This window comes from Impatiens glandulifera, chromosome 1 (genome assembly GCF_907164915.1).
Source record: "Impatiens glandulifera chromosome 1, dImpGla2.1, whole genome shotgun sequence".
NCBI classification, from domain to species: domain Eukaryota; kingdom Viridiplantae; phylum Streptophyta; class Magnoliopsida; order Ericales; family Balsaminaceae; genus Impatiens; species Impatiens glandulifera.
In genome coordinates, this window is record NC_061862.1 from 77,482,926 (window position 1) to 77,543,873 (window position 60,948).

General features: G+C 29.1%; 2 protein-coding genes across 2 annotated transcripts; both read left to right on the top strand.

Moving 5' to 3' along the window:
- Positions 1–39,384: 39,384 nt before the first annotated feature.
- On the top strand, positions 39,385–44,344 carry LOC124918980. Its single transcript, XM_047459067.1, has 20 exons — positions 39,385–39,752; positions 40,008–40,162; positions 40,259–40,349; positions 40,415–40,492; positions 40,565–40,624; positions 40,710–40,814; positions 40,950–41,060; positions 41,152–41,193; positions 41,266–41,379; positions 41,454–41,608; positions 41,688–41,815; positions 41,901–42,007; positions 42,094–42,136; positions 42,237–42,328; positions 42,690–42,738; positions 42,946–43,016; positions 43,100–43,219; positions 43,311–43,399; positions 43,670–43,715; positions 44,072–44,344. Exons 2-20 carry the CDS (start codon positions 40,089–40,091, stop codon positions 44,102–44,104), a joined length of 1,608 nt encoding a protein of 535 aa, XP_047315023.1. The 5' UTR covers positions 39,385–39,752; positions 40,008–40,088; the 3' UTR covers positions 44,105–44,344.
- A 2,705-nt stretch (positions 44,345–47,049) lies between these two features.
- Positions 47,050–48,117, top strand: LOC124921700 (RING-H2 finger protein ATL52-like). The gene has a single exon (XM_047462389.1). It carries the CDS (start codon positions 47,111–47,113, stop codon positions 47,990–47,992), a length of 882 nt encoding a protein of 293 aa, XP_047318345.1. The 5' UTR covers positions 47,050–47,110; the 3' UTR covers positions 47,993–48,117.
- Positions 48,118–60,948: the final 12,831 nt, after the last annotated feature.

Sequence of the window (60,948 nt, forward strand, 5' to 3'; positions counted from 1 at the left end):
GTTTATCCTCATTTTCTTGAGCTAAAAGACTTTACATGGCTGTTTTTGTTACAGTAAGGTATAAAATGAGAGTGTGTCAGGACCGAGAGGTCAAAATGAAAAATCTTAGCCTAGGACCGTGGAGTCCAAATGAAATTTCATAAGGACCGTAGAGTCCGACCGATGTTCTTGAGTATGACCGACAGGTCCGTTCAATGATTTTTATCTAGGACCGATGATCTCTTAACTTGGGACTGGTGAACTTAACCTAAGACTGAGGATCTCTTAACCAAGGACCGATGAACTTAGCATAGAGCTAACCCAAGACCAATGGGTTTATACACCTAGGCCGATGAACTTAACATAGGACCAAAGATCCCTTAACCTAAGACCGAAGGGTTTATACACCTAGAACAAGGATTTAAGTCAAGAATCGATGGTCCTTAGCACCTCGACCGAGGGACATTAGCACCTAGACCGAAGATCCTAAGCCTCGACTAGGACCGAGGATCTTTTGACGACCGATAAAAACGGTCCTAAGGTTTGTTTGGTTCCACTTTTCAAAACCTAAAATTATTTTTGTAATTTTGTAGTCCCAAATTATTTTCTAAAAATCCCGAAAAAATAGAAAATGCTTTCAAAATATTTTTAGAATATTTTCTATAAAAATATATTTTGATAAAGGCATGTTTGGTGTTTATTTTTAAACCCTAATGCCTTTAAAAATGACTAATATTCTTCAGGTATTTCCTCCGTAAGCAATCATCAGCAACAGGTATCAACATTTAAATATTGTTATTTCAATATTTTAAATAACGCACAAACCTTATGCATGCTTAGGACCAGAAGAATAATCGATAAAATAAAATGTTATACAACCGATTTTCAAAAAGTCAACTTTAAAAGTAAAAACTGTTTTTAAAACGTGTACAGAGGATGAAGCGTGAAAACTCTTTCTTAAATATCACCAAACTACGAACTAAAAGAAAACTCTAGTTAATACGTTTGTATACGTATGCCAACTTTTATTGATTTTTAAAAAAATCAATTGGCGACTCAGTTTTAAAATAAATAATCTTTTAATTTAATTATGTTTAATTAATTAAAACTAACAAATTTCTAAAAATTAAATTGTGATTTGATTATCGTAAATCTCCGAATTATTTAAAATTGAACCCCGAAATTACTTATTTTTTAATTAATTACAAAAGTTGTCAGAAATCATTAAAAAAATTAAATAATGTTTTATTTTAAAAGAAAATTCCTAACACGTAAATCGAGGTTGAAATTCTCGAACCTCAAGCATTTCACAAAAACCGATACAATAGATTTTCGGGGTTACAATGCTATACATTTTATAAGACTAAATGAGTTTGGTTTTGGTTAGCGGGTTGACCTATTAGCAAAATTTAGAGCGAGAAAAGATTGGGGGAGGGAAATTCGTGAGAGGAAATTTTAAAAGGAATGACGTGGAGCAATCTGATTGGCCGAAAAAATAAAAAATATTCTCTCTCTCCCTCCTCACCCTTTATCCTTTTTCCAACCAGTGATATAGTGACACGTCATTCTCTCCCTTATTTCCTCTCCCAAATTCCCTCCCCTATCACTACTCATTTAGAGCAGTTAATTTTTATTATTTTTATAACGATTTGATTTTCATTCAATTAAGGAGTTACAAATAAATTGTAAGTAATAAAAAATAACGGATGGTAAATCATACAAATTTTAAAATTCTAATAAAAATTATCCAACAATCATGCAATTTATTCCAGATGACTCTAAAGACTAACTGGTGTGAGTTTCATAATAATAAATGATTAAAGAGAGTAAACTGAAGAAACCAATTAAGTGGTGCCTGAAGAATCTCTACCCAAAATTGTGAGCGACATTAAAATTTGTCTTTGTCCAAGGGTTGGTAAACAACGCCATAAAAAGTTCTTCCAAAGGATAACTAACCATCTACAAATATGATCAGAATAGCAAGAAACCTATAAAAATTATTAGAAGATATAATAAAAGGGCTTATAGATGTGACGTATGTGTCACGAGCAGGTGAATCGACAACTCGCTTACTTTTTATTGTCGATGGATGGCTAGTATTGGAGCATTTTGTGGAGTATTATTGTGATTCATTAGGTGATGCTCAAATTTTTGGGTAGGTGTTGGAAAGTTTGTATTGATGCGGCTGTTATGACAAATCTACATATTTGGGTTATCGTCCCAAATTGTTTTGTGTACTATCTAGCTATAGAGAAATCGTCGAACTTTCAATAATCGTAGTCATCCGATGTGTATCATTCATAATGCTATTATTATCATGTTTTCATAGATTTGTTTCAGAAAGCTGGTAGAGTCCGTCGGGGAGTTAATAGTTCTTCTCACAGACTTATAAGCTCGATAATTTATTGAATAACATTCAAATATCATCATACATGTATCACATAATATCACCTATAATATTTATTTAGTGTACACTCATAATATTTTAAATATATATTTAATTAATAATAATTTAAAATTATTATATTATTTCTCCTAAAAATATATATAATAATTTAATGCATAATTTTTTCTTTTAAATTTTAAATCATGTACTAATATTAATGTGATATATATTTAATTAATAATATATATTTTTTAAATTATTATGTTGTTCTTTGTAAAAAAAATATATATATATATATATCGATATAATTTAATGCATGATTTCCTCAATTGTTAATATTATCGATATATAACATTTTATGTTAACAAATAATATTAATATTAATGTGATATATATTTAATTAATAATTAAATTTTTTTATATTATTATATTATTCCTTATAACAAAATATATATATTTAATTAATAATGATTTAAAATTATTATGATATTTTTACGTAAAAAATATATAAAACAATTTAATATATTATTTTTTTATTTTAAATTTATAAGTTAGTTTTAAGAGAGAGAAAAATTAAAGACTAACATGTGTCAAGTTGTGAGTGAATTCAGGTAGTATATGAATTCAGGTAGTATATGTATAGGTAGCATTGAACTAACCACGAAAAAATAGAAGGAAAAGAGAACATAGAAAAATTATTTGATTTTTTCGATCAATTAGATTCCGTTAAATTATTCTCTCATATTTTTTCAATCAAATTCTCTCTGCAAATCACGAGATATTTAGGACATTGGTCTTTGCTCAGAAATATTTAATTCCAAAATATAAATTGTTTGCTCAACATTTAACATTGGTCTTTGTCAGAAATATTTAGTTCCAAAATTTGTTCACGGTTCGAAGTTTGACCATGAGTTACGATTTAGAGGGCTTGTTTGATGTTGGTTATTTGTGATTCTTTTATTGTGTTTTATTATTTAATTATGTTAAATAAAAAAATTAAATTATTTAGATTTCAATTATTATATGTTTAATTATAATTTTATGTAGTGGTTTATTAATTAAAAATCAATCTAACTCAAAGTTAGTAATCTTTGTATACTTTCAAATAAGTGGTGTACAGGTGTATACTAGAAACTCTTTAAATTAATGTTTGATAAATTAATAAATTCTCTAAAATAATAAATTTGTCCGGTCCCGATTTAGGTAAATGTAAAAAATTGAAAAACTCCAATAGAGTTCTGGCTTTAATGACCGCATCAGAAACGAATATAACGTAACCAGAAACGAATCTGATCGTAGCCCAGAATCTGAAATTACTCGGGATATGATTGACTTTAATGACTGCATCAGAGATATGGGTTGTATCGAGTCTACCAATTCTGGGAATTTCTTCACTTGGTCTTCTACGAGAGGGAATGAGCAAATTAGAAAAAGTAGAATTGACAGATATCTGGTAAATGAGAACTGGATTAACCAATTTCCGAATAGTCAACTTCATGTTTTGAATCCGGGTATATCTGATCACTACCCGATTAAATTGTTCTGGGAAAAGGAATAAAAGTTCAAAAGGCCCTTTAAATTTTTCAATTTCTGGAAAAAAAAAGTAGAATTGACAGATATCTGGTAAATGAGAACTGGATTAACCAATTTCCGAGAAGTCAACTTCATGTTTTGAATCCAGGTATATTTGATCACTGCCCGATTAAATTGTTCTGGGAAAAGGAAGAAAAGTTCAAAAGGCCCTTTAAAATTTTCAATTTCTGGATGGATAATAATAAATTCAAGGGTATTCTCGAAAGCGTATGGTCAACAGATGTCAGAGGTTCCAACATGTACAGGGTTTCTGAGAAGCATAAGCTCCTGAAGAATCATCTCCAAAGCTTTGACAAGAAGAAGTTCAGCAATATCTCCAATAGAGTTCTGGCTGCTAGAGAAAAACTGGAAGAGGTTCAGAAAAAGTTATTAAGGGATGATAGTGATGAACAACTCAATGAAACAGAAAGATATGCGCTTGAAAACTTCAGGAAGCTGAGTCTATTTGAAGAGAATTTTGTTAGACAGAAATCAAGACAGAGTTGGCTTTCGTTGGGTGACAAAAACACAGCTTTCTTCTACAGAAAATGCAAGGCTAGAAACATGAGAAACAATGTGTACAGGCTGAAGAATGATGATGGTGAATATGTTTAGAGTCAAAAGGGTGTCCAAGATCTGGCTATTGATTTCTATAAGCAGCTTATGGGTACAAGAAAGTAGCATCAAAGTCCCCTGAATACCTTGTATCAAATTATTGATAGGAAAATCTCTGCAGAAGATAGTCGCGAGTTAATAAGGGTGGTCACGAAGGTTGAGGTTAAAGAAGCTCTGTTTAGTATTGATGGGAATAAAAGCCCGGGTCCTGATGGGTTTAATGCACAGTTCTTCAAAGATAATTGGTCGATTGTGGGTAAAGATGTTACTGATGGGGTTCTGGAGTTTTTCAAAAACAGGAAGATGTTAAAGCAATGGAATACAGCGGTCATAACCTTGATCCCCAAAACTGCGGTACCTGAGAAAGTACAAGATTTCAGACCAATTTCCTACTGCAATGTGATTTATAAAATAATTTCAAAAATCATTTCTAAACGTTTTAAAAATGTAATAGGAAAAATAATAAATCTTAATCAATCTGCATTCATCCCCGGTAGGACAATCTCTCATAATATTCTTCTCATGCAGAGCCTATTAAAAGGCTACGGGAAAAAGAAAATATCCCCGAGAGTGGCTTTCAAAATAGATATCAAGAAAGTTTTCGATTCTGTTAGATGGGAATCCATTCGAGACTTTCTGGTTGTTTCTACTTTTCCTATGATTTTTATCGATTGGATTATGCAATGCGTTTCATCATCCTGCTTTGTTGTTAGCGTCAATGGAGTCCACAAAGGCTATTTCAAGGGTGAAAACGGGGTAAGGCAAGGGGACCCCCTCTCTTCTTACCTTTTCGTAGCTATCATGGCGATCTTTGAGAGCATCTTCGCGATGTTCCGAAAGAATCTGTCCATACATCTTTCACCCATTCTGTGAGGTAGAGGAGGTAACACATTTATGCTTTGCTGACGATTTGTTCATTCTAGCGCACGCAGACGTTGATTCCATTAAAACTATTAGGGCTGCACTAATGTTCTTTCCTGAGGTAACAGGTTTAACAATTAATGAAAGCAAAAGTGTGGCATTTTATGGAGGCGTGAAGGACGAAACAAAGCAGGACATCTTCAACATCATGGGCATCAAGGAAGGCAGCTTTCCCATAAGGTACTTAGGAATTCCGTTAACTGCGAAGCAGATCGAGATCTCACACTGCAAGCCGCTGATTGAAAAGGTAAAAAACACGATATCTGGCTGGGCAGCGAAAAAACTTTCTTATGCAGGGAGGATCGAACTTATCAAAACCGTGGTTATGGGCATAGTTGGCTATTGGGCGCAGCAAATGGTCATTCCGAAGAAGGTAATGAAGGAACTCGACACGCTGATGAGAAACTTTATCTGGGGTAGTAGTGGAAGAGGAGGAAAGAAAGTCAAATGGACCGCTCTCTGCAAACCGAAGGACGAGGGAGGCATCGACTTGAAGAACTATATCGAGTGGAACAAGGCTCTAACATTCAAGCATTTGTGGGCTTTGGAGCGCAATCAGGAGTCACCATGGATCAAATGGGTGCATACGAGGTTTATGAAACACGAAACCAGCATCTGGACCTACAAAATTCACGAAGGTATGAGCTGGTCTCTAAAAAGGATTCTTAAACTAAGAAGTGATATTACAGATCTTTATGACATCCGACTAGGGACGGGAAAGACACTCTATTCTGGCACGACCCTTGGTTTGAAAACCAGCCTATTATCGACAAGGAGGAGTTTCAAAATACTCGTATCAGAAAGGACTGCGCAAAAGCGAAAATCAGAGACATCAAAGACGGGAATTGGAACTTGCTCTTGAGAAGAATTCCAGAAGGAAAGAGGATACTTGATCATATAAGTAACATACAACTACACGACAGACCGGATATTCATGAATGGAAAGCTGAGGACAATGGGAAGCTGGTATTGAAGAAAATATGGGAGGTAATCCGGGAAAAGGCGCAGAAAGTAGAATGGGCTCCTCTTGTATGGTCAACGAAGATTATCCCTCGACACCAGTTCATCCTATGGCTCGCCTTCTGGGAAAGACTCAGCACTCGTGATCGTATCAGTAAGTATATGAGCGTCCTGGACGCGAGTTGTCTTCTATGCATAGGAAATGAAGAAACCATAGATCACCTATTCGGGAGCTGTTGTATTGCTTCGGAGCTTTGGGACAGATTCTATAAAAGCCTGAAGCTGATCAGTTTCCCGAGCGAATGGAATGAAATCAAAGAAGTAGCACCACTCAAAGCCAAGGGAAATAGATTTGCAACAAGCGTGTTCAAGTGCGGCTTTGGAGCAGTGGTGTATAACATTTGGCAAGAACGGAATGCAAGGGTATATGACAGAACTCGTAGGAGCATTGACGAGTTATGGAAAGATATTGTATCGGATTGCAGCGCCCTCGCGGGAACGTGGAGAAGAATTCCAAGCACGGAGCAGAACTGGAATATCTGTAGGAACTGGAATTTACCGTTTTTTAAACTCACTAAAATTGAAAGCATTGTAAACAGATAATTCATTTACGTTTTTAGCTTTTTAGCTTTTATTCAGAATGTTACGACTTCAAAATCATTCTAGGCCTGTCTAGAATGATCTCTTAAACTCGTGGTTTTTTTTCCCGTTTTTGGGAATTTTTAATGAAATGACGCTAAGTCGTTTTTCCCAAAAAAAAAATTATAAAACTCGATAATTTGTCGTTCTCAAGAAAATCATAAATTCATAATTCATATAAACTGAAAATATATATTAAACTCTAGTGAAAATATGATTCAATAGTTGTCTAATTTCAAAAGTCAACACTAGAAAATATGATTCAACGTCAACTTGTGAGATATGGTTTGAATACTCTAATACATTCATGTAATTTATATATTATATGACAAACTTACTTAATAATATATTCACATTTGTTGATTGATTTACATTTACACTAGTACTTCGTAATTAATAATGCTAAGTTTGAATTCCTTTTCGTTGCAAGACTAATTTAGTTTTTGTTTGGTACATATAATTACTTATTTTATATAAATATATAGATTATACGTTTAATCGGTTAAAACTTTTTAAATTAATAACTCTCTAAACTAAATTTCTTTGATCCCGGACATTATTAATTTAAAGAGTTTTATATAACTATTATAATAGTTTTAACAAATCAACTACAACTAAGTAAAATCATTACTGTTCGAACATTTATTCAATAAGTTAAATAATTTTAAGCAACTAATAAAAATAAGTTTGAACAATTAATCAAATAACACACTCAACTTGCTATACTAATAAGCTTAATAAAATCAAACATTTGAGCTTGAATAAGCTAGATCAATGTGCTAGTTTGATTAAACTCATTAACAACTTACTTATTACACACTTAAATTTATTGTCATTCAACTTATTTTAATCCCTTAAATAAATTTGTTTTATTTTCTTTCGCAATAGCTTATAAAAAATATTAAAAATCTACAAATCTCATAATCTATTTAACAAAATATTTGTGTTTTATTTTCATGTTTTTTTAATTTTTGTTTTTATCTATTATAATGTAAATCTAATGTTTTTTTTTTTGCTTAAAGTAAATTATTATTATATATGATTTTTATGGACCAATTAAAAATAAAAACAAAAACAAAAACTATAGCCACTTAATAACGCAATTCTGTTTTATTTGTGCTTAATTTTTTTTTTAAAAAAACAGTAATATTAATTTTCTTTATTGCCAATTTAGGCGGTACCAGCGGTCCAGCACTTTTCTATGAAGCTTCATGTACGTGACAATCAACTAAAAATATCGTAATCGGTACCGTCAACTGAAAATGTCCTAATCGGCTCCCTCCCTCCATCTCTACCGTCCATTATTCCAGCTGTTCCGATTCTTCTTCATTGTTAGCTTACTCTCGTTGTCCAATGCAACTCCAACCGTCATGTTTTAAATATATTTTCCGTAATACCCATTTTCATTCCTTTTCACAACATACTTTCTCTCTTTAAATCTATTAATAAATCCATTAATTACATTTTTATTTCTCTAATCTTATTAATTATTATCTTTCTATTTAAATATTATATAAAATAAAATGACTTTCTTGTCTACATAATCTACTAACTCTAATTTTGTAAAGAAGGTCAATTTTAGTTCAATTATATTTCTCAATTATTTAACGTTAAATATGTTTAAGTTAAACTCGTATTTTCAAATTTCAGTGTTGATAAATTTTGATATTATTCAATATATTTTTCAAATCTAAGTAGAATGTGAAACAACTCTACAAATTAGGTAAAAATGAAAAATTAAATAGACTTTGTTGTTTACCTGGACAAAAATTTCTATAAATTTTAAATATTAGTATTGTGTTTTAATTTTTATATATTTTTATTTTTATTATATTATATATATATATATATATATATTATTTTCAAATAAAGTATTTTGTTTTTTTTATTTAATTTTTTTATTTTAATGTTAATGTAATTTATTTTTATTTTAGTGTATAATATTTATTTGAATGATTTAATTTAATATGTTTAATTTTAATTATATATATTATACTTATAAATTAAGAAAAAATAAAATGTGTGTTATTTTAATATATAATATATAATATTTAAATTTTATTTTATTTTAATTATTTAATTAAGTATTATTAATTTTAATTATATATTTTATATTTATAAAATAAAATAATTTATGACTTTAAATAAACAGATAATAATTAATAAGATTAGAGAAATAAGGTTAATTAATGGGGATAATTAATGGGTTTAGAGCAAGAAATGAGTATTTAAGGTAAGAGAATAAAAATGTAAATATTATAAGAAGTATTTGAAATATGGGTAGAAGGAATTTTTACACATGCCAATTGTGCCGGTTTTATTATTAACAGAATCTTCACAACCAATTTAGATTAGTATTTTATTTTAGAATAATCGAAGTTAGAGATTTAGTTTGTTACTCAAATATCATTTTTCTCTATTATATCTTTTTATTAACTAAAATACTAAAATATATTTTATTTTAAATTATTATTTATTTTATTTATATATATATATATATATATCAATCATTTCAAAAAAAAAAATTACCAAAAAAAATTATTAATTTCTTAAAAGAATCATTAATCATTATTTTTTTTCCTTTCTAAATTATTCAAATAACCTCAATTCAAACAAATTTTAAGATATTTAAAATATAAGGATTTGTGATTTATTTGAAGAGGGGATTTTTTTTTATAAAAAACTTTAATAGTATTGATAATTTAATATATAATAATAAATTATAAAATAAATAATTTTAAAAAGAATATTTTATTATTTTTGGTTAATGAATTGACGCATTTGATAAATAATAAAGAGAGTGAAATGATGTTGAATTAGTTTAAGTTATTTAAATAATTCAATTTGATTTTTTTTATTTGGTTAAACATCAAACAATTTGTCCCTTTCCATATATAGCTGAGCTTTTAATTCATTTCCCATTTTGGTATTTTTTTTTTAAAATATATGATAAAATTGCATTTATAAGGATAATAAAAGTTCCAATTACTATCTCAAACACATATTGAGTCATTATTTTATATTGGTCCATGTAAAAATAATAAAAATAATTTAATAATTGGTTGATTAGTTAGATTAACACTAATAATTGGTCTTAATACTTGTGAGTTAATTTTAATACTTGTGGGTTAATTTTATTAATTTTAATTTAATTTGTTGTGAAACTTATATATAAAGGAGAGGGTAAATGTTTTGAGAACAACTTGAATAATACAATTTTCAATTTATATCTTATTCTTCAAAATTTGAACATGATATCAAATCTCTAAATTTATGGGTTCTTGGAAGGTTTTCGTTGGCTCTCCTAGAGGTCGGAGTGTTCAAAATTTTGAAATGAATAATATTTTTATATTTTAATCAATTGATGTGAGATGGGTAAATCTGTTGGGTGTTTTGGTCAACCACAATTAGGAATTTAATTAAACAAGCAAACACTAAGAATGTTGGTCATTCTATCACTGTTAGAGAGAGATAACATTCTGCTAAGAAGAGAAAAAACAGATGAAGTAGAAGAAAAGGAGGCAGTATCGATCTCATTACATTTATCACCTTCAGGTTTCCATTTCTTGTTGTCTTATATTTAGACTAGCTTGGGTCTGAATGAAATTAGTTTTCTCTGTTTGTATACCTCAACTTTGAGTTTAAAGTTGAGAAGAACATTTGTACCCGTTTCTTGTTTATAGTGAAATTTTTCGGGGTCCCGTGGTTTTGTACCCTCCAGGTTGAGAGGGTTTTCCACGTAAATATGGTGTTTTTTTATTGTGTGATTGATCCTCTATTCTATATTTGGATAACCTGTGCATTTACCCATCTCACATCGATTGATTACAGTATAAAAATATTTTTCGTTTCAAAATTCTCAACAAGTGGTATTAGAGTTGTTAGGTTTATTTTTTGAAGAGTGTTTTTGTTGGTTGAGATGGAAGGAAATAGCACAATGATCAAATTGACAAATAATAACTAACAGATTTAGGAATCCAAAATGGAGAATATTCTTTACTATAACTATAAAGACTTGTATGAGCCGGTTGAAGGAGATAGTGCGAAGCCAAAAGATATGGTTGACGGTGGTTGACCAAAATTGAACCGAAAAGTAGTTGGCACAATTAGACAGTGTCTTGATGATAGCGTGTACCACCATGTAGAAAGTAAGAAGAGTGCACATGAGTTGTAGAAGAAACTAGAGTCATTATATGAGAAGAAAACAGTAGGTAACAAAGCATTTCTGATTCGAAAGTTAGTAAGTCTAAAATTCATAGAAGGTACAAGTGTTGTTGAGCTTTTAAATGATTTCTAGAGCTTGATTAATCAATTGTTAATGATGGAGATGACATTAGAAAATGAGCTACAAGCCTTATTTTTCTTAGGATCATTGACCGGCAGTTGGGAGACCTTGGTTGTGACAATCAGTAATGTATCTCCGAATGGTGTTCTTACTATGAGTATAGTTATTGGTAGCTTGTTCAATGAGGAGACAAGAATGAAGTCAACTAATATAAATAGTGCACATGTCTTAGTCACAGAGAACAAGGGTAGAGCTGAATATAAACAACAATCAAGAGGCCATATCAAGTCCAAAGCCAAATCAAAATTTAAGGGAAGACAGTGTTATCATTGTGGTAAAGAAAGTCACATGAAGAAAAATTATAGAGCCTAGAAAAGAATACAAAATGAAGACAAAAATCAGAAGAAATATGATGAGAACAGAAAATACTACAACCATAGTAACTGCAAATGATGAAGTGTTTTTTTCTTGTGAAAAAGAACAATATCTATATGTAAAAGGTCACCAAGGAGTTGAGTGGATAGTTGATACAAGTGTTTGTTATCATGCTACAACGTATAGAGAGTTCTTCACGACTTACAAGCTGGAGATCTTGGTACAATGAAGATGGGTAATACTAGTCACTCGAGTATTGTGGGTATTGGTGATATTTGTTTACAGACAGAGTTGGGACATCAGTTAACACTTAAAGATGTGCGACATATTCCTGATTTGCGTCTAAACTTGATATCAAGTGATGCATTGGACAAAGATGGATTCAAGCATTACCTTGGTAGTGGAAAATGGAAGCTCAACAAGAGATCAATGATTGTAGCAAAAGGGAAGTCATGGAAATTCTTATACCGAACCCATGTGAAGATACTCAAGAATGGGTTGTATACAGTACAAGCTGAAAACTCTCTAAATCTGAGACATCAACGTCTCGGCCACATGATTGAGAATGAGCTGTGAATTCTGGTGAGGAAGCTTCACATCCCCTCAACCAAAGACAAGGTTCTGGATTTATGCGACTATTGCTCACTTGGTAAACAACACATAGTCTCATTTAGTCAAACATCATAAAGGAAACATAATGTGTTGGACTTGGTTTATTCTGATTTGTGTGGTCCTTTTGAGGAGGAGTCATTGGGTGGCAATCGATACATTCTAACATTTATTGATGATTCATCTAGAAAGGTGTGGGTTTATTTTATGAGAACGAAAGATCTTGTATTTAATTACTTTCAAGAGTTCCATATCATTGGAGAAAGAGAGATAGACAATAAGATGAAATGTTTCGCTCTAATAACGGGGAAGAATATACCTCCAGGGAGTTTAAATCATATTGTGTAAAATATGGAATTCGACATGAAAAAACAGTGCATGGAACTCCAATACACAATGGTTTGGCTGGGAGAATGAATCGCACCATTGTAGAAAAGGTGAGATGCATGTTAAAGATGACAAAGTTGCCAAAATAGTTTGGGGCAGAAATAATTCGCACAACTTTCTATTTCATAAACAGGTCACCCTTTATTACTTTGAAGTTTGAAATACCATAGAGTATGGTCTAAGAAAAATATTTCTTACTCGCATCTAAGGGTATTTAGATGCAAAGTATATGTGCATATTCCAAAGGAACAAAGATCCAAGTTGGATGATAAAGCAATTCCATGTATTTTCCTTGGATATGGAAATGAGGAATTTGGGTACAGATTGTGGGACCCAGAAAAGAAGATAATTGTGTTCTTCGAGGGTCAGAATGGGATTAATCTGGAAATTAACGAGAAGTCAGAAAGAGTTGATGAGTCCATATAAATCATACCAGTTCCTTCTCATGTACAATCAACAGTAACAAATGAAGATGAACATAATGAATAAGTCACCGAGGAAACCTCTAACATAAATGTTAGTAATAATAATGATGAGAATATTTATGATGTTTCTGAGAATGGAGATAAACATCATCAAGAGGAGCCAGAAGAGAATCCAATAAACATGTCTGAAAGAGAGCACAAAGCTTCTAAAATATACCCTTCTTCAGAGTATATTCTATTGACAGAAGAATGAGAGCTAAAAAGTTTTCAGGAGGCATAAATTCATAAAGACAAAGTTAAGTGGCAAAATGCAATGAAAGACGAGATGAAGTCACTGCAAGAAATGGGAACATATGAGTTGGTGGAGCTTCTTAAGGGCCGTAAGGCATTGAGAAATAAATAGTGTTCAAGCTAAAGAGAGATGAAAATGGATAAATTATGAAGTACAAAGCTCGACTGATTGTAAAGGGTTTTGGACAGAAACAAGGCATCGACTTTGAGGAGGTTTTCTCACCAGTGGTAAAGATGACTTTCATTTGTACAGTGTAGGTCTAGTAGCTAACTTAGACCTTAAGCTTGAGCAACTTTATGTAAAAACTGTATTTCTTCATGGTAACTTGGAAGAAGAGATCTACATGGTACAACTAGAGAGATTTAAAGTGAAAGAAAATAAGAACATGGTTTGCAAATTAAAGAATAATTTATAGGGTTTGAAACAAAAACCGAGACAGTGGTACAAGAAATTTGACTCTTTTATGATGAGTCATGGGTACTAGAGAACCAATAAATATTTGTGTGTTTACTTCAAAAGATTTTATAATGGAAAGTTTCTAATCTTTTTACTTTATGTTGATGATGTTGATTGTATGACATGATGCTTAGATAATAGCAATGTTGAAGAAGGAGATGTCCAAGACATTTGACATGAAGGACATGGGCCAAGTACGTCAGATATTGGGAATGTAGATTACTCGTGAAAAAAAAGGCTAAGAGACTTTGGTTGTCACAAGAGAAGTACATTTAAAGGGTGTTTGAAAGATTTAACTTGTAAGGAGTAAAGGAAGTAAGTTGTCCACTTCCTAGCCATTTTAAATTGAGGAAGAAGATGTGTCCATCAACAGAGAAAGAAAATGATGAAATGTCAAGTGTTTCATACTTCTAAGTTGTTAGGAATTTGATGTATGCAATGGTTTACACTAGGCCATATATAGCGCATGCAACCGGTGTGTTAAGTAGATTCCTCTCTAATCCAGGAAAATAACATTGAGAAGTAGTAAAGTGGATTCTTATATATCCAAGAGGCACTTCCAATTTGTGTTTGAGTTTTGGAAATGGTGAAACTGTGTTAGAAGGTTACACAGATGCTGATATGGCTAGAGATCTAGATCACAGAAAATTCGCTTCAGGTTATGTGTTTACTTTTGAAGGGGGGTCGTGTCATGGCAATCCAAGTTTCAGAAATGTGTGGTTTTGTCAACAACATAAGCAGAATACATTACAGCAACTGAAGCTGGTAAGAAGTTATTGTGAATGATTAGATTTCTCATATAGATTAGTATATAACAAGAAGATGCAATTGTTTTCTGTGATAGCCAGAGTGCCATAGATTTGAGAAAGAATGTTATATATCATTCCAGAACTAAGCATATGTATGTGAGGTTTCATCAGTTAAGAGATTTAATATGTGCTTAATCTCATATTCTAGATTTGAGAGGGTTTCTACGTAAATTTGGTATTGTTTTATTATGTGCTTATCTCATATTCTAGATTTGGATAACATATGCATTTACTCATCTCACATCGATTGATTACAGTATAAAAGTATTATTCGTTTCAAAATTCCCAACAAAATGCAAAGGTCATCCAAATCTAAAATAGGAGATCAAACAAAATAATAAAAAATACCAGATTTACGTGGAAACCCTCTCAGCCTGGAGGGTAAAAAATCACTAAGTCAACTGACAAATATCAATATATCAACAAGAAACTGATACAAATGTTCTTCTCAATTTTAAACCTAGAGTTGAGGTATACATATACAAAGAAAATCAATTTCATTCAAACTCAAACAAATTTAGATATGAGACAATAAGAAATCGGAACCTGAAGGTGATAAAGGCAAGGAGATTGCTCTTTCTCCTTCTCTTCTCCTTCCTTTGTTTCTTCTACACTCAATATCTTGTTTCTCTACTTATTCTTCTATTAACAGAATTCTCTCTCTCTCTCTTACTAGCAGTGATGGAGAGAATAACATTATTAGGGTTTGCTTGTTTCATTAAGTACCTAATTGGGCTCGACCCACAAGGCCCAACAATCTTCCCCTCCAGCCCACAGAGAGAGGAACATCGATCTTCAAATCACCACATGGTATTCATGCCGACAAGCCGACAAGCCGACAATAAAGCTCGAACTTGTCTTTTGGAACTATCTTTGTAAATATTTTTGACGGGTTCTTATCCATGTGGATTTTCTTTAGCTTCATTTGCTAGTTTTCTATTATATCTTTCAACCAATGAAATATCACATCAATATGCTTAGTTCTGGATTGATATGTAACATTTTTGCTCAAATTTATGACATTCTAACTATCACATGAAACAATTGCATCTTCTTGTTGCATACCAAGCTCTATGATAAATCTAATCACCCATAATAACTCCTTACCAACTTCAGTTGATGCAATGTATTGTGCTTATATTGTTGACAAAGCCACATATTTTTACAACTTAAATTGACATGACACGGCTCCCCCTGCAAAAGTAAATACATAACCTGAAGTGGATTTTCTATGACTAGATCTCTAGCCATATCAGCATTTGTGTAACCTTCTAACACAGTTTCACCATTTCCAAAACTCAAACACAAATTGGAAGTACCTCTTAGATATATAAGAATCCACTTTACTACTTCACAATGTTGTTTTCATAAATTAAAGAAAAATTTACTTACCACACCAACTGCATGCGCTATATCTGGCATAGTGCAAACCATTGCATACATCAAATTCCATACAATTGAGGAGTATGACACACTTGAAATTTCACCATTTTATTTCTTTTTTGATGGACATGTCTTCTTGCTTAACTTCAAATGAGTGAGACATGGATAACTTACTTACTTTGCTTCTTGCAAGTTGAATCTTTCAAGCACCTTTATAATGTACTTCTCTTGTGATAATTAAAGTCTCTTGGCCTTTTTATCACGAGTAATCTACATGCCCAATATCTGACGTCTTTGGCCCATGTCCTTCATGTTTAATGTCTTGGACATCTCCTTTTTCAACATTGCTATTATCTAAGCATCATGTCATACAATCAACATCATCAACATAAAGTAAAAAGATTAGAAACTTTCCACTATAAAATCTTTTGAAGTAAACGCACGAATCTTTCTTGGTTCTCTATTACCCATTACTCATCATAAAAGAGTCAAATTTCTTGTACCACTGTCTCGGATTTTGTTTCAAACCGTATAAATTCTTCTTTAATTTGCAAACCATGTTCTTTTTTTCTTTCACTTAAAATCTCTCTAGTTGTACCATGTAGATCTCTTCCTCCAAGTTACAATGAAGGAATGCAATTTTTACATCAATTGTTCAAGCTCAAGATATAAGCTAACGACTAGACTTAACACCACATGAATGTAAGTCATCTTTATCACTGGTGAGAAAATATCCTCAAAAGTCGATGCCTTATTTCTGTCCAAAACCCTTTACAACTAGTCGGGCTTTGTATTTAATAATTTCTCCATTTTATCTCTCTTTATCTTGAATACTCATTTGTTTCTCAATGTTTTAGGGTCCTTAAAAAGCTCTACCAGCTCATATGTGCTCATTTCTTTCAATGACTTCATCTCATATTTCATTGCATTATGCCACTTAGCTTTGTCTTTATAAATTTGTGCCTCCTGAAAACTTTTTGACTCTCCTTCTTCTGTCAATAGGATATACTTTGAAGAAGGGTATATTTTAGAAGGTTGGTGCTCTCTTTTAGACCTTTTTACTAGGAGTTTTTTTGGCTCATCTTCATGATGTTGCCCCCCCCCCCCCCCCTTACTGAAGAGCATCATAAACAATCTCATCATCATTACTACCATTCATGTCATAAATTTCCTCTATGGGTTCTACATTATGTTCATCTTCATTTTTTATTGTTGACTATACATGTGAAGGAATTGGTATGAGTTATATAGACTCATCAACTCTCTTTGAATTCTCGTTGATTTTCAGATTTATCCCATTTTGGCCCTCGAAGAACACAACATCTCTACACCTGACAATTCTCTTCTTCTCTAGGTCCCATAATCTGTATTCAAATTCATTATTTCCATATCCAAGGAAAATACATAGAATTATATTTATATTAATTATTTTATAATTTATATAATTATATATATTATATATATAACCACCTACTTAAAACAAATATTCAAAATTTTACCTAAAATATATATATATATATAATTTTCAATTGAAATCAACAATCATCATTGGTCTAGTGGTCAAGGGTGCACAATTCATATATGAGACCATGAGTTCAAATCTCTCATAATGAGAATTTGAAAATGGGTACAACAATGTATGTTAGTATAAGACTAAAAGAATTTGATAAAAATATGTTGTCCCTTAGAAAAATCATTAAACAATTTTTTTTGAATCAAATTATCTTTATTTGGTCTTTATTTTCAGTTTTTTTTATCAAATAACTTGAACTAGATAAAATTATTATTGCCCCACGGGTCTAAAATTACATAATATAAAGATATTGTTTTCCTACAATATAAGGTGTTGCGCTAAATCGTAATTTGTAAGGGAATGAGAAATATATGATGACGATTAAATATCTTGGTTTAAGACTAAAATGACAATGGTCATTATGGTGGTATATATATGGGGATGAAGAAATTGAAGGAGAATATATGGTGATGTAAGACTAAAATGAGTATGACAATGGTGGTGGTATGTAAGAAATTAAAGATATATTAGTATAAGACTAAAATGATGATAATTGGTGGTGGTATATATATGGGGATAAAAATTTAAGGAGGCGATAGGGTGATATAAGACTAAAATGATAATAATGGGTGTGTATGAGAATTTGATAAAATGTGTTGTCTCTTAGAAAAATCATTAAACAATTTTTTTTGATCAAATTATCTTTATTTGGTCTTCATCTTAAATTTGTTTATAAAATAGAGCTTGAACTAGATAAAATGATTATTGGCCAGCGGGTCTGAAATTACATAATATAAATATATTCTTTTTCCTACCATATAAGGTGTTGCATTAAATCGTAATTTGTAAGAGAGTGAGAAATATATGATGACGATGAAATATTTTTTGCAATGAACTGATTCGATTCACATCTGTAAATCTTGACTACGTTACTAAAATGGTAAAATTTAAGATCATTCATTTTTATTTTCTATTGATTTATCATTATTATCAAGTATGAAGATTACAAAACATTAAAATATGGTCAGTATCATATGTTTGATTACATTTTAACATGTTATTTGATTTAACGTATTTAACGAGATTACAATTATTTTTTCTTGTATAATAAAAGCCCACATTTTTAATCTTTGTTACCTTAGTTAGTGAACAATCATGCAAATATTTACACCTTATATATTGCTCTAATATTACTCATTGTTCTTATATTTTTTGAGTGATTTGGTTTTAAAATTTCTTCAAAAACATTTTTAGAGGAGCTGATTAATTTGGCGAGATTAAAAAGCATAAATATTTGTGACAATTTTACAGATGAAATGGTAAAAGACATTTACGTCAATTATTTTCTTAATTACAGGTTTTTTAGATATCTTTATATAAAAAATCAGCATAATGCAAGTTCTATGTCTAAGCAAGGAAGACCTACAACACATTTACTAAATAATTTGAGTGGATGCTTGATAATTTTCATTGACTTTATATAAATAATATTAATTTTTTTTGTTAATATAATAATAAACTTTTTCTTGTGATTTATGAGGACGACCAACTTCTCATAAATGACAGACTATCGTGAAGACATGTGTAGTAAATGCAAGAAAATATATAACTGTTGTGCCTATTATAACATTATACTATTGAGAGATAATTAGAGATAGTTTAAGTTTTAAAGTGAAGTCATAAATAAGTCGAAGTTTATTTTGATAGAATATTAGTTTTTTTTAAATTAAAAATTTAACTATATTTTTGTTTAACCATGCTATTACTAATATTTTTTTATAAAATGATAAGATATTTTATAATAATAAATTAGTAATTAACAAACATTTTAAAGAACCCGGATATTAGTAATGAGCGAGGTAAAATTACATTACAAAATTGTAATGTTCGAAAATAACGAGTAATATGAAATTAATTAAGAAATATTTGAAGTGATGTCAAAAGATTAGTAAATCTTCAATTTATTTTGGATGGTAAAGTTCAATAATTATTAGTTTTTTACTAACTCTTTCTAAAATAAAAAAATTAACTATTTATTTATTTAATCATTATTAATATTATTTTTTCATAACATGATAATATATTTATAATAGAATTTAATAAGTAAAATAATATTTTAAATAACCCAAAAATTAGTAATGAGAATATGACATAAAGTAAGTCGGTACAGAATGATTGAAAGTGACGTAACAAAATCAAATTGAAGAATTTTTGAAGTAAGGTCATAAAATTATGATTGAAACTTAATTGTGGTAATAAAAAAATGATTAATTATTTTTTTAATACGAATAAATATTAACTTTTTTCTTAATAAAAATTTTATTATTTTTTTATTTAATCATTATTATTATTTATTTATTATTAAATTATAAGTTATTTTATAAATTAATAAATAAAATAATATTTTAAAGAATCCGGAGATTAATATTAATAAACAATTATAAGAGCTCACTATAAAATAGTTAAAAAAGTCTAAATTGGAGAACGATTGTGGTTGATCATACAATTATAATTAATAAGTCTAAATTAATTTTTGGTGAAAAAAAGATTAATATTAATTTAAAAAAAATATATTAGTATTTTAATAAAAAAAATTAAAAATAAAAAATTTATTACTATTTTATTTAAATATTATTTCTTTTATTTTTTCATAACATACGTAATAAGATATTTTATAATAAAATTATAAGTAAAATTACATTTTAAATAATAATAATATTTTAATTATTTATATATATATATATAATTAATGCACAAAATATTATAAATAGGTTATATATATATATATATATATATATATATATATATATATATATATATTCAAATAATAAAACATATATTTAACTTTATATTTTTTACATGTTTTAAATATTTGTTATTTTAATTTATAATATTATTATAAATATATTTATTTTAAACAAAATATTATGAAATTAATTATAACTATTTTAAATAAAATAATAATTAATGTTATTGTTTAACAAAATAAAAATAAAATTTATATATATAATAGTACTTAAGTATATATATAGTTTTAAATAAGAATTGTAAGGGGTTTACATATATATTTTGATTTTTGATAGATAATAAATTGTTTCTAGATTTTTTGAGATGATATAGTAGAAACTGAAACAATTATGCACAAGATTAAAAAACACAAACATATATTTCTCGTTCAAATATTATTTTTGCCAAATTTGAGATGATATTGTGATAATTCATGTTAAAAATAATAAAAAAATTAAATTAAATCAATAGAAGAAAAAACTATAATTTTGAACAAAAATAACCGTGGCAAGATTTTGTTTTAGTTGTCTTAATCTAAAAAATAACTATACCTAACAAGATAATTTATAATAAAATTATAAGTAAAATTACATTTTATATTATATATATATATATATATATATATATATATATATATATATATATATATAATTAATACACAAAATATTATAAATAGATTATATATATATATATATATATATATATATATTCAAATAATAAAACATATATTTAACTTTATATTTTCTTTTATGTGTTTTAAATATTTGATAAATATTTGTTATTTTAATTTATAATATTATTATAAATATATTTATTTTAAACAAAATATTATAAAATAAATTATAATTATTTTTAATAAAAATAATAATTAATGTTATTGTTTAACAAAATAAAATTAAAAATTATATATATAATAGCACTTAGGTATATATATATATATATAATTTTAAATAAGAATTTTAGAGTGTTTACGCATATATTTTAATTAATATTTTGATTTTTAATGGATAATAAACTGTTTCTAGATTTTTTTTGACATGATATAGTACGTAGAAGCTGAAATAATTATGCAGAAAAATACAAACATATATTTTGTTCAAATATTATTTTTGCCAATTTGAGATAATATTGGGATAATTCATGTTAAAAATAATAAAAAAATAAAATTAAACCAATAGAACAAAAAATAACCATATTTGCAAAATTTTATTTTAGTTGTCTTAATCTCAAAAACAAAATTATAAAAGAAAATTTATAACAAATGTGAGATTATATAACTTCACACAATATTAAAAAAAATAGAACAAAGTAAAAGAAAATCATACACACAATATTAAAATTTCTCAAACTTATATATTTTATATAATTTATGATATTATGAAATTTTATTAAACACAATATAATGATAAAATTTATGGAATAAAATTTAAATGATTATTAATTTTGTATAAATAATGTGTAAAGTTGTAAATTAAAAAAAAATATAACTTAAATGTGTCATTTTTTATATTAAAAAATTTAATTAAGGTGAAAATCATTTTTATTGTATTTGATTAAGTTTTTTTAAACTGTGGAATATAACGACCATTGATATATTAATAATATAGTTAATTTTTTAGATGACAATTTATAAGATTTGTTTTATTTGTAATGACATTTATTCTATTATCATTTTATATTTTTTTTTATGAAGAAGTTATGAACGGTTACAATCTACATGCAATGTTGATTTCCAGGCAAAACTTGTATAAAAAAAACTAAATAGAAAATTCAAAGTAGGTGACAAAGTATAGATGTCACGTTTACAAAAGAAAATTAAACATATTATATATAAATAATAATTTTTTATATCCTTATCCGTGCAAATTCACGAGATTCATGCTAGTTTTTTTAATATTCTTATTTTTTCAAATAAGTATATAATAATAAGTAATATTAGATCTTAATAGAATTTTATATTTGATTGGTAACTGCAAATTTTGAAAACCGTTCATGTGATCAAATCGGTTGTTTTGACAAATTCTGGTTCGATAGGTCCAATTGGATGAACCACCAGTCAGACCGGATTTAGTATTTCTTCTTCAGCTTTCTGAAAAGCTTGACAAGATCCTCTTCTTTATCTTTTAAAACTTTTCTCCTTTTCTCAGACCTCTCACATTCTTCCTCCTCACTTTCACTATCATCATCGCTGTCATATTCACTCTCTAATGATGCTCATATTCGTCATCATTGTTCAAATCACTTCCATTTGCTAGATTTGAGATGGATACATCATTATCGTAAGCCATATCAGTCTGTTCCTCATCCTCTCGAGTAAAGAGAATAATCACTCGATCATTTAGGTTACTGAGATTATGCAGATGAATTGTACGGTGGCTATCAACAACAAAAACTTTGGTAGAAGGTGCTAACTTTTATAATCTTCTTAAGATCTCGATGACATCCCCAATTTATAAGAAGAATGGTAATAGGATCATTTGAAGAATCGGATAAATTGGGTCATGTGTATTAGTGGATTTAATTAAAGGTGGATACAAGATAACAAGCATAGCGAACTAAGTCGGATTCAAGAACACGACCGACAATTTTCAATGTACAAAGGGAATCAACATCAGAAGTCGATGGAAAGATTAACAGTGGTGTTGGGTCAAATTATTTTGACTAAGTGTCAAAGTAGTTTGACTATTGGAATTTTGATGATGAATGTATATAAGACTCAATCTAAACCGTCTAATTATTTTTGGTGCAGGTGTATCGAAAACAGGTTATATTAGACTAAGTCTTAATGAGGTTCATTAGACTGATTGGGCATTAGATGCATTGAGTTAGACGTAGTTAGGCATGCAGTCTAACATACGGGAGTTAGACGTGTAGTCTAACAAACGAGAGTTAGACATGTAGTCTAACAGGCGTAATTAGACGTGCAGTTTAACAGACGTAGTTAGACGTGCAGTCTAACAGATACGAAGTTAGACGTGTAGTCTAACAGACGTAGTTAGTCGTGCAGTCTAACAGACGTAGTTAGACGTGCAGTCTAACAGACGTAGTTAGACGTGCAGTCTAGCAGACGTAATTAGACGTGCAGCCTAACAGACGTAGTTAGACGTGCAGTCTAATAGATACGTAGTTAGACGTGTAGTCTAACAGACGTAGTTAGACGTGCAGTCTAACAGACAAATTTAGACGTGGAGTCTAATAGATACGGAGTTAGACGTGCAGTCTAACAGACGTAGTTAGACTTGCAGTCTAACAGACGTAGTTAGACGTGCAGTCTAACAGATGAAAGTTAGACGTGTCGTCTAACTCTTTCAGATTAGTCTGAAGGGATGTATAGTTAGACGTGTAGTCTAACTAATGGAAGTTAGATGTGCATTCTAACTCCTTCAGATTAGTCTAAAGGGATGTGTTATTAGACGTGTCGTCTAATCCCATTAGACCAGGTGGTCTATTGAATCCTACTATTAGACGTGGGCGTCTAATTTCATTAGACGAGGTCGTTTAAGTGAAATACGTCTAATGTCATGCTTAAAGCATGTTGCTTAAAACTAGCACACGTCTACCCACGATCAACTAGTTATACGCTACTCCTGCTCCACTTTCCAGTGAAGATCAATACAACAGCCAGTTGCAACCAATTGATTAATGTCACGTAAGCAAATACTTTTCCCACTACTTGCGCACTACCAGATTGGTACGGTCACGATCCTAGTGCTCAGAGTTTGTTGTGTACTATGGAGGCGTTCCAATGGAAGCTCGCCACGTGTCATTATAAAAGACTCGACCGTTGGTACCTGCTCTTTATTTAAAGACTCTAAAGGACAACGGAAGAACGGCCAGAAGATTGTTTTTGCTGAACATTTGAGAAATATAAGCGAATATTCAAACTGTTATATTGAGAGAACTGCTTTCTTGTTTTACTGTGTGTTTATCAAGAGAGAGTTAAAAGCAAAGCATTGTTTTAGCTGAGTGATATTCTTCATTATATTGTAAGTTGAACAGAGTTTGTTCTGTTCAACAGTGAGTTATTCGTGCAACTGTATTTGATTCGAAAGTATAGTGAATCCTTTCGGTGGTTGGAAGAAGGGGTGACGTGGGAGAGTAAACATCCATAAACAATCTGCTATGTCTTTTCATTCTGTCATCTTCTCTTTCTTGGTTCTTAGCTTCAAACCTAAGCAAACATTTCCCCCAAGGACGCCTTCGGCATCCAGGGGTCGCGGATCGACAGACTGCGTTACACCTCGTCTCACTGGAGCATATAGATAGACCCGCGCCGATTGTTCCTACTGCTCCAACTCCCTCCAGATGTACCAGCTTCAAAAGTCCTTTCTCTAATAACGACCCCCTTCTCTCACATAACCCTTGAATCGTTCAAGAGTTTGCAAGGGTTTGTGCAGAATAGAAAGTGATTTAAATCCTTAATAGGATTTCTATCAAACCATTTTTCCTAAGTCGTCATCTATAGCCAGACCCCCGTTTCTATCGATTACGCCAATCCTTTCAATTGTTATTAGAGCTATGTTTCCTATTCTCAAGATTCAAGGACCTGAATCATGTCTATCATCAACGATATCCCTCTGCTTTCGAAAGAAAACTACGATTATTGGATGATGAGAATGCAAGATCACTTGGTTGCTCTTGATTGTGATATGTGGAGCGTCATTACTGATGGCCCCATAAAGATTTCGAAGCCAAGATGTGAGTGGACTACTGAAGATAAGATGACCAATAATTTGGACAATGTGGCCAAGAATATTCTGTATCAATCGATCAACATGAACATATTCTACAAAATCAAGGCATGTACCTCTACTAAAGAAATATGGGAGAAGTTGACTCAGATCTATGGTCGAAATGTTCAAGAAAAGAAGAATCAGAAGAACCAGAAAGTTTTCATGTGTGTTGAAAACAAATCCAAATGGGCCGACAGCGATTTAGAGGATTCTTCTGCTGAAAAAGAGACTGAAGTTGTAACATTCTTAATGACAGACGACCAATCCAAGGTAAATGATGTTTCTAAACCAGATTTTACCAACGAAGAATTAACTACTGCACTCAATGAAATGGTCATTGAGTACAAGAAGTTATCAGATTCATTTTATGAAATGAAGTTATAATATGAGGCTAACATTTCTTCGTCACATAAAACTTCTGAAACAAATGTTTTTGAAAATAAAGAAGTAGAGATTTCATCCGAGAATGAGATGTTTAAAGAACAGATTCAAACTCTTTCTGCTGAAAACAAAAGGTTAAACTATGTTGTTAGTGTTTGGACAAGGTCTGGAGATGCTGTCAAATATCAGATAAGTTAGAAGCAGTCAGCAGGTCTGGCAATCTAAAACCTGACTCAAAGTCAAAAAGTTTTAAAAGAAAATCTTCTTCAAAAGCTAAGGGATCAATGGCTTTTAGGATGGCGTCTGCTATGTCGAAATCATACGCATTAATTACTAAACAAAATGGGAAATCCATTAGAATAACCCAAATATGGATTCCTAAGGGACTGATTGACCGAGGACCCAATTGAATATGGGTACCAAAAGATTGTAAATATTGTTTTGTGTAGGTACAAGTGAATGATGGTCTCGAGGAATCTGTGTGGTATCTAGATAGCGGTTGTTCCAGGCATATGACAGGAAACAGACGGTTTCTCACAAATATAGCAGATTGTTCTGGACCTAAGATCACTTTTGGTGACAACAAGAAGGGTAAGACCATGGGTAAGGGTAAGATTATCTATGGTAATCTAACCATTAATGATGTGCTACTTGTTGACAATTTGTGCAATAACCTGATTAGTATTAGTCAACTATGTGATAATGGTTTGTCAATTGATTTTCAAACCCATGCATGCCTAGTTAAGGATCAACATGGTAATACTTTATTAACTGGTAGTAGAGTAGGAAATTCATAGAAAATGAATTGGTAATAAAAAATCTTTTGATCCTATGTGCATGATTGCCAAGAACGACCAGAAATGGTTATGGCATAAAAGGTTGAACCATTTAAATTTCAAAACCATCAAAAATATTTGTTCAAACAATTTAGTTATTGGTTTACCAAAACTTCAGTTTTCAAAGGACAAGGTATGCTTTGTTTGCCAGTTAGGCAAACAGGGCAAATCATCGTTCAAAAGTAAAGGGAAATCTCAGTTCAGCCGTTGCTTAGAATTGTTACATATTGATCTGTTTGGTCCAATTCCTGTAAAGAGCTTAGGAGGAATGAGATTTGCCATAATTGTTATTGATGATTTTTCGCGATTTACATGGGTGGCATTTTTACCATCAAAGGATAAAACTGCTCAAAACTTGATTAAAATTTTAAAAAGAATTCAGAATCAGAAATCTTTAAATATTGCATGTATCAGAAGTGACCAGGGAACTGAGTTCACTAATAGATACATATCATATTATCTCGAGGAATTTGGGATTAGGCACGAGTTGTCTAGTGCCAGAACTCCACAGCAAAATGGCATTGCTGAGAGAAGAGTGAGGACTCTAAAGAAAGCTACGAGATCTATGTTAGCTGAATCAAACGTACCTCAGAGATTCTGGGCAGAAGCCATAAACATTGCTTATTACACACAAAATCGGTCAATAATTAACAAACGTTTTGATAAAACTCCCTATGAACTGTATTATGGGAGAATTCCCACAGTTTCTTACTTTAAAGTATTCGGGTGTAAATGTTTTATTCATAACAATGGAAAGGTTTATTTGACCGCTTTTGATGCTAAAGCAGATGAGGGATTCATGTTGGGATATTCCTCAGTAAGCAAGTCTTATAGAGTATACAACAACAAAACGCAAATCGTTGAGGAATCCCTCTATGTAGTCTTTGATGAGCCTATTGAGAGAAAATCCATTGATCCCATTGACCTTGCTAACAGATTAGAAGCGATGATTCTTGAGTCTGTAAGTGAGGAAAAACTCTGGATAAACGGATTTCGTTGTCTGACCTTGTGGCTGATTCGGTTGAGGTACAACCAGACGTACAAACTCCTATTCAACAAACTGTTGAGAGTTCAGACGTCGCGGAGTCACCTGTTCAGATAACCAATCCCTTTGGATTCAACTTCAGATGGAACAAGAATCATCCACAGAATTGATCATCGGAAATCCTTTCTCTCCTCAAAGGACAAGACATCAATTGATGGATGAAATGGCCAATTTTGCCTTTATTTCTCAAATTGAACCTAAGAAAATTGGTGAAGCCGTGATTGATCCAGATTGAATAAATACCATGCAGGAGGAGTTAAACCAATTTGTAAGAAATAAAGTTCGGCATCTAACTCCTAGACCGTAGGAACAAGATGGGTCTTTAGAAACAAGCTTAGTGAAGATGGCTTGGTTATTATAAACAAAGCCCGTTTAGTTGCTCAAAGATACAGAAAAGAGGAAGGTATCAACTTTGATATGTCTTTTGCACCAGTAGCAAGACTTGAGGCAATTAGATCTTCCTGGCATACGCATCATTTAAGAACTTTAAAGTCTTTCAAATAGATGTGAAAAGTGCATTTTTGAATGGTAAATTAAGTGAAGAAGTCTATGTTAAGCAACCCCTGGATTTGTAGATCATACGTTACCAAATCATGTTTATAAACTTGACAAAGCATTGTACGGTCTGAAACAAGCTCCTAAAGCTTGGTATGACACCTTAACTGAATTTCTGTTTAATCACGATTTTGTTATTGGAATTGTGGATAAAATATTGTTTAGATTCACTAAAGATTCTCACATTCTGCTTGTTCAAATATATGTTGATGATATTATATTTGGTTCAACTAATCCCAAATTGTGTGAGAAATTTGCTAAGCTGATGCAGGACAGATTTGAAATGAGCATGATGGGAGAATTAACTTTCTTCCTCGGGCTTCAAGTTCGTCAGCTGGAAAAAGGAACCTTCATCAATCAGACCAAGTATACCAAAGAGTTGCTAAAGAAGTTTGGGATGGAGAGCTGCTCTACTACAGCCACTCTAATGAGCTCCTCTAATAAATTGGACAAAGATGAAGGTGGCCAAAGTGTAGATGTCACTGCATATAAAGGTCTTATCGGGTCATTGCTCTATGTTACTGCTAGTAGACCAGATATCCAATTTGTTGTTGGTGTCAGTGGAAGATTTCAGGCTAATCCTAAACTTTCTCATTTTACTACCGCTAAACACATTCTAAAGTATTTAAAGGGAACTCAAAATGTGGGACTGTGGTATCCGAAGGATTTCGGTTTCAATTTAACTAGTTTCTCAGATGCAGATTATGCAGGATGCAAAATTGATAGAAAGAGCACGAGTGGAACTTGTCAGTTCTTTGGAGATCAGATTATCTCATGGTTCAGTAAGAAACAGACGTCGGTTGCCACGTCTAAAGCTGAAGCAGAGTACCTTTATGTTGGTAGTTGTTGCTTTCAGCTTTTGTGGGTTCAACAACAGCTAAGGGACTATGGGATTGAGGCTGAAAAATCTCCAATTTTCTGCGACAACACTAGTGCTATTGCAATCACCTATAATCCAGTTCTGCACTCTCGGGAAAAGCATATCGAAATCATGCATCACTTTATCCGAGAGCATGTCAATCAGAAGCAGATTCGTCTTGAATATATTCCTACAGATCAACAAACAGCAGATATCTTCACGAAGCCTCTACTTGAAGCTAAGTTCTCTCATTTTAGAAACATTTTAGGTATTGTTGATCTTGATTGATGTTGTTATGTGCATAAATTGAGGGGGAACATGTTGTTTGAAACATAATTGGACAGACAAGAAGACAGAGATCTTAATACGTCCAATAGACTAGAAGTTTAAGAAGCATAACTACTTAGACGTACGTCTACTCAGGTAGTTTTCATCTTCTTTTGGGAACTTATGTCTTGGTTTTTTAACCTGTGAGGTTAGACGTATACGTCTAATAGACGTTAGACATTTTATGTCAAGAGCAATTGGAAGTTCACGTCTAACCAGACACACATGCAGCATGTGTTGTTTATGCATAATTAGACGTGTCGTCTAATAGACAGATTTTCTGAGTAGTAGTGAAAAATGTGAAAAGTAGAATAAACGTCTAATTACTTGTGTACTTAGACTTTTCATCTTCTGGCTATATAGACAGCTGCCATGAGCATATGAATCTGTCCATGTACCTTTTTCTCGCCCCAAATAAATCATTCACTTCTCAAATAAATTGAAGACAGGTGTCTCCCAATTTGTCAAAGAGTGACTGACATTTTTGATATTATTTCCTTTATACGTCTAACATTAATAACATGTTTTCATGATTAACATTAACAATTGTGTTCCTTGGGAATAGGTTTATAAATCTTTGACGGTTGGTGTAATCATTAGATATTAATTACACGTTAGGTCTTTGATATTTAATGACCGGTATTACTCAAATGGTTGAGTACTCCCAAATCCGTATCTCTCTCTCTAGAATTCTAATCGTCAAATTCCTGTGTTCATCTCGTCAAAATGACTTCCTTCTCTCCAAAATCCATGCAAGTAGATTTCTAGTCTGTATCTACTATACCGATTCCTGAAATGGTTCAAATGTTTGAATCATTATAAGCTTCTGGGTTGAAGAAGTTTCTTCGCCCCCACTGCATTTATCATGAACAGATTATTCGTGAGTTCTTTGAAACCGCCAAGTTTTACAACGACAAATATATCTGCGGGATTTTCCTCGGCAGAATGATATGTTTTGATGAAGATACATTCAGTATGTTCTTCCTTCTACCAACCATAGGAATCCATGAGTTTCCTTCCTCCTCTCTTGAGATTTTTTCGGAGATGATGAACGTCTTCTCCGATGCGACCCTTCCAGTGAAGTATCACGAGAAGAGCAGCTTCTTGAAAGTTGAGTATGCATTACTCAGCGACATCATCTCCAAATCTCTTCTTGCAAAAGGCTCCTCCTACATTTATTGTACAAAAGTCTTTGAGATGATGGTGGCCATCATAAGAGGTGTAGCCATCAATTGGAAGAAGCTCCTCTTCGACAACCTGATTAGAATGCTCTGTGCCCGGAAGAAGATCTTCAGTTTTGATGCTCCTCTTGGCGCTCTTCTTTGTTGTCTTCTCGATGAATCTGGTAACGGGTATCATTCATCTTCTAAAACCCTAAACATCCAGAAAGTTATTGATTATGTTCTTAGGGTGAAAATGCTTAAATCAAAGAAAAGGGACAGAGGTGTCTACAACTCCGCTCTAACCGCAGTCTTAGAGATTTCTTAGGTTGTAGATTCTTCTTTCCAGATGATGTTAAAAAGGGGAAGAGAGAAATGAGGAGGATAGAAAGTTGAGGATAGAAACTTTTGGGTTCATATTGTGTCATTCTGAACTAATTTCGTTTTGTTGTTTCTGGAAAAATGTTTTGTATTCCTCTTGAAAAATACTCCTGATCTTGCTTTTATCTGATAATGATATTACTGGTTATGAACATGGTTTCTGAATACTGGTTTTGGAAAGTGTTCTTGTAAGATGGATGAACAAGTTTAACTTTTTATTTTTATATGATGGGCGTTTAATTTGTTATGTATGCAAAGTTTTAACATCATCATCAAAAATGGGGAAATTGTTGGGTCAAATTATTTTGACTAAGTGTCAAAGTAGTTTGACTATTGAAATTTTGATGATGAATGTATATAAAACTCAATCTAAGTCATCTAATTGTTTTTGGTGCAAGTGTATCGAAAACAGGTTATATTAGACTAAGTCTTAATGAGGTTCATTAGACTGATTGGGCATTAGATGCATTGAGTTAAGTAGTTAGACGTGCAGTCTAACAGACGAGAGTTAGACGTGTAGTCTAACAGATACAGAGTTAGACATGCAGTCTAACAGATACGGAGTTAGACGTGCAGTCTAACAGATGAGAGTTAGACGTGTAGTCTAACAGACGTAGTTAGACGTGCAGTCTAACAAACGTAGTTAGACGTGTAGTCTAACAGATTCGAAGTTAGACGTGCAGTCTAACAGACGTAGTTAGACGTGCAGTCTAACAGACGTAGTTAGACGTACAGTCTAACAAATACGGAGTTAGACGTGCAGTCTAACAGATGGAGTTAGACGTGCAGTCTAACAGACGTAGTTAGACGTGCAGTCTAAGAGGCGTAGTTAGACGTGCAATCTAACAGATGAGAGTTAGATGTGTCATCTAACTCCTTCAGATTAGTCTGAAGGGATGTATAGTTAGACGTGCAGTCTAGCTAATGGAAGTTAGACGTGCAGTCTAACTAATGGAAGTTAGACGTGTAGTCTAACTCCTTCAGATTAGTCTGAAGGGATGTGTTATTAGACGTGTCGTCTAATCCCATTAGACCAGTTGGTCTAATGGATCCTGCTATTAGACGAGGTCGTCTAAGTGAAATACGTTTAATGTCATGCTTAAAGCAGTTGCTTGAAGCTAGCACACGTCTACCCACGATCAACTAGCTGTACGTTACTCATGCTCCACTTTCTAGTGAAGATTAGTACGACAGCCAGTTGCAACCAATTGATTAATGCCACGTAAACAAATACTCTTCCCACTACTTGTTTTTGCAGGAATATCCTTGAAGAATATTTGGCGCACTACCAGATTGGTACGGCAACGATCCTAGTGCTCAGAGTCTATTGTATACTATGGAGGCGTTCCAATGGAAGCTCGTCACGTGTCATTATGAAAGATTCGACCGTTGGTACCTTCTCCTTATTTAAAGATTCTGAAGGACAACGGAAGAACGCCCAGAAGAATTATTTTTTTGCTAAACATTTGAGAAATATACGCGAATATTCAAACTATTATATTGAGAGAACTGCCTTTTTTTTACTATGTGTTTATCAAGAGAGAGTTAGAATCAAAGCATTGTTTTAGCTGAGTTATATTCTTCATTATATTGTAAGTTGAACAGAGTCTGTTCTGTTCAACAGTGAGCTATTCGTGCAATTGTATTTGATTCGAAAGTATAGTGAATCCTTCCGGTGATTGGAAGAAGGGGTGACATAGGAGAGTTTGCTCCGAACATCCATAAACAAACTACTGTGTCTTTTCATTCTGTCATCTTCTCTTTCTTGGTTCTTAGCTTCAAACCTAAGCAAACGTTTTCGCACTTGAATCGTTCAAGAGTTTGCAAGGGTTTGTGCAGAATAGAAAGTGATTTAAATCCTTAACAGGATTTTATCAAATCGTTTTCCCTAAGTCGTCATCTATAACTAGACCCCGTCTCTATCGATTACGCCGATCCTTTCAAGTGGTGTGGAAGAAGAAGATAGAGTAGATATACATAGTCTTGAGTGAAAAGACTCAATGCTTTGCTCTCTCACCCTCACCATAATCATTACTCAACTAGTAATATTATTAATAAGACAAGCAATTGAAAGAATCGAACTTATTATATCTCATTTCCCTCTTACAAATTGAACTCATATAATAAACGAACTATAAAAATGGAATCCAGTAATTGTTTTGCAAATATGAAGTACCTGGAATGATTAGAAGTGGGAAGAAGAAGATGAAAATAAATTTAGGTGTTTGGAGAGAGAAAATGAATAGAATTGGACTACCCTTTCTAATTGGGAATTTCGGGATCAGTTTTTCGTTCGAACCGTCCGGTCGAACCGGATCTTGACCGGTTCATAAAGTGCACGTATTGAGGCCAAAAATCGGTACAGTTTATCACCCGTTTCGCGGTCTGACCGGTTGAACCAGCTATCCGATCGCGTACTTTAAAATAATCCAAAATTCAATATTTGAAAATTTGTTTTATCGAAATTATTTTTATTTCTACGTCAGGAATGTTTTCAATTTATATAATTTTGGATAGGTTCAAAAAATTAAAAAATAATTTTAAATAAAAGAATAAATAAAGTTAAATAAAAGAATAAATAAAGTTGATTTTGCCATATTTTTTAATAATATTAAAATAAATTATAATTATAAAGTCAATTTTTTTCTTAGTTTTTATCATTATTCTATTCGTACAAATGTACGGATTATTTACTAGCCATGGATAAGTTTCTAAAATTATATATATATATATATATATATATATATATATATATATATATATATATATATATATATATATATATATATATATATATATATATATATATATATATATATATATATATATATATATATATATTAAGCAAATAAGTATTTATCGCAGATGGTATTGCAGAGAATTCCTGACCTTAGCTTCATTTTATTAATAATAATTATTTTATATATATAAATAATAATACATAAATTTTAATTAATATATAAATAAAATTTATTTATAGAATTATATATGTTAATTATAAGGAATTATATATAAAATAGTGTAAATCATATAATAATATAATAGTATTATTTATTATAAAATTATATTTATATGATAATTATATATTATTATTTTTATTAATTTTAATATAATTAATAATACAAATTATTTATAAAATAAAGATTAAAATATTAATTTATATTAGGTAAAATAATTTTTTATATTTTTTAATTTTAAATTATTTCAAAAATTTATAAAAAAATATAAATTAACATTCAAAACAAATTAATACAGTTATATTGATTTAATTTGGTTATTTAAATATATAAATTGATATATTATTTATTCTTTAAAACGATTTATAGATATTAATATTATATAATCGTCTTTTCTTGAGTGTCTACTCACTTGATAATATGTTTTTTACAATAATTTTGTGTTTTTTCTTCTTATTTTCATGTTTATTTATTCTCACCAAATTAGACTGAAATCCACTAAAGTAAATTTTAATATTTTCTTTATTTATATAATAGTTTCACCTATATAAAACATAATTAATTTAACTTTAATAGTTTTCTCAACCTAATTTTTCTTTAACTATATAATTTTAAATGTATAAATTTGTTTTATAAATTGAGTGATATTATCACTTTTTAAATTTCGTATATTTATTTTATTTTAATAAATATATTCGTGGAACGATTCGATCGAATACATTGACTTATTACCCGTTATAGTGTAATACATCTAATTTTTAGAGCCCATGAAAAAAAAAATTCTTTGAAAAACAATTATGGATTCGCCCTTACCTAGTAGCCTTGTGTATGCCTATTATAATTAGATATGGGCTTGATTATATTTTTGTTAGTGACTTATTAGTTAAAATTTAAATTGAGGTCAACTTTCAGCAATAAAAATAATATTTAATTTTTTTTTACTTTTAAGTTCTCTATATTTTTAAATAATTATAATAGTGTTAACAAATAAACTAGTTAATAGATTTGAACAATTACTCTAATAACACACTCAATTTAGCCTAATAAACTTAATAAAATCAAACATTTTTAGCTAGCATAAAGCGAATAAGGTGAATCAATTGGGCTTGTTTGATTAAGATTATTATAAGCTTATTATTTTAAGCAAATAAAGTGAATCAATTGTGCTTGTTTGATTAAGATTATTATGAACTTATTATTTTATTTGTTGAGATTATCTAACTACTTTATTCGCTCAGATATATTTAATTTTAATAAATTATAAAAAAAATATTAAAGTTCAACTAACCTATAATCTATTGACACTTTTTTTTCTTTTTTTAAAATTTTGTAGTTTTATTTTTATTGAGTAGCAGTTTAATTGTTAACATAATCTTCCACCACCACGTCAGATGTCTCATTTATAACTTTTCACAGTTTCTTTCTCACCATCAAACATCTCGTCCGTCCAAACATCTTCATATGCTTATTTTCTCTCTTTCTATATGTAGTTTTCTTTTTATCTATTTTCTTTGTGGTATCCTTTTTAAGGATATATGATAGAATTGCTTCTACAGACTACAAGGATGAGAAAAAAAGTTTGAATTACTATTGGGTCATTTTTTTAAAAATATGGATGGAACTTTGAAATGCATTTTTTAACAATAGAATTGGTACATTTTTAGCCCAATCATGTAGGCGGGACTTTAATCACTGGTTTCTAATCCGACCATTTCTGAACCCGCCTTTCTGAACAAAATGTCTTTCCACATATTTTAACATGAATTTTTTTATCATTTTTAAATACTTTGTTACGACGTCAATTATATCAACGTTGAAGTCACTAGTCAAACGTTCAATGAGTTTGGTCAAAGAAACAAAATGACTTTCTACTTACACCGATCAGAAAGTTTTCTTTGTTTCTAAATATTTTCCTGCGTCTATTTTATCCACGTCGATGACACTAGGCTAACTTTTCATATGTTTGGTAAAAAAACCACACATAAGATTAAAAATGTAAAAGTTTGAGCTCTAAATTAGGCATTTCAAGTTCTGTCATGCTCAAGTTTTTGCCCTAATTATTAGCCCTGAAAAAAAGTATTTGAGATTTGTTCATTTCAATGTAATTTTTTCTATAGCAATATTTTGAAGTAATAATTGGTTTTTATAGCTTAGGTGTGATTTTAATTTGGTTGAATTTAAGACTAGCTACTTGTATAGCTTTTGTGTTTTTACTTTATGTGAAATAGGGTTTAAGGTTGTTGTCTTGTTGATATTCAAATATAGGTTAGATAATTGATGTTCTTCGTAATCTTGGACCATTTACACAATTATATGGTTTTTCCTATGGTATGTAATTGGTGCAAAAAAAAGCACACATTCCTCTAAATTTAGAGGATGCATGGTTTAATTAAGGATGTTCGGATCAAGGTATTTTAAATAAGTTATGGTATTTAAAAGTAATGATCGGCAATTATTTTAAGGGATGTGGAGATTTTTTTTTATAAAAAGATTTAAAATGTATTAATATATAATGTTAAAATAAAAATAATAATAATAATTTAAAATATATAATATTTTGATTAATGAACTAATTTATATGATGGACGAAATTAAAATAATGTTTTATAATTTTAGTTATTTACATAATCCAACTGAACACGCCTTAATAGTTATACTAGGGTTTTTTATTTCTTATTTTTGAAGGTTTTTTTTGTCATGAACTGTGTATTTAGTGGACTCAGAAACTTTAGACAATAAAAAATAAATAAAGAAAAATGTAAAACCAATTACAATAGAAGAGATGTTGGGGGAGGAAGCAAATAAAAAGAATTTGTCCATTTAACATTATTAGATTCATTCCCAAAATGAATTGGGGGAACTTGTGATAGATAGTACTAGTTTTTTTTCTTACAATAAATTCTGATTTTCAAGAAGAAAATGTTATCTTAATAATTAATATTCATTCCTCATGAATATGTATGTGTTGGAGATTGAGTTTGCTTCTAGGATGTGAGCTAAGAGCTAGTTTGATCTTTGGTTTTTTGGATTTGTACTAGGTTTTATCTTAAAGAACTTTGATAAAAAAAATTAAAAAAACTAATTTTTTCTTGTTAAAAGACAAAAATATCTTTAATATTTTTAATGGATAAAAAGAGTGATAAGATTGATTAAGTAATGCTTGAAATGATAGTTGAAGTAAAATCCTCCAAACCACTGGATCAAACAAAGTTATTTTGTTATTTATTTTGAATAAAAACAAATATGGTGTACTATCATCAATTTCTACATAGATGCATAAAGTGTCCATCAATTATAATTGGAACTATCAATGAAATAAGATCTTCAATTTAGAATGAAATAAAAGGCCATCATTTCTCTAAGGCCTTGTTTGATCTTTGGGTTATTGGGGTTTTATCGGGGTTTTATCCCAAATAACCTTGTTTGATGAAATTAGAAAAAAAACAGTTTTATAATTTTTATTACCAATAATACCCTTACCTCTCTTCTCCTCCCTTCTCTCAATACATTTTAAAAATATATTAATTTAATTTATATTCAAATAAAATTTAAAATATAATATAATAAAATAAATATTAAAAATTATAGATATATTAATATTAATTTTTATTAATACATCAATCAAAATTGAAATGAATGCTAATTTTATAATTATAATTTAAATATTATATAAGATAATATAGTATATTATAATTTTATTTTTATTTAATATAATAATATAAAATTTTAAATAAATAAATTTTATAATATAATAACCAAAAATCAAACAAATATATTATAGTATTTATTTAGAAGGATAATTTAAAGTTAGTTTATACAAAAAAAAAATAATAATAATAAATTTATTTATAAATATTTAATTTAAATGAGATATAGTTATAAATTAATTAATATTTTTTATTTAAATATATTTAACTTTATTTTCTAGTATAATTATTTATTCAAATAATTTTAAATTTTAAATGGTATATTAGATAATATGGTTGGTTTGAATTTTATTTATATTTTGAATTTATTTTTATTTAATATAATTAATATAATTTTTTTAAATGAAATAATTTATTAATTTAAATTATATAAAAATAATTTTTATAATGTAATAAAATAAATATAAGATATATATATTAATATTATTTCAATAAAATATTTAATTAAAGGGTAATTTTGGTATTTTAATTTATAAAATTATTGATTTGATTTGGGATGTGATGGTTGGATTTTGTGATAAAATTTGGGTTTTATCCTAATAACCTAAAGATCAAACGAGCCTAAATAAACCTCTAGACCAATTACAAAAGTCTCCCAAATATTTGTCATCAAGAATCTCATAAACATTTTAATAATATTTTTGTTTTGCTTATCAATCAATATCAATGCATTGTGGAAGACAATTATTTAATTATAGGGTAAAAATGTACCACTTTTCCCCCCATTATTTTAATTGATATAATATATAATTTAAGTAACCTTAGAATATAATTAAATATGTTATTATGCATAGAGTTCATTATTGTATCCAAGATAAAATGGTACTTCTTTCTTAAATGTTGGTAACACTATAAGTAGCCAAACATTTGAAAATAATAAATCCCCCCTCACTCTCTCGCTCAGACACATTAACTTATTAATTTATTTTCTTATTGAAGATTTAACATTTTAAAAGAATTATACCAACAACCCTTTTAATATACAAACCCTTTTAATATACAAACCCTTTTAATATACAAGTGTTACCAATTTGAAAAAAAATGGTTGATTTTTCTTTTAATTTTGGTCAATAATTTTTTTTTTCTTCAGTTTAATTTATTTTTTTAAAATTCATACAATATGATATATATATATAAGAGTCGTTTATGCCTAATTAAAAATAATATAAAAAATTGAGTGCCCAAAGTCCCACAAAATACACCCAAAAATAACGAGATTAATAATTTCATAAACAACAATAAAAACATAAATCAAGATATTCATCAACGAACAAAAAATAAACTAACGTTAACGAGTTTAAAGATCCTTACGAAGATCGATAAAATTCTCTACCGACTTCACTAAATTTTTTTGAGAAAATCTCTATATATTGGTTATGAGAAGAAAGTTAAACCTACTTAGTTTTGGTTATTCAAATAATTCAAACATAATCATTGTTATATAATTTTTTTAATTTGATTCAAATTATGGTTTACTAATTTATTTTTAATCTTTTAAATATAAATTTATTTAAATAATTTTGAGTAAAATGACTTTATTTATATTAGAAAAATAAAATATAAATTAATTTTTAAAATAATTAAAATGAAATATGACCTAGAGAGAAAAATAATATATTAAATATAAATATTAATAAGTTAATACGGTAATAACTATAAATACATTAGTATATTCAACAATAATAATATTAATAACTATAAATGAATGAGAAACTACTTAATTTTTAATATTACATAAGTTTATATAATTTTGTATACTTCATATGTTTAAATAAGCTAATAATTCAACTAAATACATTTAAATTGGATTTATTTCATAAATTTTAAAATAAAATTTATGTTCATTAATAATATAAAATTATTATTTTTAACTCAATAACATAACTCTAGTGCTTAGAGTGATATCTAAATCAATTTTTTTATATATATATTTGATAAAAATAATATTAATCTAAATAGTTTTCAAGATTTTTAGAAGTTTACGAAAGGTTATTTCATAGTAAGCACTAAGCAGAAAAAGGTTGTTCTTTTTTTACCTGTATAGTCTATTTTGTTCAGCAGATGGGAACGGCCGCGACAATTGGCCATGATTTCCTTCCGTTTTCATCTAATCGGAGAAAAATCCCTTTTACTAGAATCCGAAATTTCAACAATCGTATTGTAAGGGATTGCAGTAATCTCATTCCTTTTATTAATTAAACAAAGGAGACTAGAGAGAGATCTTACGAGGAGGACGAGTTGTTTCTTTCTAGGTTCCTTCCTTCCTTCCTTCTTCACTCTTTGACGTCTTTCTTCTGCTTACATTATCTTCGTCCTCCTTTCACACTTTAAATGACGCTCACTTGACTTCTCCTTGCATAACCCATCTCTTACCCTCCCCTTTCTGTTCATTTCTGGGATTTCTTTCGATGCGTTAAGGTAAGGATTTGTTGGGTTGTTTGATTTGCATAATTTTGATTTTCTGAATTATGGGTTTCTTTCTTTTGCGTATGATTTAGGTACCATCTCGATCTGATTTCTTGATGTATTGTAAGCATGGGTGTTTTTTCTGTTTTAGGGACAGAAATCAACTTCTTCTTTTCCCCATTTTGAATTCCTTCATTTGGGTTTCCGTTAGACCCAAATTTAGTAGTAGAGTGTTGGCTTTAGTTGAAGATTTTATTTTGTTTGCAGAAATCTATTTTTGTGGCTGGAAAATGAATGACAACCATTGGTTGATTTAGTCTTGAAGATCTCCCAAAAACTTCAATCTCCATGTTTTTCAGTAAGAACTCTATGAATGATTATAACAGTCCTGTTCAGAGTCAAACACCGGATCTTTCGAAAAGGTATAATCATTGAGTATTACTGTTTTGAATAAGAAACTGCAATTGTGAATGTTATGTGAGAGCCTATTGTTAAGAACTTTCTTTTGGTTGGTATAGTATTGAATATGAAAAGAATGAAAAGAACACGGAGACAAAGAACACGAGGACTGATAAAGTTCCCACCAATTTCCCTGATCCAGAAGCAATGGTATTTTTGTTTATCTTAGACTGGTTCTTCAGATTTGTTCTTATAATTAATTTTGAAGAATACAGGAACTTTACTCGAGAGTGAAAGCACAAGAGGAGGAAATCCTTATGCTTCGAGAACAAATTGCTTTCGCTTGTCTAAAGGTTCGAAAAAACTTGATTCTTTTTACTACAAATTGAACACGAAGTAACTTTATAGAGTTCTTATTCTGGCAGGAAATGAAGTCATTGAATGAAAAATGTTCTTTACAAAAGAAACTCGCTGACTTGCAATTGGTTTGTCTGTTTCTTCGAAATCTTTTAAGAAGTGTGCATCTTTGAGGCCAAATTTTAAACTACACTACTTTTTTTCAAATGATAGGCAATCGATGAGAAGCAAAATGAGATCATAACTTCTGCCTCAAATGAATTGGCGCGCAGAAAAGCTGATCTTGAGGAGAATCTCAAATTGGTACATGAATTGAAGGTAGGCGACTAATCTCGTGTGATAAATGTTTTTGCAACCAACTATTGTTTGCGGATGTTCTTAAGATGGTTTCTTAATATAGTGTCTATCCATGCGGATTGACATTTTGTTTTTTGTATATTTTTGGTAATTTAGGTTGAAGAGGACGAAAAATATATGTTCACATCTTCAATGCTTGGATTATTAGCTGAATATGGCGTTTTGCCTCATGCAGTTAATGCTTCTTCGATCTCTGACTCAGTCAAGGTAAGAAATTCAAAAGCAAATTGGTTAAAAATGATTCTTCTCGATTCTAATAATGATGAATCAAATCTCCTCTCCGTTATTTTATCTGCAGCATTTGTATGGCGAGATGCAGCTAAAGATCCGAACTTCACATGTAAGTTGATACATTTTTATTTCATTCATACTTCGGGTAACTAGTAATCGATTCAATTTTTTTTAACCATAGGCTAGATTTAGGGATCTGACATCTATGGCTGGTCGTCATGATGAGGATATGTGGCTAGAAAAAGATGGCCATGGTCCTAATCACCCGAATAACCAACTTCCTCAAAGATCATTGGTACGGTTAGCATCTCAGTTTGGCCTATTGACTTTTTTTTTCCTCTTTCAGAAATTTTTATTGTTCTTTTGCAGGGTCAGCAATATCCGTTTTATAGTCACCATTTAGGCGAAGAACAGAACTTGGGAAACAATATCACAATGACGAGAAACGAATTGGCTAACAGCCAGAGGCAGCAACTTTTAGATAATGGCTATTTACCAAATCACACAGTTGATAATAATGCTAGGTTAGATCAAACAAACCCTCAGACTAATTCAATGATTACTAATAATATTATAATGGAACTTTTTGTGTTGATCTTGTAGGAATAATTTGGGCCAACCTCAAAACTTTTCGGATAGAAGAGATGTCAGCATGACACCCGAAGAAGAGATGAAGGGAAGGGAGCCTTCGTTTCGTTTTCCGATAGGGGAGGAGAGTGCCGTCTCTGATGGTACTGAAAATTAAGTTTTTTTTCTCTTTTTAATGATTGGAATATTAACTTTATCTGCTAATTACTTGTTATGTTCATGTTTAAGATTTGCCTGGTATAGACGGTTTCCAAATAATTGGCGATGCTAAACCTGGAAGCAAACTTTTGGGATGCGGTTTCCCTGTTCGTGGAACTTCTCTTTGTATGTTTCAGGTACAAGTGTTTTGACTGTAGTGGATTAAAGGAATTCAAAGAAATTTTGGGTTGGTTAAGTTTTAACTGTATTTACTTTCATGTAGTGGGTTCATCATCTTCAAGATGGCACTCGACAGTACATTGAGGGTAATGGCATGAAGGATACGATTTGTTTGATTTTTTTGTGTACTTTTGTTCGAACATTGGAGTATAACGGTTTTGGCTTTCTCTTTCGATGGATATTTAGGAGCCACGAATCCAGAATATGTTATCACTGCTGATGATGTTGATAAACTCATTTGTGTAGAGTGTATACCTATGAATGATCAAGGCCAACAGGTACTGAATTTGACATTTTTTTATACTTTGTTACTTAGTTTTCTTGAATTTGAGTTGGGTAATCGTTACTGTTTTTTTCCTCCAAAAAAAGAACCGTACTTCTTGACCATGCCATGTGTTGAAAAAGTTATAAATGATCATTGTTAGATTGTTGCTTCATTTGGAAACATTATTTAATTAGGTTTTCTCATCTGGGTGTGGATCCGAATAAGATTAAGTTTGGTATCTCGATTTGTATTCAGTATTTATTGGTGGATTCTTAGCCAAATCCCTATATAGATTAATATTCAGATACAAAATTGTTTACAAATGAAGCCATGATGAACAATATTCCTGTAACTAACATGTCTAATATTATCAGGGGGAACTGGTCAGAATTTTTGCCAACAATCAAAACAAAATAACTTGTGGTAAGTCATTAAACTATTTATCGTAAACTATTGATTCGATCGAACTCTTTATGTTTTCTTTCCTTTTCTTGTAATTTTCTGAACACGATTCGTGTTCATGCTTTTTATGATAAAAAATTATTCTTATTCAGGCTGAAAACATCTTGTTCTCTTTATTCTACACTTTTTTTTAAGGACTAAGTGATATTTTTCATTTGTTTTCTTCAGAACCCGATATGCAATTGGAGATCGATACATGTGTCTCTACAGGCATAGCCACATTCACTGTTTTGCTTTGGGTATGTTCGAATATCATTTTATAGGTTGATAACACAAATATAGGTATTTCTGAATGATTTTTTTATTTTTTTTGGGTAAACAGATGGATTCTTCAGAGAACTGGGAGCCAGCAACTCTTACTTTAAAAAGAGCGGGCTATGAAGTCAAGGCTAGTGGATCCGAAGGTGTTATAATATCGGAGAAATTTTCAAAGGATGTTTCGGTATCTTTCTCACTTTGAATTAGTCTTATAATTTGTATGGAATTCGTATTAGTGAAAAAAATATAAAGTGTGAAATTTGATTTTTTTGCAGATCCAGATTCCTTCGGGGTTCACACCACAATTTGTGTTGACCTGTTCGGATGGCTCGTCGTATCCCTTTAGCACATATAATGATGTCAAGTAATAATTTATTTTTTCGTCGTTTCAATAACTTTTCTTTCAAATTCAATTTCTAGTCTAACATATGTCTAAAGGACGAACTTTTTGGTGAATTACTCACTTTTACCCTTCTGTGTTCTGCTTCTCAGCTATAATCATCTAGAACATTTTTTTTTTGTGACCCTGGTTTATTCCCTGGGTGACTAGCAGCATGACCCCTTTAAATCAGAGGTTTACAAACTTCCAATCGAGTTAAATGATGATATTCTCTTTCTTTTTTTCCTTTTGCAGAATGCGTGATACTCTTGTCTTGACGATGAGAATGTTTCAAAGCAAGGTACTCTTTTCCATCTCCATGATCCGTTTAAATACTTCTCTCATCGTGAATAGAACAACCATCATGGTGCTTTTGAAAAACCCAATAAAATGATATTAATTTTGAAGATGGTTTTCTTCCACAAGTAGGGCGTTACTAGTGGAAATCAAACCTGAGACTTTTGATCTTTTGGGCAATACTCTTTCCATTTGAGCTATCTTAATGGTTTCGTTTTAGGCAATACTCTTTTCATAGCTTTCTTAATGGTTTCGTTGTATTATTGAATTGATTGAGAATAGACTACAAAATTATTAAATTCAACCTAATATAGTATCAGTTAACACATTAACTGTAAATCAGTTTTTATTATTTTTCAGGCATTGGATGAAAGGAGGAAAGGAATAGCATAGGCCTTCAGTTTTTACCAGAAGGTTATGTGCAAGTTTACATATTCTTTATAGAGCAATTCAAGAATAAAGATCATCTTGTTCTCTATCTCTTATATGACAAAAATTTAATTTTTTTAAAAATCCTTAACCTTGTAGAATTCAAAGCTTTATGTAGAATAAATTTGTAATTTTAACAAGTGGTTGAAGATGATGAATCATATTTATATTTTTGTTATTGAATCCTAGCTATGTTTGAAATCACTCTTTTATCCATATTTTTGCAAATACGTTGTTTTTTAAATGATTTTTTATAGCCATTTTTTAATCTGAAGCTTGTCTGTTAAAGGTGTGGCCTACTTAGATCATCTCCAACCCACCTGCAAACTCATCTCCATAATAGGTTTTAGCCCTCCAACCCACCTGCAAACTCAACTGCATTTTGAGTTTTTCTGCAAATTCTCTCTCCACCATACCCAAATTTGCAGGGACACTATTCACATACTCAAAACTTTTCAAAACTTTTATTTTAGTCCTTTTAGTTTGTTTTTAATTAATTTACATAACTTATTTATATTTTAATTTGTTTACCTATTTTATTTATTTATATTTTAATTTATTTATATAATTTATTTGTATTTTAATTTATTTATATTTTACTTTATTTATATGTTTAATTCATGATAATTTTAATTTGTTTATATGATTAATTTATATTTAAATTTGTTTATATTTATATTTTATATTTTTTTAAGTATTATAAATTTATAATAATAAATAATATTGTATAAATAATTGATTTATAATTAGAATTTAAAAGTGATTAATAAGTTGTTGTAAAGTTATGGGTTTAATTTGTAATTTTAGATAAATATATAGATAATATTGAAAAAATTAAAAATTATTATAAAAAGGAATATTATGAGAATATTCTTTTGAGTTTGAGTTTGGGGTTTTGGGTTGGAAATGAATTACTGTTTGATGGAATGTTTACTGCATTTTGGGTTTGAGAATAAGTATTTACTAGATAAATGATGTTTGATGGAATGTTTAATGCATTTTGGGTTTGAGAATAAGTATTTACTAGATAAATGATGTTTTTGAATTTAACATATTTTCATATCTGAAAATGTGAAAGGTCATAGCTAATAATTAGGTTTGATTGCTACCATTTTTTGATAAATTTAAATTCGGTATTTTAAAAAGAATTTGATAATTTAATTGATCTTATATATCTAATAATTAATATGACATTTGTAAACTTATTATTACAAGAATTAATCAAACAAACTTCAAAAATACTAAATTAATGGATTAATTAAATAACTTAAAGATTTTTTTTAGTTTCTTTTGTTGCTTTCTTATAATTGGCTGAGTATAGAATAAATAAAATGCAGGATTCTCTTAATTTATGGCAGAGATTTAGGTACTCAAAAAGTAAAAGAGAACTAAAGTCTAAATTGTGATTGATTTTATAATTATTTACAACCATAATACTTATATTATATTTCTAAAAATTAATCTATTTATTTAGAAACACCTAAAATAATATTAATAAAATATGGTTTTGTAAGAATTAAATGAACCCTTTACTGGGTCAATTTGTTATATTTGAAACAGTACAAGCACCAATATACTTTTTTTTTTTATTAAATTTGTGAAGTATACTTTTATGAATGAAGATCAAATTTATAGTATAAGCCAACATGAAGCAACCTTAAAGTAAACAAAGTCATTGACACATATAGTAATAGGATATTTAAAGAGATGGCATAAGAATAAGATCCAGCAAATACTTTCAAAAATATTAGATTACTTTCAATAAACAAGTTAAAAATTAATGATTTTTAAAATATAGAGTTAATAGCAATCATACTCAGTCACATCATACCATTAGATCCGTTACCATAATGATTAATAAGGTTATCATCTGAGTTTTATTTATTTGTGGTATCAAATTAATGTTTATTAAAATATCCTTTTTCCATTACTGCAATATAGTTGTTGCCAAAAAAAAATTTAAGATGATTTTAAAAGTAAATATTTTTTGTATAATATTTATATATTTAACTTTTTTTTGCAAACATAGAAGAATAACATGACCCTTATATAATTGATATTCCAACCCAATTCAAATTAAAAAATATTTTATTTCCGATATATATGATTTTAGTATATTATTATCTATACATGTTTATCCAAATAAATTAATCAATCTAATCCGCACTAAGAATATGTTAAGTAAAGTGATTATGGCCGAATAAATTTTACAAATATACCAAACTTATCTTTTTTGTCTTTATTTAATAAAAAAAATTGGTTTGAATCTATTATTATTATTATGTTGACATTTATAGGTAATTTTGTTTTTGAATAATATTAAAATTAATTAAAATTGGCTTACAATTCTTTTCGATCATGAATTATGAGTAATAAGTGGAGAGAATGAGAGCGTGTCGTTACGTTAATATAAGGAGGAATTTTATTATTTTTTAGCCGTTCTTACCTCTTTCAAATTCTCTCACTATCCTTTCTTATTATATATATAAACAAATTAAAAATTTATTAAAATATTTTAAAAAAATTTATATCATTATCATTTTAACTATCAAATTACTCATTTTAAAAACTAAAATACATTTATTTTATCTTTATCAAATTTTAAATTTAAAATTTAAATATAAAATAATATTTTAATAATTAAACCAATGAAAAACTCAAATAATTTTTTTTTTTTTTTTTTTTTTTTTACAAAACCTCCAAAAACCAAGATCAAACAAGCTCTTAGTGACAAATTATTTTATAGTTAGTTTTAAATTTTAGTTTTTTTTGCTAATGTTTGATTTAAAAAACATAAAGTAAAACAAAAGAATAAAGACAAACTAGAGTGAAATGGAAGGGACATAACCTCCTTATCAACCACCTCCCACCTTACACTTTGCTTCCCTTCCCATCAAAGCTCCATTTCATATTCTTCATGTATTAAACCACCACATTACTCATAAACTCAAACTCCGGCGCCGGCCAATCATGGGATCAATAGACAATCCAAACAATTGGTCACCATATAACTATTTCCCAGATTGTTCACAACCTATTTGCACATCCTACTGTCCCCAATGGTGCTACATAATCTATCCAACACCACCACCACCTTCTCCGGCGCCGGCCAATTTCTCCCCACTCATAATCATACTCATCGGAATCTTAATCGGAGCTTTCTTCCTCGTGGGTTATTACACAGTCATTTCCAAATACTGCAAAGGAACAAGTATAAGAACAAGATCAAACGACCCAGATTCAATCTCATCTCCAATTGAAATATCAAGTCCATCTGGAGTTGATGATTCAATCATCAGATCTATTACAGTTTATAAATACGTTAAAGGAGATGGGATTGTTAATGGAACAGAATGTTCTGTTTGTTTGAGTGAATTCGAGGAGAAACAGAGTTTAAGGATTTTGCCTAAATGTAGACATGCATTTCATCTTCATTGTATTGATACATGGTTGAAATCTCAATCTAATTGTCCTCTCTGTCGATCGATTGTTGTTCCTGGCGTTAACCCAATTATTGATCAATTTGATCAGAACAGGCGGGATTCTTCGAATTTGAATGTTTCGTCTCTTCAAGTGTTGCCTATTAGGGATCTTGTTTTGGTTGTGGATGAGAGAGAGAGGGTTATGGATTATAGAGTTGAAAATGGAATTAGAAGATCTGTTTCAATGATGGGTGAATCGTTTTCATGTCAATGGAATGCCGGACAGCTTCTTGTTGCGGATATTTTGTTCATGAATGGTGGTGGTGGTGATGAGGAGATGGGTATGGAGATTCAAGAAGTAGAGAGAGAAACAATGGAAGAACAGAGCAATGGTACTAGGATGATGAGAGACAGAATAAATTCTTCTTGATAATATTTCGTTTTGTGTATAATATTGAAGTTGCTATTGACTAATGACTTGTTTGACTGTCGGGTTAAGTTAAAAAAAATATAGTGTTCATTATCTCATTCTAATGTATTATTTTTAATTTTTTTTTAAGAAGTATTCAATTCAAGTTAGGAAAATCGCAGTGAAAACAATAATGAATTTTTTATTTTTATTTTTCTGTAAAGAATGATATGCCATTCCTATGAGGGGAATGAAAATTTAAAAATTATTAATTCAGTTAAGAATACACATCATTCTCTATATAATTTCCTTATAAATATTATTTAGTGTATCATTTCTTATTTTAGAGTATCCGATAGATGTAAGAACTTTTATAGAGACATCCTATGAGTTATAAGTGAATGTAAAATTAAAAATTAACCCTCATACTAAATTTTCAATTCACTCATAAGATATGACATCATTCTTTATAAATATTTTCTACAAAATTATTAATGTCTATAATTACTATTGGATTTTTAAAAGGAATTGTAATTCTCATTAAATAAAAAAAAGGTTACATCTAAGAAATTAATTATTAAAGAATACAAGATAATCGTTTACCAAATTAACAATTGATTTAGATATTAAATTGCATAAATAATTACCAAAATAAACTCTCATTTGAAATGATCCAACGATTATGCGATATGTCGAGGATTCCTCCAAATACGAACTCATTTGAGTTCTTCAACGATAACTGTTGTAGTAGAGCAAACCGAACGAACCAATGAAATAGTGTTGAAAGAATCACTACCAAAGATTTTGAGCGACAGTTAAAATTATCCTTAGTCAAGGGTTGATAAGCAACCCAAAAACTGTCATGTCAAATGAACTATCTACATATATGATTGTAATCCCCTAAAAAACCCTTTTGTTCTGTGGCAAGCTCGAGGTTCGAGAATTTCAATCTCGATTTGCGTGTCAGGAAATCTTTTTAACAGATTTTGAAATTAATTATAAAAATAATTAATTTGGGTTCAAATTTAAATAATACGGAGATTTGTAGTAATCAAATCACAATTTGATTTTTTAGAAATATGTTGTTTAAATTAATTAAACATAAGTAATTTAAAAGATTATTTATTTAAAATAGAGTCGTCAATTGATTTTTAAAAATCAATAAAAATGGCTTACGTGTACAAACATATTTTTAGCCAGAGTTTCTTTTAGTTTGTAGTTTGGTGATAATCAGAAAGGGTTTATGCGCTTCATCCTATGTACTTGTTTTGAAAACAGTCTCTACTTATAAATTTGGCTTTTGAAAATTAGTTGTATAAATTGGTCATAGGTCTGACTTCTCTATCGGGCCTCTCGGTCCTAGGTGGAAGTCATCGGTCCTGGGTTTAGAAGTCCTCGGTCTAGTGCGAGACTCCTCAGTCCTAGGTCTGACTTCTCGGTCAAATGTAAAAATCTTTGATTGGACATCTCGGTCCTAGATGAAGAACATTGGTCGGTCCTCTTAGTCTTCGATGAAGAACATCGGCCAGATCTCTCGGTCTTAGCTAAAAAGCCTCGATCGGACCTCTCGATCCTCAAGAACATCAAAATTATAGGTTTTCAATTTTGATGGAGGCTTGTATTATTCGATTGAGGGGTCTGTGTAGCTTCACAAAGCTCCCGGGAACATTTAGATTATTATCCCAATGTATCAATCGACTTAGGTTATGATCAATTCATTCAAAATAGTTTATGGCCAAATATTAGGTTTTTGGTTTTAAAGTTGTTTTGAAGTGTAAGAGCTTGTCAATAGCTTCCTTATACTTCATATATTTGATTGGTATCAAAACATTAACACTGACTGTTTATTTGGACCAATTCAAGAACTCAAAATTTTCAATTATTTTGAAAATTTTAATTTTGATCAAACATAATTGAGATGGATCAAACATGATCCAAATAGTTGCCCAACATTATTAGAAACATGTTGGGAAGATTTTTGAGCTGATGTTCTTGAGGATTAGCTCAAGAACATAAAACCCGATTTTTGAATTTTCCAAATTCAAATTTGGATTTTTCTTTTTAAAACTGATTGATCGGTTCTGGCTTTCACAGAAAGCTCTTAAATGATTATAAAATCGGTTTTCAATCATCAAATTTAAGAACCATACCGCTTATGAAAACTGAAATATAAAAATTTCAGTTTCAAATTGAAAGTATAAGCTAAAGGATAATTAGAAGCTTATCAAGTGTTGAAGAATACTCTTGAGATCCTAAGGAACCTTTTTGGATTCTCAGATCCAAGTTTTAAGGCCTTATACAAAGATTTCGAAAAATTCGAAAGCTTAAATCTTTAATGATGGATTTCTGATTTCTTTTGATTTAAAGTTGGAGAGTGGATCTCTTGACTTCAGAATTGTTGAGGGAGACTATTTATAGTCTCCTGAAGTCGGTTGAGGGCTTCAAGTGGATCAAATTCTTCAAAAGTCATTAATGACATTTTAGGTGTTCTTCATCCAATTTGCTGATATAGGTCATGATTATGATCATATATGTAAGAGAAATGATTATCGTGGTAGGGTGATCATTTCACCTTTTGAACGGAATCAATTCGTCTAGAAACGACGAAATTCCATCTTTGAAAAATCAAAGATTGATGCGGATGGTTATCCATCTGACGTCGCGATGAAGACAATGATCGAAGGACAAAACGACGACGTTTTGAGCGAGAACGCGGACGCGGAGCGGTTTGTTGGCGTTCCATCAGCGTTTTGGCCGTTCCATTGCGTTCTGGTTGACGAAGTTAAAGCTCGCGTTAGTCGGTTCGCTGCTTCGCGTGCACACACCCCTTCCGTTGTAGCGGGCTACACGGGCGTGTCTGAAGCGTTGGATGAAATTTAGTGCCTATCCAATGGACGCGGTTCCGGATGTAGCAATAAATCTGTATTTTGGCTACACCCGATTACAGATTTATTTTTATTTTAAAACCTTAAAGGTTTGTTTGAAATTGATTTTTTTTTCTTTCACCCTTTTGGATTTAATTTTGATCTTTTAAAATACACAAAATATTAAAAATAAATATGACAAATATTTTGTCAATTTATTTTATTATATTTTTGAGTTAAATAAATAATTTTGGGGATAAAATGGGTACCACATTTCATCCTAAATTATTTCTTTAATCTCCTAATTTTTCTAAAATTATTTTATGATAAAATGAGTATAACATTTATCATAAATAATTTTATTTTTTTGGTTTGACTATTTTTTTTAATTAATTAGGTTTAATTATCACAATAATTAATCTAATTAATTATTTTAATTAGGTTTTGACTTAAGGGTTAATTATTTTAATTTTATTTATTCGAAAATAAATCGAAATTATTAATTTAATTTTATAAATTGGGTGTGTAAATTTTTAGTGTTTACAATGACTGAAATAAAATAAATCGAAATTATTATTTTAATTTTATAAATTGGATGTGTAAATTTTTAGTGTTTACAATGACTGAAATAGTAAAAAAAATACATACAAATAATGGGAAGACACCTGTAGAGGTTGCATTCATATGAAAAATCAAATTGAGTATTTTTTTATTGAAAAAATGAAATATAACTCTATATCCGATTATTTCGTCTCATTTGTTGTTAATAAAGGGACGGACACAAACTCTAGAAATGATCACCAACACTATCGAAGGGTATGAGTAGTAAACAACCCATCGAAATTGAGTGTATTATTCGGACTATAAAAATTCGAGACGAAAAAAACAATCCGGTTAAATAAAATGCCGAACCAAATAAAACGCAATATTAACTCAAATCATGAAAAAAAAGACATCATCCGATGCTAAAAAAGTCATTGAATGAACCAATAAAATATGACATATCAATTTTTTTAGAGTTTATTTGTCCTGTAGTTTAAATATACATTAAACCTGACCATTTAGTCTCTTAGAGAACAATTTCATGCTTGAAGTATCTTAAGTTCTATAAATTACTTCATACTTTAATAATTGAAAAGTACGTAGTAACCAATGCACTTGTATAGGGTCACTCATGCAGGGGTCACCAAATTTTCCAAATTTTTAATATATAATATTATTATATTTATTATTAATTATATATTATAAAAAAAAATTATCGTATAATATCATATTCTTTTATATTTATTTATTCATTTTATATTTATTTCTTTATAATAAGCTAACTTTTTGTCTCCATATTATATATAACAATAATTTTTTTCTCTCTCCATATTATATGATAATATATATTACTTATTGCTCTCTCTATTATATATAATATAATAATTTTTTCTCTCTCCATATTATATCTAATATAATAATTTTTTTCTCTTAATATATTAATTTTTTCTCTCTAGTAAATGTTTTATTATTTTTCATCCTTTAATATTAGGCTCATTTCCTATTTCCTATTTATTATTATTGTATCGATCAATTTTATATCACTAACCATAATTATATTATTTATATTTTAGCTGCTTTCCTTCTTTAATAATATACATTTTTTTTTTATCATAAATCTATCCTTAATTGTGAAAATCATTTTGAGGTTACATTTTAATACTCTTCAATTAATTTTTTTATTTGTTTTTATTATTATGTTTATCTTCATAATCTCTTTTCATTTTAAAATATATATTATATTTTTTTCATTATAGAGACATCATACAAAATATATCACGAATGGATTAGTTATGATATCAACTAAAAAATAGTGTTTAGAGTATAATAACTTAATTGAAAATTTTGCATAAAAAAATGCAAGGAAGAGTATTTTTGTTGAATCAAATACTAGTTAATTAATAAATTATTATTGAATATTTTTTGTTTATAACTTATTATATTAATATTTTTGATATATATTTTGATTTTCTTTTTACATTAGTTAATATTGTTATATATTAAATTTTATTTTTTATAAAATGCACAATTATTAAATTTATTTTAATTTTATGGGGTCACAAAATTTGAATTTGCATGGGGTCTCCCAACTCTCGGGGCCCGGCCCTGGTACTTATAGTCTCAAATTGAAATGCAAGGAAGCTAAAATTTTAGATATATGGAATTTTTTTATTGAAATTATAATAGATGAAAAAGTAATAATCAAACCATTAATAAGATGTTTGATTAATGATATGAGATTAAACTTAAAATTTAATTAGAAGAGAATGAGAACTAGTCAAATGATTAAAGAAACGAATTAGTAACACCAATTCCATAGTATAGTCAGTTTCTTGATAAGTTGTAACAAAAAAAAAGAATTAGATTTAAATTAGTTGGATAGAAATCCTTGTCCATTGTGTATTGTACACAGGCCAGGCCAGGCCAGCCCAGGCCAGCCCAGCCCGGACCGGATGGGTAGGCAGCCTAGGGCCTAAGACCAAAAAGGGGCCCATTTTTTTATATATGCTAGATATTAGTAAGGATTTTTAGTTTCTTATTCTTTAATTTTTTTTTTATTATGTTAGATTTTTTGGCACATGGCTCTATAGCCCAAATAGAGAAACAAACTAACACCATCAGAACAAAAAATTGAAAACCTTATTGTCTGTCTCACTGTCTGTCTCTCTCAGTCTCTGTATCCTACATCGACAACGAAATTGACAACGAAACTCACAACGAAACCGACAATGAAACCGACAACAAAATAATTTCGACGATGACTCTGTTTCGCTGGGTTGAGCCTTGAGGTAATGTTTAACCATTAAAAGTGAAAATTCAACATCAGGGTTTGATTGTTATTTATTTTTATGTTTTATTTTGAGATTGAATGGACTTGCTATTTTATGTATTGAAAAATATTTTTTGGAATATATTAATTACGATACAATTATGAATGATTTTGCATCTAAAAATGCAAGAAGAAGTCAATTTCGTTGACAATTTATGTTGCATCTTTATAGATATTGAAAGGTTATTAAAGATTAACGGTGAAAACGCAAGTGAAGTTTATGCATAGGGCCTCAATTTCGTATTTTCGTCTAAGGCCTAAAAAATCTCAATAAAACACTGATTGTACAAATATATCAAAAATGTTCAATCACGTGAGTCTTATTTCATGTTAAGAAACTTGTCTAAAACTAGACGTGTAGATGTCATTATTAATGCGTATGATACACAATTATTTCTAATAATAATCTATTTAAAAAATTAATTTTAGTCATTCGTATGATCACTTAATTGTTAAATATATTAATATATTTTCTTTATTGTTATAAATTTTATAAAATAATAATAATTCAATTAATTAAAAAATCAAATAATTTTTTCTTTTAAAGATAATAGAAATCTAAAATAATCCAACATAAAGCAACCCCTAATTGAAAAAGTAAATGAAAAAAATTAACTTGAGCTTATTTGATGTTTTTTTTTAATTTCTCTCTTATTTCTTTTTAAAATTCAATATTTAAATTTATCAAATAAAATATTAAAATATTCTTACTTTATTTTTATAAATTTTAAATTTAAAATATAAAAAATATTATAATAATTCAACAAATTAAAATAACTTATTTTTTTATTAAAATATATATTTTTAAATGGAATAAAATTATAAAAAGGCTTTTATTTTTGGTTAAAATTTGGGAATTTATTGGTCCGACAGCCCAATCCTTCTGGGTTTTCTAGATGCCGCAATTTAAGGCAATATTCTCCATTTCACCACTCTTTTATTTCAAATTTATTACAATATAAGTCATTTATATTGTAATAATTCATACCAATATAAAATTTACTAAGATAAGTGTTCAAAATTTTAGCTAAGAAGCATCACCTTAAATTAATGTGGTATATAACTATGAGAGCAGTATTAATGTCTTAAATTAAAAAAATACCAATATACACTTTTTTTTTTACAGAATAAAATTTGTTAACATAATAAATAAATTGCAAGTAAATTTATATTTAAAAAAGAAACATAAATTCTAATTCTATTTAAAATTACAACTAAACAAACATAGATGGTCAAATTTTCGTTATGAATTTAATATTCTTAAACCTAACAAAAAAAAAGATAAATATAAATATAAATATATATATATATATATTAATTTAATAATTCTCTAATTTTTTTTCAATCTAATTAAAATATTCATTTAATTTATTTTTTCTTCAGCTTAATTCTATTTTCACTTTTCGTCCCTTAAAACTTAGAAAATATCTTTCTATCTTCATTCATGAATAAAGCCCCTAGAAAAAGAAAGATTAATACAATTTGAGCCAAAAGAGATAATAATCTACATTTGAATTAGTGAAATTTAAATTTTCATTAGAATTCTAATTTTAATTCCAACAGAAATATTAAATTTCAATTTAGTTCATATATTTAGAAAAATAATTCAACTCCAAATTTTATGTTTGAAAAAGAATATAATAAAAAAAAATATTAGTATAACTCAAATGTCAAGAGTTTTGTTTAAAGAAAAATATCGATTTCACATGTTAACTTTCTAAATTAAGAAAAAAAATTACATTTACGGCATGTTAACTTTATAAATTCAAAAAAATAATATATCGATTCGACTTATTAACTTCTTAAATTTAAAAAAGAAATATCGGTTCGACATGTTAACTTCATGAATTAACAAAATCAAAATGAAATATTAGTTCAATATTTTAACTTCCTAAATTTTAAAAATAAATATATTATCAATTCATCATATATTAGTGTTGTAATGATAAAATAATTTATTTAAAAATATAGAATTTAGGATAATAAATATTAAAATTATAATTTTGAACTAAAAAAAATGAAATTAAGAATTATAAAATCACCATAGTTTAAATTATATTAATTTTTTTTTTTAATATAATTTCAATTCTTAATTTTAAAGTTTACCCATTTAAGAATTAAAAACTTTAATTTCAAAATTACCAAACATTCTAAAATGACATAAGAGTAATGATAGAGAGCAAGAAAAAACTTAATATGAATGTATAGGAAACGAGGTGTCATTTTTAATTGGACCGAAAATTTAAAAATTCTCTCTGCTATTCAAATTTTTTTCGCTACATATACTATGAGACTATTAATATCTGATTCTGAACAAGGACTATTTATAGATATACACATTCGGGGCCATTCAAATGTTCTTATACGAGTGGATGATATTACAAGAATCGGGTTGTAATAAAAAAAGAAATCACAAAAATCCTAATTTCAAATCATTAAAGGTCATCTAATAAAAACAAGGAGATAATATTCTCAAACTCCATCAGTCTGCTGTCAATTGGGTCCTAAATATTGACCCTATCAAGAACAATTTTCAATAAATAATAATATTTCTCCTATGGATATGTTTGCTGACTGTGCAATATATATCTTTTCTTGGTAAGAAGTTAACTCATAAAGTATATATATATATATATATATATATATATATATATATATATATATATATATATATATATATATATATATATATATATATATATATATATATATATATGGACCCAACCCACCTTTAACAAACCTCAAATGGACAACTCAAAAGCTATTGGAAATTGAGATATGGATATAATTATTTATAATAAAAATTATTACAATTAAAAATAATAATATAATTCCACCCAAGTTTCCGGAAAAAAAAAGTGAAAAATACAATTACTTTGGCAAGCATGTCAAAGTTATGAGCATGTGTATTGAATTTATTGATGTGATCCTTTAGAATGACATCAAGTTAAAATATTTTGATTATCAGTTATGTGATGTTTCTACACTAATCAAATGGTTTATTTGTTCTATGATTTATTTATATTCAAAATGTAATGTACAATCAATCTTATATGATATGAGTTATTTTAAATCTCCTTAAGTGGAACACGATAAAGTTTGTCAATTGAAACCCTATTGTCAAATCAAGTTAATAGATAAAGTTGAGGGCTCATACTAAACCCTACTTATGAGAAAATTTTAAAAAAAAAATGTATAAAAAATTGAAGTTAAATATAAGAAGGGTCCCACATATCACTTGCTTCATCTCTAGTAATCATATTTGGGGTCAAACAAGACACATGCATTAAACATATTCTAAACACACTTCATTTTGCTTCCAATGCCTTGTTTGATGTGTATTATTTGGATTAAATACATGAATACCATCTTATCAGTATTTTTTCATTAAATTGTTCAAACTTATCAACTAAAATACTATCGATAATAACCTTATAATTAAGTCATTCTTATATACGTGGGTTGTTTGAAATTATTTTCAAATAATTAATTATAATTACCATTAAATCTATTGTCATATTATTTAATTATCAACCAAAATATTAAATTAATGATTTTATTCTTACACAATCCAGATATTATATCGATAAACAAAATTATTTAAATTAGGATAATAATATAATTATAACTGATTTGGGTTATTTGAAATTATTCTCAAATATATATCAAAATTATCGTTAAATCTATTACTAAAACATCTATTAAACAATTATATATATATATATATATATATATATATATATATATATATATATGAAAAATGATAGAGAGCGCGACTTCAGACAGCGACTGGGAGAGGGTTGACAGGGGGAATATTCTCTCTCCTATTATTAATTATTTTCTCTCTCCTATTATTAATTATTTTCTCTCTTCTTATTAATCTATTAATCGTGAGAATAGAAATATTAGATAAACATTTATATATAATTATTTATAAGTAATAAAACTAAAAAAATATTAATAAGTCAATAGAAAAAAATAATAAAAAAAGAAAAAAGAAACCATAAAAAATATTTGATAAATAAATGAATTGAAAAGTCATAAAAATAAAATAAAAATAAAAGAGATAAATTCATAATTCAACTAATCAGTGTCAGTGATATTAATTAAGGTTTAGAGTTTAGAATTTAGTATTTAGAATTTAGGATTTAGGTTTTAGAGTTTAGAGTTTAGGGTTGAGGGTTTAGAATTTATGGTTTAGAGTTTAGAGTTTAATAAGAGAGATAAATTATTTAATAAAAGGAGAGAGAAATTAATTAATAAGAGGAGAGAGAATATTCTACAAAACGTGTTTTAATTATTATTATATTTTTATTTATTTATTAATTCCACCTGTCAACCCACGCTCTCTATCCTTCCTCTCTCTATATATATATATTCTATCCAATGTTACTCAAATAATAACACAAATAATAATAGTGTTCAATATACTAATTTTAGTTTAATCCAAAAAATTATATATATCCCATCATTAATTACCTTTTTATTTATTATTTAAATTATTAATCAAAGTATTGTTTTATTATTTAAAAAAAATAAGTTAAAAAAATTAAATATTAAATATAATTTGATCCAAACAAACCTTTTTTTTATCTAAAAAAAGATTTATTGTGCAAAGTAAAACCCCACACATAATAAATAAGTTTCTAATAGAAAAAATAAACAATTTATTTTAAAATAAACCCACAATCCCCAAATCTTCTAATGTATCTTATCTATAACGGCTAACTATAACCAAACAACACCTAATAGACAACCAAAAAAAAAACCATGGCCGGTTTGACCCGGTCCCATGCCCCTGATTATGCAAATTCTTTGACCTTTTCTTATGGAGGAGGAATCATGTGATGCTAGCCCTCACAGTACTTGTGGATAAACATCCAATAAAAAAATGACACGCAAGGAAAGCCCGTTAACCAATGAGAAGAAGCCAACAATTGCCGTCCACTTATAAAGGCGGCGCCATTGAAAGCAACTCCACACCAACAGTAGTTCTTTTACAAAAATAGGTCCCATTATTTTCTTAATTAAAACATCTTTAATCTTATCTTGAAGACTTAAACCCACTTAATTATTATTATTATCAATATTTCGAAAATATACAAATTTGCATGTAAATAAAATAAAATAGAATAATTGAAAAATATTAAATTTTTAAAAGGTTATATATATGTTGATGCATTGTGCAGTTGTTGGAATATATTGATCAGTTTGGTATAACCACTATGAAAAATCCCTAATCCTTATCCTACTTAAGTTTTAAGGTGACACTTTCGTTTAGTACTCTACATATATGATTATAGGTGTAATGATTATAAGTTTAATTAATTTAATTGTTGCAAGAAATTAAATTATTCAAATATTAAATTATTCAATGGATTAAATTATTCACTTATGGAGTGAGGTGACAAGTACATCTTAATCATTCAATTAATTAATCCATCTAATCTATGGCAATTTGAACTTTTCTTATTCAATAAAGTTAGAGTATTTCAGCTTATAAAATGGAAGAAATGACAATTTAGTAATAAATTGATATAATTTGAGTGAATAAATAAAATCAAAGCTTATAAGAAAATTTAAACTAAGTAATATAGAGGGGACAAAATGGATAAATGGGAGGGATTCAATTATCAAACAATTCAACTTTAGCTAAAAAAATATTGTTGATTAGATTTGTTCATTTTTAAAATAAATTTAAGTCCAACTATATTAAGTCAGTTATACTTTATCAATATATTTTTATTTATATATATATATATAATTAATGTATAAAATATTGGATAGGTTTGATAATTTTTTAAATATCTAACCATATATAATAATCAATATTTCACATTTTATAAGTCAATTAAACAAATTTAACTATAAAATATTAAGACCGACAAATTTTGACCCAACACGAAAACATGATCCGAACCGAACACGGAAAAATCAGGTTATGGTCATGTATTTTTTTTGTTCAGGTCAAAATCAGGTTGACCTTTTTAACCTGATTAATAAACATGTCAAAATCGGGTCAACCTGAAATGACCCAAAGTAGACCCCATAATTCGTTTACAAGTTTTTTTTTGTTTGAGTTTTGTGTTTTTCTTTTCTACTCACACACTCATTTTTTATAAGTGGATTTGTGATTTAGATATTTTGTTTTGTGTTAATGTCATTTTAATTTGAAACGAAAAGATAATTAATTATATCGGGTTGTGTTCAAGTTGAATTAGGTAAATCGAGTCAATCGGATCGAGTTCAGGTCAATCACAAATAAACAGGTTAGGTTCATGTAAGAGATTTTGACATAAATTACTAAACATGTCATGTTCAAGTTAGTATACTTAACCCGTTAACCTGAAACTAACCTGAACTGCCACCCCAAAAAAATATTGACATTATAATAGTTTTAAACAAATTTTCTTATTAAATAAAAACTAAAAGATAAAGTTGGTTTATTTGTAAAATTTTCTTAAATCATAACTTTAATTAATATACATCATGTTTGCGGAAGATATTTTAATTTTTACAAAAGCTTCTCAAAATAACATTTTGCATTTATACATAAATCTTCAATGTCATTCTCAAATCTTCAATGTCATTCTCAAAGTAAATACTTAAAAAAATATTTTAGTGAAATGTTCTTTGTATTAGAATTGCACATTGTTTATGTTAGTATCTTGATATCATTTACATTAGGATGCTTCAAAATATGAACTGTTAGAAAAAATAAAGAATATATCTATTTTAAAATTAGGAAAAGTAATCTTCTTAGTCAAACTGGGAAAGAGATTCTCATTTAATCTGGTGTCCAAGTAATTCCAACCCACTACTTATATATCTTTAAGCTTTCTAATCAATTCATCAATTGGATGCATTCACAAATCAATGTCCTTTGGTGGAAATCCAACAAGGATAAAATGTGTTCATCGATCCTCTTGGGATAATTTTACCGTTAAAAATATGAAGGTGGAATGGGTCTAAAAATCTTAAAAAATGGAATTTGATTTTACTTTCTAAGCAATCAAGATACTAATTTCAAATTCACAAAGTTTATGGGGTATCTTAGTGAAATGCCTACACTTATCTCCGGACTCTATATAGCATATTGAGAAAAAAATTGGTAGCTCGTGATGTTGGTCTAGTATCCTCTAGGAAGAGACTTACTCAAAGCCAATGAATATTGACAAATCATCGATGCATCATTCACCTCTTTTTGGAATGATAATTGACTAGACATTAAGGTCTCTAGT

Excerpts from the sequence above, each read along its gene's own strand:
- LOC124921700 (XM_047462389.1), top strand. The coding sequence starts at position 47,111 with ATGGGATCAATAGACAATCCAAACAATTGGTCACCATATAACTATTTC.
- LOC124918980 (XM_047459067.1), top strand. The coding sequence starts at position 40,089 with ATGTTTTTCAGTAAGAACTCTATGAATGATTATAACAGTCCTGTTCAG. Across the intron at positions 41,380-41,453 it reads AACTTCCTCAAAGATCATTG|GGTCAGCAATATCCGTTTTA; the intron begins GTACGGTTAGCA and ends GTTCTTTTGCAG. Across the intron at positions 42,137-42,236 it reads CACTCGACAGTACATTGAGG|GAGCCACGAATCCAGAATAT; the intron begins GTAATGGCATGA and ends ATGGATATTTAG.